The sequence below is a fragment of the Heterodontus francisci genome, chromosome 28 (genome assembly GCF_036365525.1).
Source record: "Heterodontus francisci isolate sHetFra1 chromosome 28, sHetFra1.hap1, whole genome shotgun sequence".
Lineage (NCBI taxonomy): Eukaryota > Metazoa > Chordata > Chondrichthyes > Heterodontiformes > Heterodontidae > Heterodontus > Heterodontus francisci.
In genome coordinates, this window is record NC_090398.1 from 35,223,388 (window position 1) to 35,295,476 (window position 72,089).

Genomic DNA, 72,089 nt, shown 5'->3' on the forward strand with positions numbered 1-72,089 from the left:
AACACATAGGACCATCTCCTTATCCCGGGATTCTGTCTTGCGAATCTTAGTTGCACTCGCTCTCAGCAAGTATTTCCTTTCTTAGGTCAGGATTGTGTGATTGTATTAAGGCTTCTTTACTCTTATACACCAATCCCTTTGCAACAAAAGCGAATGTAAGTCCTTTAGGGAAGGAAATCTGCTGTCCTTTCCTGGTCTGGCCTACATGTGACTCCAGACCCACAGCAATATGGTTGACTCTTTACTGCCCGCAAAAATGGCCGAGCAAGCCTGTCAATCCACATATTTAACATCTGCGCCTTTTTGTTCGAAAAAGATTGTTGTAATCAAGTTGTTTTTGTCTATGGTTTCCACCCCGCCTCCCCCCTGCTATCTCTGGACTATTTTCTCTCTCTCATTTTCACAGTCATCTCGTTGGTGATTCTCATACTATCCCGAGGAAAATGTGGTTTCTCCAAATGCCTCACTGGTTAACTGGTAACAACAGGAATAGCAGATCGGACGAACGTTGTTCATTGTGTATTACTGTGGCAGATCAATCATATTTATTTCACTTTTACTTCCTTGTTTCACTCTCCGCAGTGCACAATCCATCTGGTTTTGTGCTGCACGGCCATCGTTTGCTCCGTCTGGTTCACGGTCGCTTTCACCTTTGATCGATTTATTTCCCTTTGCTGTCAGCACTTCAAGTGAGAAAATCGCATCTGCTGTCCCGGTAACATTGTGCTTGCTGCTGCGTGTTTCAAAACGTCCAGCTTTATGTCACATAGGGAATGGTTACCATCTAAAGAAGCACTGTAAGCTGAAGCAAAGTGTTGGTTACATGAACCAATGATGGTTTATGAAACCCATTAATTCCCTTCTTGCTGGTGTTGCTATTACACGTGGTAACAGTCATTTTCACTGCAGTCACCAGTAGACAGTGCAAAGGACTCCGCTTGTAATGGAACAGTGACATACACAATGCTGTCTAGGTGTTGAAATTCGTTAATCTTACTCCTCCCTATATCGAGTAGTTTTATACTTCTGCGGATGGTGTTTATCGTGATATTCTGTTCAATTAAACAATTCACTTTCAGGAGCTTAACCTTATTCCTTGTCCTGACTGAGAAGTGTCTCGTGCTGCAGTTTCTCTGCTGCTGTACAATCTCTTGCAAATATGCGCCAGCACAGACTAAATTCCGAGAGAAGCTGAGAAATGCAGTAAAATTCACCTTCACTGTGAATTAAAGAATAAAACTGAAAAACCAACTGGGCCGCCATTACTGAATTAGAATTCAGAAACTGGCACTGACACTGGTGCAAAAATAGATAATACCAAATTTAGAGTATTCACCAAGAAATTAACTTGAGGAGCCTACTTCAACACAAACGATTATCTGTCATAAGAATGTTGCAACACAACAGGTACATTTGTCAGTGCAAATGGTGGATTCAGTGAGGAGCAGAGGATTGGCGACAAACTCTAGCCTTGTCAAGCCAACATTCCGGAAACTAACAACAACAGCCCAGGGCTAGAAGAAGATCAGCTGAAAGACGCCTCTCAAAAGCATGATACAGAATAAGCTCTGGAGATATTGCCAACTGTCAATACAAAGAATAGAATAGAAATTCGTTTGGGTAATGATACAAAATGGGCAGCGGCGGGTCAGCCGCCCACCTTACACACCACCCGAATGTCATTTCCATTGAAGTCTCCGAAAATGGTCTCGACTACAATTTGATTATCAGCAATCAAACTAATACTGAAGTGCGTTGAAACACTGAGCTTCATTTTTAAATTGTTATTAATTTTATGCAGTAACTGCCTATCAATTACCTGTTATTGTCATTGCTAGGTTTTTTACAACTAATAGCTACTATGTATGAAGATCGTTATTTTTTAGCTAAGGTGCATGATCTACTGTCTGACTTCTTCGAAGATTTAGGAACAAAATGGTAAGCAGTAGAACTGGGGTTCTGAAGAAGGTTCACTGACCTGAACCGTTAACTCTGCTTCTCGCTCCACAGATGCTGCCAGACCTGCTGAGTGTTTCCAGCATTTCTTGCTTTTATTTCAGATTTCCAGCATCCACAGTATTTTGTTTTTAAGTAAATGGGCAACGTGGTGACAGATGGAGTAAAATTCAGAGAAGTGTGACGTTATTCTCTTTGGTAGTAAGAAAAAGAGATGATTTTTAAAAGGTGAGAAAATTCTAAATCTTGATGTTCAGATGGACGTAGCGATACTCGTACAATGAGTGCAAAAAAAGCATGCAGGAACAGCAAGCATTTAGGATGGCAAATGGCATGTTTGACCTTTACTGCATCTATGATAAAGTTGCCTTGCTACAATTGTACAGGGCTTTGGCGAGTCAACACCTAAGGTACTTTGTGCAGCTTTGGTCTCCATATCTAAGGGAGAATATGCATGTTTTGCAAACACTACAGTGATAGTTCACTATTTTGGTTCCTGGGATGAGTGTGTTGTCCTATGATGAGAGACTGTGTAAATTGATCTCATTGAAGCAGAACATTTCTTCACTCACAGAGTTGTGAATCGTTGGAACTGTGTACGCCACAGGATTGTGGAGCGCTATCATTGAAAGCTCCTATGTGCTTTTGTACTTATGTAAGTGCAAGGAATTATTAGTCATGGAGAAGCTCTGTTACCGCCATTGCAATTGTAGATGAGCACAAGTACCAGAGGAGTATTGTTTTATCTCATAGAAGTTTAGCGTTAGCACCAGTGGCCATGTCTAGGGTAAATAAAGGGAATCAGGAGTTTCAGAAAAGGGCTATATTCTTTAGTGTAAGTGTAGGGAACCACTGGTATTGGAGCAGGATGATCACATCTCCTCTAAGTGTTGGTACCACTACTACAGAGGAAGATGGACACATTTATTGTAATCATAAGTGCAATTAGTCTCAGAGGAACCTGGTCACCTCTAGAGTAGGTGACGTTAAACCACTATTACAGTGATATCCTGCTCACTTCTCGCATAATTGAAGGGTACCACGAGCACTTGAGGAATATGGCCACCCCTAGTGTGAATATGGTATAACTGCAGAAAGAAAAGGCACACAGATCCCTGTGTACATGATGTACTGCTCCCACTAGTATCAGAAGATTAAAATCACCAGTATTGTTGAAGGACTATTTTCATCACAAATGTTGCAGGATTTCTTCTGCTGCCTGATCGTCAGGTTTTGAATCAATGTGTTAGAGTGAAGGGCAGTTTCGGGATGATTCATTCTGACAGAGTTACATTACATTAGCTGATCCTGTGGGAATAGGATCCACATTCATGTATTAATTTTGTATTTTAACTTTGTGTTTTCAAATCTGTCTTAGCGTTAACTGTTTCGCTAATTCTAAATTGTCAAGAAAAAAATACTTGCTCCATCTATTTGTTAAGTGACACCAGCTAATGTTAATTAGGATTAAAGCTGAATAACTCCTTGGAGGATAAATGTCTGTATAAATATAGGTTCCCCCGCATAAGCTCAGACCTGGAGCAGTCTTTCACCTCATACAGGATTCATCTATTCTTACATAAAATGGGGAAACCAGCCATTCTGGTGATGAAGGACATTTACTACCCGATTATCGCAGCCGTGGGTGTCCCTGGTGAGCCATTATAAATTCGTAATATGTGTTGACTATCTCCCTGTTTAGACCACACGTTGAATAAGAAAGCGTGTTTCCCCGGTGTCAGCATTACACAGTCGCTGCTTACTGAAACAGACGTTGAACTGGGTGTCCACACTTTCTCTGTTTCCCTTAATCTGATAGCCTTACTGATGTTACAATGTTCTTTGAAGATCCTATACAAAGAATCAAGTGTCACCCGTGTAGAGTGAGCGCTACAGCAGCTCATTTAAATATGTGGTCAGGTTTCCCAGGTAATGGCTCCACAGCTAATCCCATATTATCACGCAGTATGTAGTAAAATGCTGTCAAGAGATATCACCATGGATGTTTCAAATAGCCACTAAAACATTATTTGTCTCATCTCTCTTTCTTACAGTGAACTTGGTGACAATTATGATTCTCTCCCGAAGAAAGTGCGATCTGTCCAAATGTATTTCTGTTTATATGGTGGCCATGGCAACAGCAGATCTCCTGGTTGTGTTCATCAACGTAATAGTGGGACGTATTTTCAACTATCAATTTCCACTTTCATTCCTGTCTTACACTACCGTGTGTCGGATTATTATATACATAGGTAATGTTAACTTAGATTTGTCTGTTTGGTTCACAGTCTCCTTCACATTTGACCGTTTTGTATCTGTCTGCTTCCAGAAGTTGAAAGCAAGATATTGTACAGAAAGAACTGCAGGCCTGGTTATAACAGTGTTCTGTTTCTTGAGTTTTTTGAAGAACATTCGCTTTTTTTTTGCCTATGAACCTGAGCAAATAATCAACAAAGTGCAGTGGGGCTGTCGGGAAAGCGTGGAATTTTTTTCTTCACCACTCAGTACAGCGTGGATCTGGTTTCACAGCGCCTGGGTCGTTTGGCTTCCTTTTACATTAATTGTCTCATTTAATTGTTCAACCATTGGACGTATTTTAGTGGCCAATAGAACCCGCAGGAAACTCCGGGGTAACAGGAATGAGAATCGCAGTGATTCAGAAATGGAGAACCGAAGAAAATCCATTATTTTATTGTTCACTGTATCGGGCTGTTTTCTACTATTGTGGCTGACAGTTGCCGTGAGTTTAGTGGCGACCAGACTGACCGACACCCATTATTACCGAGGTGACCGCACAGCCCCTGGATATATCGCCTATGAAACTGGAACTTGTCTTAAGTATTTGAGTTGTATTCAAAACCCATGTATTTATGTAGCGACTCAGAGGAAATTCAGAGAAGATCTGAAGAATGTGTTGAAATCTCCCTGGGCAGTGATTTTGAGATTAGTTAGAAAACGCAGATACAAATAAAGAAAGTTTATTCACATCAGAAGGTCAAGTTGAACACATTTCCCATCGTCCAGCGTCCTTCTTTTTCGGTAATGTGAAAAGTAGATTAGCTCTTGTGTGCACAGTTCTTTCATTTGCAGCACACGTTCGATGTCAGCATTACATTCGTCCATTGAGTAAACATAATTTATTCCTGTAAATTCAGCACATTTCAAGTTCACGTTTCAAAGATAACAATCATGGGTTTCTGCAGTGGCGTCATGCATGTGGTTAAGAGAGGGAACCACCTTATATACGAGATACTGGGATTGGGCGCGCCAGTTTATTTCATCAATAAACCTTCATTTGGTGCAGAAACAAAGGTCCTGCAACCATTCCCATTGGTAATATTCTGGGAAGCTTGGTGTAAATATTGCCAGTGTGGGTCTGACTGTCAGATGTCATTCCTCATTGACAAGTGGAACCGGGATCTTGTCACATGATAAGTTTTCAAGTGGAGGAAATTGTCAGAACTCGACACTGATCAATGTGACGTTTCACCTCTTTTGCCCAGATACTGAATTGAAATGTCGATTGTACACTGACTTGTGTCTCTCACTCATCATAGGGAGAACCTACTGTTTTGTTGTGCAGTCCGTAACAGCATCCTGAGCAACAGTATTGCTATTCTGTCTCAATCAGTTTCCGAAACCGAATGCTAAAGAAATGTAATGTTGAATAATTTGTCATAAGATTATTAACTATTACATTGGAAGAAAATTATCTGTAAAATAAAGTCTGCCAGAGTGTCAAAAATGTCAAATGATATTAAGTATTTGGTGTTTAGCAGAACGTCTGCAGACAGTCTGAAAGTATCTTTGGTAATTATCGGCTTATTATACATTTGCACATTCTTCCAAATAATAATTGAATAAATACCAGGGAGTTTGAATCAGATGCAACATTTTCATCTTTCATCTCTCTTCAATCTGCCAGGAACACCAAAGAATAGGAGCAGGGTCTCAATGAAAAGGAGCTACAGGGTGTGGATGAACAACAAGCTCTAGGGACACAAATGCCTATTTGAGAGAACAAAGGCTTTCCTGGTGTAAAGTCCACAAGAAAAAAAAAAACAACAATGTTGGAAAGGATTACAAGAGTAAACAAGTGATGATAATTCTTTTCAAAAAGCTGCTAAGGCCGCTGTTAGACTACCAGGTAAAGCTTCGGTCCCTCATTTTGGAAAGGTCATTAAATACAGAGATCAGACAGTGTAGATACAATAGGATGATGCCAGGAATCAAAACCGTACTGAGGACGAGAAACAGGACAGCTATATACACTGGAGGACAGAAAACTAAGACAAAATCTAAGACAGGGTTTCAGTATTACTAACAGTTTATGCGAAATGAAGAGGGAGAGTATTCTGCTGAATTGGTTTGTTGGTGGTAAAGATGATCAATTAAACATGGTCACAAAGGGAATGAGCAGAGCAGTTAGTAGAAACTTCTTCAGGCAAAGGTTGCGGAAGAATAGAATGTTTTGCTTCAGAAAATAGTTAGGGGGAAATTATATGTGCATTTGAAGCAGAGGAAATAAGTGTCTGTGGAAAGATAACAATTCTGTAATCCAAGAGCCCAGTACAGAAATACAGCGTCAAGGACAGGACCAAATCCCACCCAGAATATTTTTTCCTTTATTCATTCAAAGGATGTGGGCATCGTTGGCTAGGCCTGTATTTATTGCCCATCCCTAATTGCTCTTGTCGCCTTACTAATTATGTTGCTGCTCCAGTTCAGTCTCTGGTCAATGGTAACCCCCAGGATATTGATAGTGGGAGATTCAGTGATCATGATGCCATTCAATGTCGAGGGGAGATGGTTAGATTCTCTCTTGTTGGAGATGGTCATTGCCTGGCACTTGTGTGGTACGAATGTTACTTGCCACTTATCAGCCCAAGCTTCGATATTGCCTAGCTCTTGCTGCACTTTGACACGGACTCCTTCAGTATCTGAGGAGAGTGAATGGTGCTGAACATTATATAATCATCAGCAAACATCCCCACTTCAAACCTAATAATTGAATGAAGGTCATTGATGAAGCAGCTGAAGATGGTTGGGCCTCGGACACTACCCTGAGAAACTCTTTCAGTGATGTTCTGGAGCTCAGATGATTGACCTCCAACAAACACAACAATCTTCCTTTGAGCTGGATAAGTCTCCAACCAGCGGAGAGTTTTCCCCCATGATTTCAATTGATGACAGTTTTTCTCGGGTTCCTTGATGCCATAAACTATCAAATGCTGCTTTGATGTTCAGTGCAGTTACTCTCACCTCACCTCTTGATTTCAGCTCTTTTGTCCATGTTTGAACAAAGGCTATAATGAGGTCAGGAGCTGAGTGGCCCTGGCAGAACTCAAACTGAGCCCCACTGAGCAGGTTATTGCTAAGCGACTGCCGCTTGATAGCACTGTCTATGACACCTTCACTTTACTGATGATTGAGAGCAAACTGATGGGGCGGTAATTGGCTGGGTTGGCTTTGTCCTGCTTTTGTGTACACTACATAGCAGGCAGTTTTCTACACTGATGGGTTGATGCCAATATTGCAGCTGTACTGGAACAGCTTGGTTGGGGGCACGGCTAGTTCTGCGGCATAGGCCTTCAGTACTATTGCCTGAATGTTGTCAGGACCCACAGCCTTTGCAATATCCAGTATCTCCAGTCATTTCTTGATATTACATGGAGTGAATCGAATTGGCTGAAGACTGGCATCTGTGATGCTGAGGACTTCAGGAGGAGGCCGAGAAGATATCAATGGTTTTATAAGTTACCTATGTGGTATTTTGCGAATTTTGTTCTAAGGTACCCTCATTCCCATTGAGAGTCTAGTCAACAAAACATATTTAATAATCTGTTAATAAGAAGATGTCAGAGCTTCAATGGCCACCCTTACCTTCCAGGTTGCCACTTGTTGATAGCCTACTTTCAATATGTAATGACCTCTCTGTGCAGTGCCAGATTTGCCACTCCATCCCATAATTACGCATCATTTGCAAATATTCCTGGAATTCACGATTCCATGTTTGAAAAAATTATCCTAAATTGCACTTTATGTCTTTAGAGCATAGAATTCCTTCAGCTGAATGCTGGTTTTAAGATATGAGGAGATGGACAAAGTTCTTTTCTCAAATTCATCACTGTGACAAAGAGTTCAATCATAACGGTCTACAAAATGTGAAATTAGAAATGGAATATTCCTGTCACGACATATAGTTCAGTGCAGAAGGCGCGAATGAAAATTCTTATACTTAACGTTATTCTTGAAATGCGCCATTTTATCCTGACAGTTTGTAACGGGTTAGTCTGTGGCACTTGTCCCACAAGTAAAAAAAAGACCTGACAGTTCATTTAGCTGAACTTTATTGAAGTTCAAATGGAACAAGTCTTGTTATATTATGTTTACCAAATCCATACACAGCATCAGGTGAATGGAATATATTATGCCTTGAATCCAGGTATTATCCTGTATTGTTGAGATACTGTTGTAAGAAAGCTGAGTTTTGCTATCCTGAAAGATAACAGCTGAAAATTCAGACGTATCCTACATTTCCTCCTCTAACTCCTGATTAAGGAATTGTCTGGAATTGTTGGGAGGAGGTTGGGTTGGGATGGTTACCTCCCAGTGTAGGTGAAGGGCTGAATGATGTTTGACTCCGTTCACAATCTCTGTTGTATTCAACCCAGTTCCGATCAGAAAGAATGTAATTTATTAATCATTGATTAAGTCATCCTCCAGCTCCAGCGTGAGAGAATTTCTTACAAATGAGAAAGATGAATCCAAACCCTAAGTCATGCACGAAGCAAATTAAACGGTCATAAATCGGAACTGAAAGTTAAAGTTGGACACACAGGAGCTTAATAGACATTAACACATATAAAAAAAATTATCTCGCAATTGAGTAGCCAAACACAGATGGCTGGAGTTACTTATAAAAAAAAGTAACGGCAGTTGTCCAGCCAATTAACTTATCACTATAAATCAGCATCAAAGGATGCTCAGCTTTAATCAAAACAGCAATGAAACCCGTGGTTATAAACTGGTCAGATTTTTTATTCATTCAGGGCTGTGGATGTGGCTGGAAACCCCAACTTTTGCTGACCATTCCTCATTGTCTGTGAGAAGGTGGTTCTGGGCCACCTTCTTGAATGGCTGCAGTCCATTTGTGAAGGTACTTTATAATTCTGTTAGGAAGGGAGCTCCAGGATTGATCATAAGAACTAGAAGCAGGAATAGGCCGTCCGGCCCCTCGAGCTTGCTCCACCATTCAATAAGATCATGGATGATCTTTTCGTGGACTCAGATCCACTTACCCGAGCTCCCACTGTATCCCTTAATTCATTTATTGTTCAAAAAGATATCTACCTTAGCTTTAAAGATGTTTACTGAAGAAGCGTCAACTACTTCACTGGGCAAGGAATTCCATAGATTAACAACCCTCTGGGTGAAGAAGTTCCTTCTTAATTCAGTCCTAAAACTGCTCCCTCTAATCTTGAGGCTATGCCCTCTTGTCCCATCTTCACCTGCCAGTGGAAACATCCTCTCTACTTATATCTTATCTATTTCTTTCATGATTGTATATGTTTCTATAAGATCCCCTCTCATTCTTCTGAACTCCAATGAATATAATTCCAGTCTACTCAGTCTCTCCTCATAAGCCAACCCCCTCAACTCGGGAATCAACCTAGTGAACCTCCTCTGCACCCTCTCCAGTGCCAGTATATCCTTTCTCAAGTAAGGAGACCAAAACTGCACACAGTATTCCAGGTGCGGCCTCACCAGTACCTTATACAGCTGCAACATAATCTCTCTGCTTTTAAGCTCAATCCCTTTAGCAATGAAGGACAAAATTCCATTTGCCTTCCTAATTACTTGCTGTACCTGCAGACCAAACGTCTGCGATTCATGCACAAGGACACCTCGGTCTCCCTGCATAGCAGCATGCTGCAACTTTTTACCATTCAAGTAACAATCCTTTTTACTGTTACTCCTACCGAAATGAATGACTTCACATTTATTAACATTGTATCCCATCTGCCAGACCTTTGCCCACTCACTCAATGTATCTATGTTCCTCTGCAAAGTTTCACAGTCATCTGCACACTTTGCTCTGCCACTCATCTTAGTGTCATCTGCAAACTTTGACACCCTACACGTGGTCCCCAACTCCAAATCATCTATACAAATTGTAAATAATTGCAGTCCCACACCGATCCCTGTGGCACACCACTAGTGACTGATTGCCAACCAGAATAGCACTCATTTATCCCCACTCTCTGCTTCCTGTTAGTCAACCAATCCTCTATCCATGCTAATACTTTACCCCCGATGCCATGCATCCTTATCTTATGCAGCAGCCTCTTGTGCAGCACCTTGTCGAAGGCCTTTTGGAAATCTAGGTACACCACATCCACTGGGTCCCCATTGTCCACCTTGCTCGTAATGTCATCATAGAATTCCAAAAGATTCGTCAAGCATTACCTGCCCTTCATGAACCCATGCTGCGTCTGCCCAACGGGACAATTTCTATCGTGATGCCCTGCCATTTCTTCCTTGATAATAGACTCAAGCATCTTCCCCACTACAGAGGTTAAGCTAACCGGTCTATAATTCCCCATCTTTTGTCTACCTCCCTTTTTAAACAGTGGCGTCACATTTGCTGTTTTCCAATCAACTGGGACTACCCCAGAGTCCAGCAAATTTTGGAAAATTACCGTCAGTGCACCTGCTATTTCTCCCACCATCTCTTTTAGTACCCTGGGATGCATTCCATCAGGGCCAGGAGACTTATCAATCATTAGCTCCATTAGCTTGCCCAACAATATCTCTTCCGTAATAATGATTGTTCCCAGATCCTCACCTACGTTCGTCTCTTTGTCAATTACTGGCATGTTATTAGTGTCCTCCACTGTGAAGACCGATACAAAATACCTGTTCAATGCCTCGGCCATTTCATCATATCCCATAACTAAACTCCCCTTCTCATCCTCTAAAGGACCAACGTTTACTTTAGCCACTCTTTTTCATTTTATATATTTATAGAAACTTTTGCTATCTGTCTTTATATTCTGTGCTAGCTTTTTCTCATGTTCCATCTTACTTTTCTTCATAGCTCTTTTTTGTAGCTTTCTGTTGACCTTTAAAGTTTTCCAAATCTTCTAGTTTCATGCTGCTTTTGGCCACTTTGTATGCCTTCTTTTTCAATTTGATAGCCTCCCTTATTTCCTTGGACACCCATGGCAGATTACCCCTTTTCTTCCAGTCCTTCTTTTTCACTGGAATATACTTTTGCTGAGCACTTTGAAAAATTGCTTTGAAAGTCCTCCACTGCTCGTCAACTGTCCCACCATAAAATCTTTGTTTCCAGTCTACTTTAGCCAAGTCCTCCCTCATTCTATTGTAGTTCCCCCTTGTTCAAGCACAGGACCCTGGTATTGGATTTTATCTTCACAGTCTACATCTGTATTCTAAATTCAACCATACTGTGATCACTCCTTCCTAGAGAATCCCTAACTATGCGGTCATTAATTATTCCTGTCTCATTACACAGTACTAGATCTAGGATTGCTTGCTCCATCGTCGGTTGAATTACATACTGTTCAAGAAAACTATCACGGATATACCCAAAGAATTCCTCCTCAAGGCTACCATGACTGAGCTGGTTCGACCAATCTACATGTAGATTAAAATCTCCCATGATAATTGCCGTACCATTTTTACAGGCATTAGTTATTTCTTTGTTTATTGCCCATCCCAATGTGATGTTATTATTTGGTGGCCTATAGACTACGCCTATCAATGACTTTTTCTTCTTAGAGTTTCTAATTTCCACCCAAATGGATTCAACCTCATTCTCCATAGAACCTATATCATCTCTCAGCACCGCCCTGATGTCGTCCTTGAGTATCAGAGCTACACCACCTCCCTTACCTTCCTGTCTGTCCTTCCAAATAGTCTGGTACCCCTGGATATTTAACTCCCAGTCGTGACCAACCTGTAACCATGTCTCTGTAATGGCTACCAAATCATATTTATTCGTGATGATTTGTGCCGTTAACTCATCAACCTTGTTACGAATGCTATGAGCATTCAGGTAAAGTGCCTTTATGCTAGCTTTCTTACCCTCATGATTCCCAACATCTCTAATAATAACTCCTGAATTATCCTTCCTTTCTGCTTCTTTCATCGTCTGCCTTGAACTAAAATCCTCCTGCACACATGTTAGCCTGCTGCTTACCGTTTTATTTATCATCATACTCCCTGTCGTTTTCCCTTTCCCTTCCCCCCGAGTCACTAGTTGAAAGTCCTAGAGACCACCCTATTTATCCGTTTCGCTGGAACACTGGTTCCAGATCGGTTCAGGTGGAGACCGTCCCATCGGTACAGATCCCCCCGGTTCCAAAACTGATGCTAATGCCCCATGAAATGGAACCCATCTTTCCCACACCACTCCCTTAGCCACGTGTTTACTTCCCTAATATTCTTATCCCTAAACCAATTTGCACGTGGCTCGGGCAGTAATCCGGAGATTATGATGCTCGAGGACCTGTTCCTTAATTTGTGTCCCAATGACAGTGAATGAAAGGTGTGTGGCTTGGAAGGAAACTTGGAAGTGATGTTGTTCCCATGCACTGGACGAATTTGTACTTCTAGACATTACAGGTGACGGGGTTAATTCTTGTTATTGAAGTATCCTTGTTAGTATGCTAATATAAAAGCAAAATACTGCAGATGCTGGAAATCTGAAATAAAAGCAAGAAATGCTAGAAATACTGAGCAGGTCTGGCTGCACCTGTGGAGAGAGAAGCAGAGTTAACATTTCAGGTCAGTGACCCTTCTTCAGAACTGACAAATATTAGAAATGTAAAAGGTTTTAAGCAAGTAAAACAGGAGTTGGGGCAAGCGAGAACAAATATTTACTTGTTGATGTGCTGTTGTGTTCTTGTTAACGGTACGTATTGAAGTTACAGAGCGCTCATGGTGGAAATTATGTGTTTAATATGGTGAATGGGGTGACAATCAAGTGGGATGCCTTTTCATGAATGGTGTCGAGCTTCTTGAGTGTGATTGGTGCAGCAATCATCCAGGAAAGTGGACAGTATTCTATACTTTGGCAGCTCCAGTTAAGTTTCTGGTCAATGATAACCCCGCAGGATGTTGATGCTTGTGAATTCCACAATGGTACCATAGAATCATAGAATGGTTATAGCACAGAAAAGGTCATTCGTCCATTCATGTCTGTCCTGGCCTGTGCAACTGCAACTCACCTCGTCCCACTCTCCGACCTTTTCCCTGTAGCCCTGATATTTGTACATTTATTTGAAGGCCTCCACCACACTCTCAGTCAGAGCATTCTTGATCCTAACCACGTGCTGTGCAAAGAACTTTTTCCTCATGTCGCCTCTGGTTCTTTTTGCCATTCTCCTTTAATCAGTGTCCTCTGGTTCTGGTAACATGGCCAATAAGAAAAGTTTCTCCCTATCTACGCTGTCCCGAGCCTTCATGGTTTGGAACACCTTTATCATATCGCCTCTTAATCTGCTCTCCAAGGGGAACACAGCCAGCTTCTCCAACATATCCGCATAACTGAAGTTCTTCACCCACAGAATCATTCTCCTGAATAATTTCAGTAATTACATTGATTTTCAAAAGCAGATGGTTAGACTGTCTCTCTGAAAATGGTCATTGCCTAGTTCATTTGTGGCACTTTTACTTGCCACTTTTCGGCGCAAGACCAAATGTTGTCCAGGTTTTTCTTTATGCAGGCATGGACTGCAATCATCAGCGAACACCTCCACTTCTGACACATTCCTGCAGCGGTGCACTAGGGGTAAAATAATTGGCTTCCAACAGCCCCAACTATCTTTCTTTGTGCTCGGTATGACTGCAGGCAGTGGAGAGTTTTCCCCAATTCCCAGTGACTTCAATTTTACAACAGATTCTTGATGCTACACTCAGTTAACTATTACTTTGAGTTCAAAGGGTAGTCACACTGACCTCACATCTGGAATTCAGCTCTTGTGCTATGTTTGGACCAAGGCTGTAATGAGGTTTGGAAATGACTGGTTTTGACTGAACCAAACAGAGCATCGTTGAGCAGGTTATTGTTGAGCAGGTTTCTGAGGCAGAAACTATCAGACACTTTTTGAAAACAACTTGGATACGCTGTTCAGGTGCTCGAACCAACAGAGCTGAGGAACAAGAGCTATAAGTTTTGATTAAACTGCACAGCTCTTTGCTGGTAGTATGTATACAATGGGCTGAATGTCCTCCTTCTTCATCTTAAATCTTTCTTTTTCTGCGCTTCTCCACAACACAAGGAATGAGCTGATCAGGGCCACAATATAAGCTGTTGTCTGAGTAATAAATTGCAGGGAAATGGACGGAAATAGGCCAGAAAACAAGGGATGGTGCTGGTTAAAAGAAAACACCGTGGCTTGAGCTGAGCCGGGTCAGAGTGCGATCTGGGTTAGAAACACTAGAGAATGACTGAATTGGATCTTAACACAGGATGGTCTTATATGGGAGTTGCTGTCTTCAGACACTGGTACATTTCATCTTCATGAGTGAGAATGTGGAAGTCTCAAGCAACCAGATTTTTACGGAACAGAAAAGCAAATTTCAAACTGAGCGCACTGTAACCTGGGAAGAGTGGGTCAGTGAGAACAGATAGCGTGTAATATCAGAACATAAGAAATGGAAGCTGGCAGTATTCCGATAATCTGCTTGGCTGCGTAGTAGCCTAAACAGTACCACACAGGCCTTGTTCTGTCATAAATAATACCTGTGCACAGCAGCTCTGAAACATTTAAAGGGGCTGTGCACATGGGGAAAAAAACTGCACAGAACAATTCAAGTTTAAATGAACAATGTGAGTTGGAGTAGGCCGTTTTCACCATTCAACAATACTATAGTGATCTTGTACCTCAAATCCACCTTCCTGGACTATCCCTATGTCCCTTAATTCCATCCGTACCAATAATCTATTGAACTCTCTCTTGAATATTCTCAGCACCTGAGGATCCCAACTCTCTGGATTAGAGCATTCCAAAGATTGATTAGTGTTGGAATGAAGACATTTCTCCTCATCTCAGTCCTAAATGGCCGACGCCTTATTGTGAGACTGTTTCCTAAATTCTGGAGTCTCCAGTCAGGGCAAGCATTTTCTCAGCATCTACTCTGACAAACTCTTTAATAATTTCATATGTTTCAATTAGATAACCTCTCGTTCTTATAATCCACAGGGTGTACAGGCCTAGCCTATTCAGTCTCTCTTCATAATGTTAATTGTATGAATATTGTGTTTAATTTTATGCAGGTGGTGGGCATTAACTGAGGATTCACTTGAACTCCCTATCAATAGACACAGACTGGATTTGGGGGTTCAGAGGTGCATGCTTCTGATGTGCAATTGTGTAAATAAATAGAGAAGTCTGCAACGATTTTCTCAGCTTCTATCATAGAGTCATGCAGCACCAAAACAGGCCCTTCGGCCCACTGAGTCTGTGCTGACCATCACCCACCTATTTACACTAATCCTACATTAATCCCAATTTCCCCTCTCATGTCCCCACCTTCCCTTCAAATCCTACCAACTACCTCTACGAGGGGCAATTTTCTTTGTTGACAATGGCCAATTTACTTATCAACCCGAAAGTCTTTGACATGTGGGAGAAAACCAGAGCACCTGGAGGAAACTCATGCGGTCACAGGGGGAACTTGCAATCTCTTCACAGGCAGTTCCTGGACCCGAACCTGGATCACTGCACTTATGAATTTGCGGCGCTAACCACTGCACCACTGTCCCGCCCCAATTCTTCAGCAACTGACTTTCTGGAATAGATCACATAGGACCATCTGCTAATCGCAGGATCCAATCTGTTGTAACTTAGTTGCACTCACTGTAGGAGAAGTTATTTCTTCTATAAGTAAGGAGACCTAACTGCACGCTGTGCTCCAGATGTGGCTTCACCAATGTCTTGTATAATTGCAGTAAGACTTATTTACTCTTATAGTCCAATTCATTGTCACAAAAGCTAAAATTCCATTTACCTTCTTCATTGCTTGCTGTACCTCCATGTTACGTTTCAGTGATTCATGTACAAGGACACTCAGGTCACTATGTCTGTAAAGACTTCCCAGTCACTCTCCCATCAAAAAATATTTTCCTTCTTTTCATTTTTACAAAGAGAGTGAGACAACTGCCATGTTCTTGACCACTCACACAATCTGTCTACATACCTTTGAAGCCTCTTGTTGTCCTGCTCACCACTTACTGTGTCAACTAACTTTTTATCCAAACTTGGACATGTTACACTCAGTCCTCTAATCTAGGTTCTGAGTATAGACTATAAATAACTAGGCACATGTACTGATCTTGTGGTACCCAGCTCGTTGCAATCATCCCATAAAGTCCGATTTATTCCACTCTCTCTTTTCTGTGCATTTGATAATTCTCAATGCATTCTAATATATTACCCCACAATTCCACGAGTCCTAATTCTGCATAATAACCGTTCATATCGCACCATATCAAATAACGTTTTCAAAGAAAATGTACTACGCCGACAGTATACATCTAATGAGCTGCAAGTACAAAAAAACCCCAAGCATTGACCAAACATGCTTTCCCTTTTCTAAAACCATTGTCTCTGCTAATTGCTCAGACCTACTACTCTTTTTGACAAAATCATAAGCCTCTTTCTCTGATCTAATTTTGTCTTTAACTCTTCTTGTTACCCATAGATGACCATGTTTTTCTTTGTGGGCTTTATGCATTAAAAAGTATACATATTTTCTACAGGTTGCGCATTCTTTCTTCACATACTAGACATTGCTGCCTACCATTATATCATTTAATCTAGTTTCCCAATATATGTTAGGTGACTCGCCCCACCGCCCATACCAATGTTGTCAAGGAGCCTGAACAAAATTCATGTCAGAGGGAATCGGGGGTGAAACTTTCCACTGGTTGGAATCATACATTGCACAAAAAAAGATGACTTTAGTTGTTGGAGGCCAAGTATCTAAGTCCCAGGACATCACTGAAGAATTTCGTTTGGGTATTGTCCTAGGCCCAACCAACTTCAGCAGCTTCATCTATCATAAGATCTGAAGTAGGGATGTTCGCTGCTGATTTCACAGTACCATTCACAACCCCTCCGATAGTATAGCAGTCTGTGTCCACATGCTACAAGACTTGGACAGCATTGACGGTTGGGATGACAAGTTAAAAGTAACATTCGGACCCACTATTGCCAGGCAATAGCCATCAACAAGAAAAGAGAATCTAGCCATCTTCTTTTGGTATTAAACGGCATCACCATCAACATCCTGTGAGTTACCGTTGACTGGAAACTTAACTGGACAAACTGTTTCAATACTGTTGCTACTTGAGCAGGTCAGAGGCTTGGAATTCTGTGGTGAGTAATTCAATATGTAACTCCCCAAAACCTATCCACAAGGCACCAGTCAGGAGCATGATGGAATATACACTGCTTGCCTGAATGAGCGCAGCACCAACACTCAAAAACTGGACAAAAAACAGGAAAAAGCAGCCTGCTTGATCAGATCCCTACCAACCACCTTATGCTTTCACTCACTGCATCACCGCTTCACAGTGGCAGCAATGTGTACCATCTATAAGGTAGCCTGTGGCAAACTGACAAGCCTCCTTTGACAGCATCTTCCAAACCCATGACATTTATCACCGAGAAAGAACAAGGGCACCAGACACATGCATATTTCCCTCCAAGTCCCACATCATCCTGTATTGTTCCTGCACTGCCGCTACTTAAAACATCTGGAACCCTCTCCCCCCACTAGAGGCACTGATAGACTACAGTGGTTCAAGAAGGCAACTCACTACCAAATTCTCAAAGGCAATTATGGATGGGCAACAAATGCGGGCTTTGCCAGCCTCGCCCACATACCATGAAAGAATAAAAAAAGTCCTGCAGTGCATATTCACCACTGACAGAAAGGAACTAATTAGATATGTTCCTATGTGCTAAACTGGTATCGCTCAAAAGAAAAACTCTCCGTAAGTGGATTTCTATTGGAACCATCATACATGTTTTACAAGATGTTAAAGTTGCTCGCAACAAATGATTCTGGATTTTATTTTGTAATTTTAAGTCCTCAATTAGTTTTTATTCTGTGAAATATTCTGAAGCATCGAGTACTTTCACTGAAGGCATGCAAGCCACTGAACTGTGGTTGAGATCTGACATGGGCACTTTATTAACTTCTGTGCCTCCCAAACTTCGCTGAGATCCTTCTGCTCATTGTAAAGTTAATTGGCCGATCCGCTTATTACAAGGCTTTGCACCAACTAATAACAGCTTTAACACAAGGCACATAAATATCTGTGCACGCTGTGGGTAATTAGTTCAAAATCTACTACAGTTGGACTGGTGGTATCAGGATCGTACGCTCCTCTGGAGACTATTGAGGTGCACCACAGGTTCCGATTTTTGGCTGAACCTCTCAATAGCGGTGAACATTTCAGCAGGTCAATATGTTAAATTATATTTGCATCATTGCCGTTTGCTTAATGGAGAAATGTGGGGGAGGGTACTGGGGTGGGCGGGGTGATATTGGTCTGAACCATGTAAATAGACGGCACTGGAACTCTGGACCTTGTCATTGAAAACGAGGGTAAAACTGTTAAAGCTGACACATGGAAACCTGCTGAACATTAGGGCACAGGCAGACCAGGGCACTGCAGGTGGTGGCGATCATAAGCCATCCGTCCCCTTGTTTTCTCCTCAGCAGGACAGGGCTCTTGAATGATTAACACGGACCCAAATGGAATTCGATTAAGGTGAAAAACACACAGTTTTAAAAGATTCCTTTTCCTTCTCAGGCAGGCCCAGTATTTCTGCTCAGCCTGTGGCAAAAGTGAAACATTCGACACAGATACAAAGAACCCACATACATAAACATTCAACTACAATAACACACAGAGCAGTGGAGACAGATCCTGAATTCATGTCACACGAACTCACAACAATATTGTGAAAACCTAAATCTTAAAACTTAATTCCTGTTGAACTGGCCAACATTGTCACCCTTATTGAACAGATGTTCCCATCCATTCTCACTCTGGATTCAACGTTAGAACTTATTTGTCAACTTCCATGTCCTTACACCTAAAAATATCCTTTTCCCCATCCTCCAGCTCATTATGATCCGCAAATATATGAAGAATCTCAGCATCACTCCTTCTGACACGTCACTGGGTGTCTGTTCGTTTTTGTTAATAGTTCAGTTGAGAGATGTTTTCCAATCCCTCTCTTAAAGGTATTTCCCTGACCGAGTTTCAATCCATGCTCCTCCATTGTGAGGCTGGACTCGGACTGTAGAGTGAGAGGGTCCAACATACAAGGACTTTTTCTTAGGTGCGTTGAGGTATCTGTAATCTCCGGGCAGGACTATTCCAATACTTTCCTGACTGTTTTTCTCATCAACCACTCTCTGTAAACTCCAACTCAAAATCTGCTGCCCATTTTGTAACGCGCACCAAGGCCCGTTCCAACCTCACTCATGTGCCCGTGCACCTGGTCCAGCAAAAATATCAATTTACATTTCCTGTGTTTAGATCCATCCATGGATAGTCCGTTTCAATCGCCACAACCTCTTGCACCCCAAAGCCCTGCAGGAACTCTGCTTTCCTCATCTTCAAACCACAGATTTACTTCACTACAACATTGGTGGCCTTGTCTTCAGCTGCCTAGTTGCTAAGTGAGGAGGAGGGACTTGAGACTCCAACTGCGGCCCCAATCATTTCTGAAGAGATTACTGTAGTTTTGCCTGTTTACACGGCTCTATATGGGAGTTCTCTGCAAGTACTGATCACCCTTTGCCTGAAGAACAACTTCCTGATTTCCGATGTTTATCTCCTATAACTGAACCCGTTTCCCTTTGTCCTTCTTTCACAGTTTAGCTTCAGATGATGCTCCGTACTCCCTTTTTCCACCCAGATAACCACTTCTTCCTATTTCCTCTCAGACATCTCTTTCACTGTTTGTGAAGGCCAGTTTTATCCAATATTTTCTCATAACTCAGCTCTTTGACATCAGCATGAGTCTCTGCCTCTTCCAGTACAGTCTCCAGTGTGGGGCTGTCTTCCCAGTGCCCTGCCGATAATGGTACCATCCAGACAATAGTCAGATTGAGCAGACACCCTGTAAAACCTCTGTAGGCAAATCTTCCCACAAACAGCAACAGCCAGGTACTGAGAATGTCCCAGCCACGGAGGACAGAAGAATATAAACAGCGATAGAGAATAACAATTGGTATCCAAGTGTGAGGAGCCAGTGTCTCAGAGACTGGGAGGAGGAGGTGTTTCCTGGAACCATCGATTTTGCATCAATGAGTATTTGCAGAAGACATTTCCAAACTAATACCACCTTTTGTGTGGAGAAGTGTTTCCTAGCTTCACTCCTGAAATGTCTGCCTCTTATTTTTAGACTATGCTTACTTGTCCCAGACTCCCCAACCTACCGAAATAGTTTTACCCAAGCTACCCCATCAATTCCCTTTAATATCTGAACAACTTTGATCAAATCACCTCTGATCCACCTAAATTGTAGGGAATACATCCCTAGCTAGTGTAATATCATCTTGTAATTAACCTTTGGAGTCCAGTTATCATTCTGGTAAATCTACACTGCACTCAAATGAGTGAAATGGAAAGACAGAGAGAGAGAGAGAGAGACTGCCTGCTCCTGTATGTGTAAGGTACTGTGGGTAGAACGTCAGGACTCTCTGTTCCTGCACCCATTTAAACATTGTACCATTTAGTTTATATTGCCTCTCCCACAGTCTTCCTTCAAAAATCCATTACTTCACATTACTCAGCATTGAAGTTAACCTGCCATGTGTCTGTCCAAATCACCAGACTGCCAATAGCTTCCTGAAGTCTGCTGTGATTCTCTTCTCTCTTTACTACATTTCCAAAATTTTGTGTTATAGAAACATGGAAAAATAGGAGCAGGAGTAGGCCATTCGGCCCTTCGAGCCTGCTCTGCCATTCAATACCATCATGGCTTATCATTCAAACTCAGTAACCTGTTCCCACTTTCTCCCCACATCCCTTGATCCCATTATCCCAAGGGTGGCACAGTGGTTAGCACTGCAGCCTCACAGCTCCAGCGACCCGGGTTCAATTCTGGGTACTGCCTGTGTGGAGCTTGCAAGTTCTCCCTGTGTCTGCATCGGTTTCTTCCCACATGCCAAAGACTTGGTAAATTGGCCATTAGCAATTGCCCCTAGTATAGGTAGGTGGTAGGGAAAATATAGGGACCGGTGGGGATGTGGTAGGAATGTGGAATTAGTGTAGGATTAGTTTAAATGGGTGGTTGATGGTCGGCACAGACTCGGTGGGCCGAAGGGCCTGTTTCAGTGCTGTATCGCTAAACTAAACTATATCTAACTCTTTCTTGAATATATTTAATGGTTTGGCCTCAACTGCTTTCCATGGTATAGAATTCTGCAGGTTCACCACTCTCTGGGTGAAGAAATCTCTCCACATCTCAGTCCTAAATGGCTTACCCCTTTTCCTTGGACAGTAACCCCTGGTCTTGGTCCCCACCATTGGGAACATCCTTCCTGTATCTAGTCTGTCCAGTCCTGGTCGAATTTTGCAGGTTTCCATGAGATCCCCTTTCATTCTTCTAAACTTTAGCGAAAACAAACCTAATTGACCCAATCTCTCTTCATACGTCAATCCCAGGATTCAATCCAGTGAACCTTCTTTGTACTCCCTCCACTGCAAGAACATCCTTCCTCAGATAAGGAGACCAAAACTGCAGATAATACTCCAGATGTGGCCTCACCCGCCTTGTATCATTGCAGCAAGACATCCTTGCCCCTGTACTCGAATTCTCTCACTATGAAGGCCAACATACCATTTGCCTTCTTAACTGCCTGCTGAACCTGCATGCTTACTTTTAGCGATGGTGCACAAGGACACCCAGGTCTCGCTGCACCTCCCCCTTTCCCAATCTATTGCTGTTCAGATAATAATCTGCCTTTCTGTTTTTGCCACCAAAGTGGATAACCTCACATTTATCCATATTATACTGCATCTGCCATGTATTTTCCCACTCAATCAGCTTGTTCAAATCACACTGGAGCTTCTCTGCATCCTCCTCACAGCTCACACTCCTTTGATGTTGATGTATATTAATGACCTGACTTGGGTTTACAGGGCAGAACAAGAGCAGTGGTCCCATACGAACCTCTGGGGGATATCACTCTCCACCTCCCTCAGTCTGAAACAACCTTCACCACTACTCTCCATGCCTCCCTCACTTCTGTATCTAACATTGACCAAGAGACAGAACACAGAGAGAGACAGAAATAGGGTGGGAGAGAGAGAGATAGAAAGAGAGGGGGTGGGAGAGAGACAGAGAGAGGGAGGGAGAGAAAGAGAGTGAGAGAGAGAGAGAACGAGTGAGAGAGAGAGAGAGAGAGAGGGAGGCAGAGAGAGACAGACAGAGTGTGGGCGAGAGACAGAGAGCCAGAGAGAGGGAGGGAGAGGAAGAGAGAGTGAGGGAGGAGGGACAGAAAGAGAGAAGGACGCATAGAGAGACAGAGAGAGAGGTGAGAGGGAGAAGAGAGGGAGACAGAGAGAGAGAGACGGAGCAAGGGACAGAGAGAGTTAGAGAGGGAGACAGACAGAAGCATGGCGTGATAGAGTGACAGAAACAGAGAGAGGGAGAGAGAGATAGACAGAGGGAGAGGGAGAGAGAGATTCAGAGAGTTGATGCGGGAGAGAGAGAGAGGGAGAAGAGAGGGAGACAGAGAGAGCGAAAGACAGAGCAAGGGAAACTGACGGGCATGGAGTGAGAGAGTGACAAAAACAGAGAGGGAGGGAAAGAGAGAGGCAGGTGGAGAGAGGGAGACAGAGAGAGATGGATTGAGTGATGGGGAGAGAGACAGAGAGACAGAGAGGGAGGGACAGAGAGAGAGAAAGAGGGAGGGAAGGACAGACGAAGAGAAGGAAACATAGAGACAGAGAGAGGGAGGGAGAGATAAACAGAGAGACAGAAAGAGGGAGACGAAGTGAGGGAGGCATAGAGAGACAGAAAGGGAGGGAGAGAGAGAGACAGGGATACATGGAGGAAGGTATAGAAAGACAGAGAGGGAGGTAGAGAGGGAGAGCAACATAGAGGGAGGCAGAGAGAAACAGAGCGAGGGAGGGAGAGAGATAGAGAGAGACGAAGTGAGGGAGGCAGAGAGGGAGGGAGAGAGAGATACATAGAGAGAGGCATAGAGAGTCAGAGAGGGAGGGAGGGAGAGAGAGAGAGGGACATTTGGGAGGCATAGAGAAACAGAGAGGGTAGGAGAGAGAGACAGAAAGAGGGAAGGAGAGAAAGAGAGATGGAGAGAGAGAAGGAGGGAGGGAGAGAGACAGGGAGGCATAGAGAGATAGAGGGAGGGTGAGAGAGCGACATAGAGTGGAATGGAGGCAGAGAGAGAGAGAGGGAGGGAGCAGGAGACGAAGTGAGTGAGGTGTAGAGAGGCAGAGGGAGGGAGAGACAGAGAGACAGAGAGAGGGAGCAAGAGAGAGAGGCAGAGAGAGACATATTGGGAGGTGAGTGAAAGAAAGGCAGAAAGGGAGAAGAGAGCAAGACAGAGAGAGTGAGACAGAGATAGAGCAAGGGAGACAGAGAGAGTAAGAGAGGGCAGAGAGAGGCTTGGAGTGAGAGAGGGACAGAAACAGAGGGAGAGAGGGAGAGAAAGAAAGAAACAAAGATGGAGTGAGAGAGAGAGGGACAGGGTGAGACAGATAGAGACAGGGTGAGGGACAGGGAGAGAGACACACAGCAAGGGAGAGGGTGAGGAATAAAATGGCTCAAAGAGATAGTACAGGCTCGAGGGGCCGAACGTCCTCCTCCTCTCTTCCCAAGGGCTTTATTAATATTACATCCTGAACTAAACAAGGTCGTGATGATCATTTTTAGCAAATTAAATGGAATTAATTAACAATCGGTTCTCCTTTAAAATTAATCCGAATTCACAATTTTACTTGTGTGAATTTGGGCTTGACAGATAATTTGCTGTTTATTAACATCACTGAATAAATAAATATTGGAAGATTCAATGTCACTTTGTTCCCATCCATGTTCAAACTCCTACTGACTCACTCGAAGGTTTAAACCTATGGAGCGGTTCTGGCAATGAGGGGTCCCTTTAAGAGGTTGGGACGAACACTCTCCCTGCTCCCCCACCCCAGCCCGCTCGGGGTCACAGCGCTGGGTCAGGGGTCACAGACTGACCCATGACCCCTGACCCCAAAGACAGGAAAAGGAAAGCAAGAATTCTCCCAGTCCCTGTGAAATCAGATTGACACTGAACTTAAACCCTGAGAGTGAAATATAAAAGGAGAAAAGAGAGATTTTAATATTTGTAAAAACATGATTTACACAGAGGGAAGTGTTTGTGTTTATCTGTCTAAGTTGGTCAATGTGAATATATGTGTCTCTGTGTGGGTTTCTCTCTCTCTCTCGGTCAGTGGGAATGGATGTGCCCGGGTGTTGATTTCTATGTGTGCGTGTGTGTGTGTGTGTTTATCTGGACATGTCAGTCTGCCTGTGTTTATTTGCCTGTCTTTGTGTCTGTGTGTGGGTTTGTGTCTCTCTGTATTTGTGTTTCCAATGCTGGATGTGAGGGTGGGAAAGAACACCGAAGGACACTCTCTCATCCAGTGGAGACCTTATGGGTGGAACTGAGGAACAGAAAAGGATCTAAAACTGTAATAGCTGTTGTAGAAAGACCCCCTGATAGCAGTTCTGAGGTGTGAGATTGTATAAATGCACAAATTAGACAAGTGTGTAACCAAGGCAGAGTAGTATTAATGGGGGATTTTAACTTACACATAGTTTGGGAGAGGCAGACTAGCACCTGTCAGAAAGATCGTGAATTTCTGGAATGTGTCAGGGATAGTTTCCTACAGCAATATGTCCTAGATGTAACAAGGGGACAGGCAATATTAGATTTAGTTATGGTAATGAGCCAAATTTAATTAGTAGCCTAATAGTGGTCACAACATGATCGAATTCAAGGAAACATTTGAAATTGAAAAGCACGAATCAGCTACTAGAATTTTAGACTTGGGTAAGGCTGACTTTACCGGGATGAGACAGAGACTGTCCATGGTAAACTGGGAAGATCTGTTAATGGGTCAAACGACTGAAGAACAGTGGAGAATATTTAAAGAAACTTTTAATGAAATACAGAGCGAGTATATACCCCTGAGAGGAAAAAACTCCACTTCACAGAAACAACAGGCACGGACAACTAAAGAGATTAGGGATAGGGTAAAACAAAAAGAAAGGGCTTACAAAAATGCAAAACGCAGCACAGATCTGGCTGAATAGGATCGATACAAAGACCAGCAAAGGGTCACAAAGCAGCTTATAAGAGCTACTAAAACAGATTATGAAAGGAAAACAAGAAATGCTGGATTCAATCAGCAGGTCTGGCAGCATCTGTGGAAAGAGAAGCAGAGTTAACGTTTCGGGTCAGTTACCCTTCTTCGGAACTGACAAATATTAGAAAAGTCACAGATTATAAACAAGTGAGGTGGGGGTTGGGCAAGAGATAACAAAGGAGAAGGTGCAGATTGGACCAGGCCACATAGCTGACCAAAAGGTCACGGAGCAAAGGCAAACAATATGTTAATGGTGTGTTGAAAGACAAAGCATTAGTACAGATTAGGTGTGAATATACTGAATATTGTACAGCAGCAAGTGCAAACCTGAAGAAAAACAACCTGAACAAAACAGTGGGTAAGCAAACTGAACAAACTAAGATGAAATGAAATAAATGCAAAAAAAGATTGTAAAAAATGTAAAAAGGAATGTAAAAAAAAGGAAGAAAAAAATAACTAAAAATGACTAAAAATGAAAGTAAAGTGGAGGGCTGTCATGCTCTGAAATTATTGAACTCAATGTTCAGTCTGGCAGGCTGTAGTGTCCCTAATCGGTAGATGAGATGCTGTTCCTCGAGCTTGCGTTGATGTTCACTGGAACACTGCAGCAATCCCAGGACAGAGATGTGAGCATGAGAGCAGGGGGGAGTGTTGAAATGGCAAGCAACCGGAAGCTCAGGGTCCTGCTTGCGGACTGAGCGGAGATGTTCCGCAAAGCGGTCACCCAGTCTGCGCTTGGTCTCCCCAATGTAGAGGAGACCACACTGTGAGCAGCGAATACAGTATACTACATTGAAAGAAGTACAAGTAAATCGCTGCTTCACCTGAAAGGAGTGTTTGGGGCCTGGGATAGTGAGGAGAGAGGAGGTAAATGGGCAGGTATTACACCTCCTGCGTTTGCAAGGGAAGGTGCCCTGGGACGGGGACGAGGTGGTGGGGGTAATGGAGGAGTGGACCAGGGTGTCACGGAGGGAACGATCCCTTCGGAATGCTGACAGGGGAAGGGAGGGGAAGATGCGACTGGTAGTGGCATCACGCTGGAGGTGGCGAAAATGGCGGAGGATGATCCTTTGGATATGGAGCCTCCATATCCAAAGGATCATCCTCCGCCATTTTCGCCACCTCCAGCGTGATGCCACTTCCAGTCGCATCTTCCCCTCCCTTCCCCTGTCAGCATTCCGAAGGGATCGTTCCCTCCGTGACACCCTGGTCCACTCCTCCATTACCCCCACCACCTCGTCCCCGTCCCAGGGCACCTTCCCTTGCAAACGCAGGAGGTGTAATACCTGCCCATTTACCTCCTCTCTCCTCACTATCCCAGGCCCCAAACACTCCTTTCAGGTGAAGCAGCGATTTACTTGTACTTCTTTCAATGTAGTATACTGTATTCGCTGCTCACAGTGTGGTCTCCTCTACATTGGGGAGACCAAGCACAGACTGGGTGACCGCTTTGCGGAACATCTCTGCTCAGTCTGCAAGCAGGACCCTGAGCTTCCGGTTGCTTGCCATTTCAACACTCCCCCCTGCTCTCATGCTCACATCTCTGTCCTGGGATTGCTGCAGTGTTCCAGTGAACATCAACGCAAGCTCGAGGAACAGCATCTTATCTACCGATTAGGGACACTACAGCCTGCCGGACTGAACATTGAGTTCAATAATTTCAGAGCATGACAGCCCTCCACTTTACTTTCATTTTCAGTCATTTTTAGTTATTTTTTCTTCCTTTTTTTACATTCCTTTTTACATTTTTTACAATCTTTTTTTGCATTTATTTCATTTCATCTTAGTTTGTTCAGTTTGCTTACCCACTGTTTTGTTCAGGTTGTTTTTCTTCAGGTTTGCACTTGCTGCTGTACAATATTCAGTATATTCACACCTAATCTGGACTAATGCTTTGTCTTTCAACACACCATTAACATATTGTTTGCCTTTGCTCCGTGACCTTTAGGTCAGCTATGTGGCCTGGTCCAATCTGCACCTTCTCCTTTGTTATCTCTTGCCCAACCCCCACCTCACTTGTTTATAATCTGTGACTTTTCTAATATTTGTCAGTTCCGAGGAAGGGTCACTGACCTGAAACGTTAACTCTGCTTCTCTTTCCACAGATGCTGCCAGACCTGCTGAGTGAATCCAGCATTTCTTGTTTTTGTTTCAGATTTACAGCATCCGCAGTATTTTGCTTTTAGATTATGAAAGGAAACTTGCAAGGGACATCAAAATCAATAAGAAGAAATTTTATAGTTCCATAAAGGGAAAGTGGGTGGTCAAGAGCAATGTAGACCCACGAAAAGCTGAAACTGGAGATATTGTCATTGATAATGAGGAAATGGCAGACATGTTGAACAATTACTTTGCCTCAGTATTTACAGTTGAAAACGAGGATATCTTACTGGAAGTCCTGAAAAAATTAATAGCCAATCGGGGACAGGGTCTTAATACAATTAACGTAAGTAAAACATCAGTAACAAGGAAATTAATGGAACTAAAGATTGAGAAATCCCCAGGACCTGACGGTTTCTGTCCGAGGCTGTTAAAGGAAGTAGGGGAGCACATTGTAGTTGCCCTAACGATAGTCTTTCAGAGTTCCCTAGATTCAGGAGTGGTCCCTCTGGATTGGAAAGTTGCACATGTCACTTCACTTTTTAAGAAGGGTGAAAGGGGGAAACCAAGGAAATTACAGACCAGTTAGCCTGACATCTGTGCTGGGCAAGTTGCTGGAGTCTATAATCAAGGATAGGGTGACTGAACACCTCGAAAAATTTCAGTTAATCAGGGACAGCCAGCATGGATTCATGACGGGAAGGTCATGCCTGACAAATCTCATTGAATTTTTTGAAGAGGTGACTAAGATAGTGGACAGGGGAATGTCTATGGATGTTATTTATATGGACTTCCAGAAGGCATTTGATGAAGTCCCACATAAGAGGCAGTTAACTAAGGTAGAAGCCCATGGAGTTGAGGGCAAATTATTGACATGGTTAGGAAGTTGGTTGAGTGGTAGGCGACAGAGAGTGGGGATAATGGGTAAGTACTCCGATTGGCAGGATGTGACTAGTGGTGTCCCACAGGGATCTGTGTTGGGGCTTCAATTATTCACATTATTCATTAACGACTTGGATGATGTCATAGTAAGTCATATATGCAAATTTTCTGATGATATAAAGTTAGGCGGCATTGTAGACAGTCTGGATGATCGCATAAAATTGCAAGGAGATATTGACAGACTAGGTGAATGGGTAAAACTGTGGCAGATGGATTTCAATGTGGGAAAGTGTGAGGTTATCCATTTTGGACCAAAAAAGGATGGAGCAGGGTATTTTCTAAATGGGAAGAGATTAAGTACAGTGGATGTCCAAAGAGACTTGGGGGTTCAGGTGCATAGCTCTTTAAAATGACACAAGGAAGTGCAGAAAATAATCAAAAAGGCTAATGGAATGCTAACCTTTATATCTAGAGGATTGGAGTATAAAGACACAGAGGTTATGCTGCAGCTGTACAAAACCCCGGTTAGACCCCACATGGAGTACTGTGAGCAGTTCTGTGCACCACAGGATATATTGGCCTTGGAGGGAGTGCAACGCAGGTTTACAAGAATGATACCTGGACTACAGGGGTTAAGTTACAAGGAGAGATTTCATAAATTAGGCCTGTTCTAGCTAGAATTTAGAAGGTTAAGGGGTGATCTGATCAAATCTTCAAGATATTAACAGGAAAAGACAGACTAGAAAAAGATAACCTGGTTGGAGATTCTAAAACTAGGGCACATAGTCTAAACATTAGGACCAGATCATTCAGCAGAGATGTTAGGAAGCACTTCTTCACGCAAACGGGTGGTAGAGGTTTGGAACTCTCTCCCACAAACAGCAGTTGAAGCTTAAACAGTTGTTAGCTTTAAATCTGAGATAGATTTATGTTAAGCAAAGCTAATAAGGGATATGGGCCAAAGGCAGGTATATGGAGTTAGGCCGCGGATCAACCATGATTTCATTGAATGGTGGGACAGGCTAGAAGGGCTAAATGGCCTACTCCTGTTCCTATCTTCCTATGTTCCTATAATCTCTTATTAAAGATCTTTCATCTTAACAACTCTGATGAATATACAGAAATATCCTGCACAAAATATCAACCAGTTGTTTCTTAATACTTGTCAGGACAAAAGTGCCTCTCTCAAACACTGCCTCTGTTAGGTTTATATGGGCTGATGATACAAAGTTAATGATACAAAGGCGGGACAGTAAGCTGTGAGGAGAGCACAAAGAGACTGCAAAGGAAGACTGACAGGTTAAGTGAGTGGGCAAGAAAGTGGCAGCTGGAATAGCATGTGGAGAAATGTGAGGTTCTTCACATTGGCAGGAAGAATAGAAACAGAGCATTTTTCACATGGTGAGAAACTGTTAAATGTTGGTGTTCAGGAAGGATGTACTTGTCTTAGAGGTGAGGAGAGATGGAGAGAGAGAGAGAGAGAGAGAGACGAGGTGAGGGGGAGAAAGAGAAAGGGAGAGAGATGGCGTGAGGGAGAAGGCGAGGAATAAAATGTCCCAAAGATGCTATGCAGGGTGCATTATAAAACACATAAGGAGAGATTAAGACTGATGACCGAAAGCTTTCTCAAAGAGGTTAGTTGTAAGGAACGTCTTTAAGCAGGAATGAGAGGTAGAGAGGCAGAGAGGTTGAGAGAAGGAATTCCCCAGTGTTAATAGGCAGTGACATTAATTCCTGATGATCGGTAGAGATTTGTTAGGAAAGGGTATTAATGTTTACGGAGCAGAGACAGCTCGTTGTGGATAAGGAGCAAATCAGCCATGACCTGAGTGAATGGGTGGGACAAGCTGGAGGAGCCGAATGGCCTCCTCCTAAGGGTTTTATTAATATCACTGCCAATGCATTAATGGTTTTCTGTTTCAAAAAAAGCTGACCAGGTCGGGGTTTTCTCTGGTCTCCCCTAAACCTTCCCACCAGCCTTGGAACGACTCATTGATTCATGTCGAAGGGAACTGGTCAACGGTCCTGGTAGAATTTCCCACTTTGCTGATAGGTTAATAAAGCAGATGGGATCCTGAGATTTATAAACAGATATAGAGTGTAAAAATCAGGAAGTGATGCTAAACTTTATAAAATAATAGTTTGTCCCCAGCTGGAGTATTGTGTCCAATTCTGGGACCACACTTTAGAAAGGACACGGAGGCTTTGGTGAATGTATAGAAGAGATTTACTAGAACGTTTCCAGGGTTGACATTATTACAGTTTCACTGATAGACTGGAGAAGCTGGGGTTGTTCTCCTTTGAACAGAGATAGGAAGGGGTCATTTGTGGAAGACAATTCCAAACTTCTATCACCCTTTGTGTGCAGAAATATTTCTTAATTTCACTCTTGAAATGGTTTTAGACTAATGTTTGATTTTTTTTGACTGCGTCCCTCGTGCGAGACTCCCCAGATCAGTCAGAGGAGTTTCTCTCTCTCTACCCCTTAGTTCCATTATTATCTTGTAAACTTTGATTAATTCACCCCATAATCTTCTAAATTCCAGGAATACAGAGTCAATCTCCATCTACACTGTCCCATCAACAGCTGCCAAGTTGAGTACAGCCTGGAGTCAGCTACAGAGTAAATCTCTGTCTTCTCTGTTCTATCAAACACTCCCAGGTCAGGTACAGTGTGGGGTTCAATACAGAGTTAAACTGCCTCTATATATGCTTCTCTTTCCCCTCCTCCATCCATATGGAGAGAGTAACCGTGAGAAAGACAGGGATAGATATAGAAAGAGAATAATAGAGAGAGGGAAGGATAGCATTGGGGAGATTTTACCAGAGAGAAAGAGGAAGAGATTGGGATGGAGAGTGTCGGTCAGTGTTCCTCTAAACTGTGTGCAGCTGTCTGGAAGGTACCACGCAGAGCCTGTTCCATGATAAACTACACACGACTGCAAAGATTCATCAAATATTTCAAGGGACGGCTCCCGAAAAAACAAAGCTGGCCTCGAACAACAGCTAAATTTTCATGGGAACATTGGAGTCTGCTGCGGATTTAGGTTTCTTACCAGCCTACTTAAGGAAGTGCACCCTCTGCAGATGTGGTGTCATCAAAAGGAGCCGAATTATAATGGCAAACAGATGTAAGTGTAATTTTACTGAGGTTCTGAGAGAGCAGAGAGCAACAGGTGCAGACACAAACACAAAAACACACAGACACACAGAAACACACACATACAGAAACACACACATACAGAAACACAGACACATACACACAGACACACACAAACACACACACAGAAACACACACACACACAGAAACACACACATAGTGAAACACACACACAGACACACACTTACAGAAACACACACACACAGACACAAGAAACACACACATACAGAAACACAGACACACACACACATACAAACACACATACAGAAATACACACATACACAGAAACACACACATACAGAAACACACACATAGACTTACAGAAATACACACACACAGAAACATACACACACAGAAACATGCACACACACACACACACACACACAGAAACAAACACACACAGAAACATACACACACAGACACACAGAAACATACAAACACAGAAACATACGCACACAGAAACACACACACACAGAAACACACACACTCAGAAACACACACATTCAGGAGCACACACACACAGAAAAACACACAGACAGAAACACAGACACAGACAGGGTGATTGAGAGACAGAGAGCGACTGAAGTATTTTTCAATTTCCGAAAGGAATTCAATGAGGTCAATCTTTGATTTAAAAATAAACAATCGATTTTGCATCAATGAGTATTTGCAGAAGACATTTCCAAACTAATACCACCTTTTGTGTGGAGAAATGTTTCCTAACTTCACTCCTGAATTGTCTGCCTCTCATTTTAGATTATGCTCACTTGTCCCAGAGTCCCCAACCTACCGAAATAGTTTTACCCAAGCTACCCCATCAATTCCCTTTAATATCACAACAACTTTGATCAAATCAGCCCTGATCCACCTAAATTGTAGGGAATACATCCCTAGCTTGTGTAATATCGCCTCGTAATTAATGCTTGGAGTCCAGTTATCATTCTGGTAAATCTACACTGCAATCAAATGGACATGGAACCCCCCAAATCTCTTTGCACGTCCAGTGTTTCTAGTTTTTCAACATTTATAAAGTACGCTGTTCTGTTCTTTTTTGCTGACATTGAAATCTATCCACCATAATTTTGCTCATTCACTTAAGACATTAATATCTCTTAGTAAATTTATGCTTCCAGCTACACTGCTTACAATGCTGCCTATTTCTATGTCAGTAACAAACTTGGGTATGTGGCATTCTACCCCATCATCTTCAATCATTAATAAATACAGAAAAACTAAGACACACATGGACTTTGCACTAGCAGACAGGAGGGAATCATTCCATCCCAGAGGTTTTTTTTTTAAAATTCCAGATTTATGTTCTTTTGAGAAAATATCATAATTCAAATTCCCAGCAGTTAGTGTGGATTTGAATTCCTGCTTTTTTCAATCATCAGCTCAGGTCTTCAAATTAAAACCATTAAAAAGAGATTCACTTTCCTACTGTTATTGCCTGACTGTCTCAGGTTTTGTATATTGTTCCCTTCATGTGGTGAATTGTAAATACCTTCAATTCTGTGTATTTGCAAGGGACACAAATCAAATTCTCACCTTAACTCATCAACCAAAACCTGCAAGTCCATTCAAACACCCCTATTTCCTGTCTCTGTAAAGATATCTCACACTTCCACAATGCAGGAATGTCTGAATGGAAACAGCTTTTGACACATTTCCCAATATGTTTCAGGATGAGGAGCTCGTTACAACTCACAGATTCCAATCCCCAAATTGAGCTTTACGGTAGAAAAGGTAACATAGATGAAATCCCGGTCTCTCTGTCCTGGCACCCATTCTAACATTGTACCATTTAGTTTAGATCACTCAACCTTCCTTCCAAAATGCATCATTTCACATTTCTCAGCATTGAAGTTAACCTGCTATGTGTCTGTCCAATGATAGGTTGGATAGTAAGCTGTCAAGAGGACATAAAGAATCTACAAAAGATTTCGATAGGTTAAGTGAGTGAGCAAAAAATTGGCAGATGGAGTATATTGTGGGAAAATGTGATCTTGTCCACTTTAGCAGGAAGAATAAAAAGCAGTATATTATTTACATGGAGAGAGACTGCAGAACTGTACAGTACAGAGGGATCTGGGTGTCCTGGTACATGAATCACAAAATGTTACTATGCAGGTACAGCGAGTGATTAGGAAGGCAAATGGAATGTTGTTGTTTATTGCAAGGGGAATAGAATATTAAAGTAGGGAAGTGTTGGTACAGCTGTATAGGGCATTGGTTAGAGCACATCTGGAGTACTGTGGACTGTTTTGGTCTCCTTACTTAAGAAATTATATAATTGCATTAGAAGTAGTTCAGAGAAGGTTCACTAGGCTGATTCCTGGGTGAAGGGGTTATCTTATGAGGAAAGGTTGAACAGGTTGGGCCTATATCCACTGGAGTTTAGAAGAATGAGAGGTGATCTTATTGAAACATCTCAGGTCCTGAGGGAACTGGACAGGGAGGATTCTGAGAGGATGTTTCCACTTGTTGGGGAGACGAGAACTAGGGGACACAGTTTAAAAATTAGGAGCGTCCCATTTAAAACTGAGATCAGGAGAAATGTTTTTCTCTCAGAGGTTAGTTAGTCTATGGAATTCTCTTCCCCAGAGAGCAGTGGAGGCTGGATCATTGAATATATTCAAGGCTGAGTTAGATAGATTTTTGATCAATTAGGGAGTCAAGGGCTTTGGGGGCAAACAGGAAAGTGGAGTTGAGGTCACAATCAGCTTCCTGAGGGTCTGAGTGTGGATTTCTCTGTGTTTTTACAAATATTTTACGATAATTAAAAAAGCTGAACATGAAGCTGTATAAAGGCTTGATATAAGTTTAAAGATGGAGTTTAGCATTTTCTGAGGACTGTGATGGGATATCTGGCTGTTATCACATTGTGGTATCCTGCTGTGCGTATATTCCCTGCATCAATTCCTACATTAAAACACTGAGGCAGAAACAGATGGAGAGAAAAAGAGGGACAGTGAGAAACGGCTGGAGGTGGCATGTTTAGCAGAGAGAGAGAGAGAGAAAGGCGGAGTGTGGTTGAGGGAGGGAAGGCAGAGAAAGATGGAGAAAAACTGAGAGAGAGAGAGAGAGAGAGAGAGAGAGAGAGAGAGAGAGAAATCCACACTCAGAACCTTAGTAAACTGAATTTTGAAGTGTCACCATTGCTGGGATCTTGCTGTGCACAGCTTGCCTGCAGAATTCCCTGAATTGTAACAGTGACTGCATTTTAGAAGTGAACTCATTGTGTGTAAAGCTCTCCTGAAGGCCTGGAATTAAAGTCCTGAGCTTGAAGCCGGTATAATTCCCGAATAATGCTTGTGTTTTGGTCAGTGCTGTGAATTTGAGGGTGAAATGAAATGTGCAGCAGCCATTTGAATTGAGAGTAATGTTCTGAGAGTGGATTTCTCTGTCTCTCTGTCTCTCTATCTGTATCTGTCTCTCTGAATGAAAGTAACAGGAGGGAGAGAGATGCTGGACAGTGAGGGAAACATGGAGGGAATCAGAAGGAGAGTGGGGTAGCCGGCTGTTATCACACTGCTGCTTGTGGAATCTTGCTGTGCACCAATGGCCTGCAGCATTTTCAACATTGCAGCAGTGACGACCACTTTAAAAATTAACTCATTGAGTGTCCAAAGCTAGGAATTAAGTCACAAATGTGATAGTTTCTAAAGGCTTGTTATAATTCTAGAGTAATCCGTGTCCTTTGGGCAATGTGAGGAAGCTTTACTGTTATGTAAGATGCACGGAGTCCATGTCAATTCATTTTACTGAAGTTCTGTGTTTCGATTTCTATCTCTGTCTCTCTCCAGCTTTCTTTCCCTCTGTCTCTCTATTTAAACCTTTAAGAGTTAAAAACATACACAGCAGTGTGATTTGTTGTTGTTTTAAATGGAGAGACAGAAATATTTCATAGCTCATTTCAATGAAGATTAGATATGAAATAGATGGGGAAAAACACGATATGGACAGAGAGAAAGAGCAAGAGAGAGGGACACAGGGCGACTGAGATAGGAACAGAGAGAGGGAGATACAGAGACACAGAGAGAGATAAAGAGAGAGACACACAGACCACACTGGTGGAGGGAACTATCTGAACACTTTTATCCTCTGGTTTATTAACTGTGATTTGTTTGTATTTCGGTGTTGCTGAGAGAGTGTCTGTGTAACCGAGGGCAATTCCTGGTCTCTCGCTGTGCTATTTTGCTTAACAATGCCTTTTAATCAATTTTCTCTCTCTCCCTCTTGCCTTCTCAGAATTTTCATTCTGAAAAGTGCATCGTGAAGGTGAAAAGAGGGAATGTCTGGGACGAGGAATCCTTGGACAGGAGCTTCCTCCAGAGGGGACGGACTGAGGCCTTGCCCACAGGCTTCACCCAGTGGGCCCACGTGAATTGTGTCTGTTTGTTAGCCCGAGGTTTAATTTCCTCTCTGGGGCCCTGGGTTAACTAGTTCCTGTTGGATTGGGGCCCCGGAATTTTAAACAGGTTGAAAGACTGGGGTTAAAGGTACAGCCCCAGGAGAGAGTCCCATTTGCCACTTGCTCTTTCCAGCCTGGTCTATGAGGTTTGCTGCTGTTCTGTGCAATGCTATGAAGCTAACAGTTAGATAAGATGCACGGTGCTCATTTTAATTAATTTTACTGTAGTTCTGAGGTTAGCTTTCTCTCTGTCTCCACATTATTTCCCTGTGTCTATATCTCCTCCTCCCCCCCCCCATGCTTTCTCTTCTCTGTCTCTGTTTCACACTCACCTTCTCCATTTAAACCTTTAATAAATAAAAAAAAAACTTGCCACACACAGCAATGTGATTTGTCGTTATTTGAAATGGTGAGACGGAATCAGCAGACTTGTTCCCAGTTTAAAGAGGGAGTTTCACCCTTTCTGGGGACTGATATCTGGCTATTATCACATTGCTGCTTGTGGGATCTTGCTGTGCATCTAGTGCCCTGCAGCATTTCCTACATGACAACAATGAGGACACTTTAAAATTCAGTTTCCTGAGGGTATGAGTGTGGATTTCTCTGTTTTCTCTCCATCTTCCTCTGCTTTTCTCTCCCCCCACACTTTCTCTATATTAACCATTAATCAATAGGAGCCACAATGTGACATGTGGTTATTTTAAACGATGACAGAAACACTTCATAGGACGTTTCAATCCAGATTAAATCCCAGATCGAGAGAAAAAGAAACAGGTGTGGATGGAGGGCGTGGGGTGGGGTGGGGTGGGTGGGTGGGCGGGGTTCAGGAGAAATACTGGGAGAGGGGTGTTTGAGATTTTCAAACTGCAGGAATGTTCCTCTCTCTGGGATCTCTAAACTTACATCATTAAAAACAGATTATCTGCATATTATCATATTGCTGCCTGTGGGATCTTGCTGTGCAAAAATTGCCTGCAGTTTTCCTGCATTGCAACAGTGAGGACCACTTTCAAAATTAATTAATTGAGTGTCAACTGCTCCTGAGGGCCAATAATGACAAGAACTGAGTGTGAAGCTGCATAAAGGCTTGTTATAAGTTTAAAGATGGAGTGTAGTATTTTCTCAGGACTGTGATGGGATATCTGGTGAGGATCACATTGTGGGATCCTGCTGTGCATACAATCCTTGCATCCATTCCTACATTACAACACTGAGGCAGAAACAGATGCAGAGAAAAAGAGGGAGAGTGAGAAACAGCTGGAGGTGGCAGGTTAAACACAGAGAGAAAGAGAGAGACAGGAGGAGTGTGGGTGAGGGAGGGAAGGCAGAGAAAGATGAAGGCGGAGAGAGAGAGAGAGAAATCTAATCAAAACCTTGGTTAACTGAATTTTGAAGTGTCACCATTGCTGGGATCTTGCTGTGCATAGCTTGCCAACAGAATTCCCTGCATTGTCAGAGAGACTATGTTTTAGAAGTGAATTCATTGTGTGTAAAGCTCTCCTGAAGGCCTGGAAATAAAGTCCTGAGCTTGAAGCCAGTATAATTCCCAAATAATGCTGGTGTTTTGGACAATGTCGTGAATTTGAGGGTGAAATGAAACGTGCAGCAGCCATTTGAATTGAGAGTGAGGTTCTGAGAGTGGATTTCTCTGTCTCTCTCTCTCTCTATCTGTCTCTGTGAATGAGAGTATCAGGAGGGAGAGAGATGCAGGAGAGTGAGGGAAACATGGAGGGAATCAGAGGGGCAGAGGAACGTTAGCCAGCTGTCATCACAATGCTGCTTGTGGGATCTTGCTGTGCACCAATGGCCTGCAGCTTTTCCAACATTGCAGTAGTGATTATATATGAAATAGAGGGGAATTAACTCAATATGGACAGAGAGAGAGAGCAAGAGGGAGGGACACAGGGATGACTGAGGTAAGAACAGAGAGAGATACAGAGACACGGATAGTGATAAAGAGGCAGGCACACAGACACACACTGGTGGAGGGAACTGTCTGAACCCTTTTAGCCTCTGGTTTATTAACTGTGATTTGTTTGTATTTGGGTGTTGCTGAGAGAGTGTCTGTGTAACCGAGGACATTTCGTGGGCTCTCACTGTGCTATTTTGCTTAACAATGACTTTTAATCAATTTTCTCTCTCCCTCTTGCCTTCGGAATTTTCATTCTGAAAAGTGCATCGTGAAGGTGAAAAGAAGGAACGTCTGAGACGAGGAATTCTTGGACAGGAGCTTCCTCCAGAGGGGACGGATTGAGGCCTTGTCCACAGGCTTCACCCAAAGGGCCACGTGAGTTGTGTCTGTTTATTCACCCGAGGTTTAATTTCCTCTCTGGGGCCCTGGGTTAACGAGTTCCTGTCAGATTGGGGCCCTGGAGTTTTAAACAGGTTTTAAGCCTGGGGTTAAAGGAGCAGCCCTAGGAGAACAAAGAACAAAGAAAATTACAGCACGGGAACAGGCCCTTCGGCCCTCCAAGCCTGCGCCGATCCAGATCCTCTATCTCAACCTGTCGCCTATTTTCTAAGGGTCTGTATCTCTTTGCTTCCTGCCCATTCCTGTATCTGTCTAGATACATCTTAAAAGACGCTATCGTGCCTGCGTCTACCACCTCCACTGGCAACGCATTCCAGGCACCCACCACCCTCTGCGTAAAGAACTTTCCACGCATATCCTCCCTAAACTTTTCCCCTCTCACTGTGAACTCGTGACCCCTAGTAATTGAATCCCCCACTCTGGGAAAAAGCTTCTTGCTATCAACCCTGTCTATACCTCTCATGATTTTGTACACCTCAATCAGATCCCCCCTCAACCTCTGTCTTTCTAATGAAAATAATCCTAATCTACTCAACCTCTCTTCATAGCTAGCACCCTCCATTCCAGGCAACATTCTGGTGAACCTCCTCTGCACCCTCTCCAAAGCCATTTGCCACTTGCTCCTTCCAGCCTGGTTTGTGAGGTTTGCTGCTGTTTTGTGCAATGCTATGAAGCTAACAGTTAAATAAGATGAACGGTGCTCATTTTAATTAATTTTACTGTAGTTCTGATGTTAGCTTTCTCTCTGTCTCCACATTCTTTCCCTGTGTCTCTATTATCACATTGCTGCTTGTGGGATCTTGCTGTGCATCTAGTGCCCTGCAGCATTTCCTACATGACAACAATGAGGACACTTTAAAATTCAGCTTCCTGAGGGTCTGAGTGTGGATTTCTCTGTGTTTTTACAAGACTTTTACAATATTTACAAGAGCTGAACGTGAAGCTGTATAAAGACTTGTTATATGTTTAAGGATGGAGTTTAGCATTTTCTGAGGCCTGTGATGGGATATCTGGCTATTATCACATTGTGGGATCCTGCTGTGCATACATTCCCTGCATCAATTCCAACATTACAAACGATGGAGAGAGAAAGAGGGAGAGTGAGCAACAGCTGGAGGTGGCAGGTTAAACAGAGAGATAGAGAGAGACAGGAGGAGTGTGGGTGAGGGAGGGGAGGCAGAAAAAGATGGAGAAAGGCAGAGACAGAGAGAGAGAGAGAGAGAGAAAGAAATCCACAATTAAATCCTTGGGAAACGGAATGTTGAAGTGTCACCATTGCTGGGATCTTGCTGTGCACAGCTGGCCTGCAGAATTCCCTGCATTGTAACAGTGACTGCATTTTAGAAGTGAATTCATTGTGTGTAAAGCTCTCCTGAAGGCCTGGAATTAAAGTCCTGAGCTTGAAGCTGGTATAATTCCCAAATAATGCTGGTGTTTTGGGCAGTGCTGTGAATTTGTGGCTGAAATGAAATGTGCAGCAGCCATTTGAATTGAGAGTGATGTTCTGAGAGTGGATTTCTCTCTCTATCTGTCTCTCTGAATGAGAGTAACAGGAAGGAGAGAGCCACAGGAGAGTGAGGGAAGCATGGAGGGGATCAGAGGGGGAGAGTGGGGTAGCCGGCTGTTATCACACTGCTGCTTGTGGGATCTTGCTGTGCACCAATGGCCTGCAGCATTTCCAACATTGACGAGCACTTTAAAAATTAATTCATTGAGTGTCAAATACTTCTGTGAATCAGCAATTAAATGGCTGAAATGTGATGGTTTGTCAAGGCTTGATATCATTCCCAAATAATACTGGTGTTTTCGGCTGTGGGCTGAATTTAACAGTGAAATGAAACTCCTGGGGGCCATTTGAACTCAGATTTCAGGGATGGGAATGTGGATTTCTCGCTCTATCCTTCTACGGGAGAGGGGATGGGGGTCACCAGTGTTTGTGTGTTTTTACAATGAGGCAGAAACAGATTTAGAGAGACACACAGAGAAATAGAGAGAGACAGAGAGAGAGAGACAGCAGGAAATGACAGGGTTAGCACATCCACACTTCCCAGTCTCTGCTATGTGTCGGGGGATGTGTTTGTAAGAAGGGGAGTCACTGAGTTTGAGAAAGAGCCCTGGGCTCTCGCTGTGATTGATTTCTGTTCAAAAATGCTTTGCTTTGTTTGAATCAATTTTATTTCTCTTATTCCCAAGGAGAATCTTTTCGGAAGCTGCAGCTGTGATGATGCAGAGGGAGAATCTTTTGGCATGTCTGAATTCTCAGACAAGAGCTTAAACCAGTGTGGAAAATAATAATAAATATATATGTGTCATTGTCAAATTCATTTCTAGATACAGAAAAGAAGACTGTGTGTTTTCGGGGCTGATAGAAAAACAAAGTGCTGGAAATACTGATCACGGTTTTTATTTCAGATTTCCAGCATCCGCAGTATTTTGATTTTATGTTTTCGGGAGTCTGTGGATCTTTTTACCACAAGGGAGGGGGCTGGAGGGCGCTCCGAAGGTAATAGTTTGGGAATCGCTGCTCCAGAACAGTCAATGTAATCCTGTAGATTTCTCTTTCTCCAGCTCTTGCTGCAACTTGTTCACTGCACCTTCCTCCTTGTTCCTAGCTCTGTTTCTTCACATCTTTAAATCCCTATCTCTAAACATCCTTTCTATCTCTGCCTCTCTTTAGAGTCTCACAAGTTTCCATTGTCACGCTCTGATTCTCTGCATATTTATCTGTCTCTATCTCAGTCCATTTCTTATTTATTTATTTATATTTAGAGATACAGCACTGAAACAGGCCCTTCAGCCCACCGAGTCTGTGCCAACCATCAACCACCCATTTATACTAATCCTACACTAATCCCATATTTCTACCACATCCCCACCTGTCCCTATATCCCCCTACCACCTACCTTTACTAGGGACAATTTATAATGGTCAATTTACCTATCAACCTGCAAGTCTTTGGTGGTGGGAGGAAACCGGTGTACCCGGCGAAAACCCACGCAGACACAGGGAGAACTTGCAAACTCCACACAGGCAGTAACCAGAATTGAACCTGGGTCACTGGAGCTGTGAGGCTGAGGTGCTAACCACTGCACCACTGTGCCGCCCTTCTCTCACTCACTTCGAAATCCCTGAATCTTTCCATCTCTGCTCCTCCTTTCCTGCAAGATTATCTCTGCATTTCTCACCTCTGTCCCGGGACACCCCTCACTATTCTGTAAACACATCTTACTTTGTATCTCTGCCCCGCCACATCTTTCTGTCTCTGCATCTCTTTCTTTGTAGGGATCTTTCTCAATATCTGCATCACTGCTGCATTCTCTCTCTGCACCTCCAGCTCTCTAGATTATGATTAGATTAGATTAGAGATACAGCACTGAAACAGGCCCTTCGGCCCACCGAGTCTGTGCCGAACATCAACCACCCATTTATACTAATCCTACACTAATCCCATATTCCTACCAAACATCCCCACCTGTCTCTATATTTCCCTACCACCTACCTATACTAGTGACAATTTATAATGGCCAACTTACTTATCAACCTGCAAGTCTTTTGGCTTGGGAAAGGAAACACACGCAGACACACGGAGAACTTGCAAACTCCACACAGGCAGTACCCGGAATCGAGGTAAAAACAGGGGAGAGATGCTGAACGAGCAGCCGATTGACAACCACCCTCCTCCCCTCCACCCTGGTTTGCAGCATTGGCACCAAGTCCATGTCCAGCCCAGTGTTTCTTTGCCTCTCTGATCCCTGACTGTCTCTGCCTGTCTCCTTGTGGCTCAATGGGGCAAGGGACAGATCAGCCATGATCTAACAGGGGTGGGACAGGCTCAAAGGGCCGAATGGCCTCCTCCCGTCTCTGTGCCAGTCAGCGAGTGTGTGTTTGTGTGTATCTCCCTCTGTGTGATTTCCTGAAGCCGATGGGGAGAACAGGTGAAACACCTTTCTGCAGGGAGGGATGCACCTGGGGCTGGGATCTTGCTGTGCATTAAAAGCTCAGAATGCCAGTTAGCCTCTGGGGTCCTTGCTCGTTGCCCGGCCCTGTGTTTGGCCGGACAGGAGTTAAAGGTGCCGGGGGTCTGGGAGCCATTTGATAGAATTCCAGTGGCTTATAAGGACCAGGAATTAAAGTGAATTAAAGACTGTCGGGAGGCGGAGCCACCCACAGGAAAGTGATGGAGGTTGGAATTATACGGGGGGTGGGGCAGGTGCTGTTGACCGGGACTGGAGTTACACAGGGGGCAGGCGGGAGCGGCTGCTCTCGGGGGAGATGATACGGGGTGGGAATTAGTAGAGTGGGGGGGGGCTTTTACAGGACAGGGAGGGTATTTACAAAGGGGGGAGTGTTTACAGTGGGGGGCAGGGGGAGAATTAGAGGGCAATATTCATAGAGGGAATGAGTTATGTTAAAAATGGGAGTGGGGAGGATTCTCCAGGTTTAAAATGGGAGGGGGCAGTGGGGATTCTCCAGTCTGTTCATGAGGGGGCTTTAGATGTGAGACTGTTTACAGGGAGGGTGGGGGTGCTGTTCAAGGAGGGGTATTAGATGGACGTCTGTACACAGGAGGGGTATTAGATGGGGGTCTGTTCCTGGGAAGTACATAGAGGGGGGTCTGGTCACCGGAGGGGTATTTAGATGGGCGTCTGTTCACGGGGTGGGGGGGGTATTTAAATGGGAGTCTGTTCATGGGGTATTTAGATGGGGGTCTGTTCACAGGAGGATATCAGATAGGTGTCTGTAAACTAGGGGTATTTAGATGGGGGTAATATAAATTGCAGGGGGAGGATAAATTGCAGGGGGGAATAAATTGCAGGAGGGGGATATAAATTCCGGAGGGGGAGAATAAATTGCAGGGGGGGAGGGGAGGAATATAAATTGCGTTTTAGGACAGGAAGTTTTGGTTTGATTTGTTCTTTATTTGACCCAATACCCTAAAGGTCCAAACAGATTTCACTATCATCTTTATTTCGTCCCTGAATTTAGTTTGTGTAGCCGCATAAATACACGTGTTTGCACAGGAACTCAAATACATGAGCATATATCCGGTTTCAGTGGCGATGTACTTAGGGTCTACATAATCGCCCCGGTAACGTGCTCTATCTGTTAGTCCAGTAGTTAAAAAACTAACGATAGGTGTCAGCCACAGCACTATATAACTGCCGGATACACTGAACAGTAAAATGATGGAATTCCTTCGACTTTCCATCTCTGGATCACTCTGGTTCTCACTGCTGTGACCCCGCAATGCCCTGCGCGCTCTACTTGCAACAACAATCCGTCTGACTGTCAAACAATTAAACAATAATATCAAAGAAAAAGGAATCCAGTTCGATAAAATACTTTGTAACCAGGAGAACCCGACTCCGACAAGCGATGAGAAAAAGTCCTGCCTCGGTTGACAACCCCAATCGATATTGTTAATTATTTGTGCAGATTGAAAGGCAAAGAAATATGGGAGGTTTTGTAAACTGAGTAGGACAGAGACTGTTGTTATAACCACAGCCGCATTTCTTACTGTGCAATACTTTGTTTTAAACCTTTGACAACATATAGCTACAAATCTGTCAAATGTGAACAAGGTTGTAAACCACACGGACATATGCAGGCTGGTAGAATTGAAGTAAATTGTGAACTTACAAACGGCAGTATAGGACAGGAAGGAATGTGGGAAATTATATGTACAAATGTTATACAGGATTATATTGAAAATCATGACCATTAGATCTGCTGCTGCCATCGCCACCATGTAGGCAGAGATACATTTGGAAAGACTGCAATTTCCTCTGGCGAGAATCAGGATTGTCAGTAGGTTCGCTGCAATAAAAGGTAGAAGAAGCAAGTAAGAGGCACACTCAGATAAATCTCACAGCATACTGTGGATGTTGTTGAGATGCGTTCCTATTATTTTTAAACAATAATAAGAGCGGACAGAAACCCTCACCATCGACATCAAGGCAGTAATTTCTCAGCAGAGTGAGGATTGCATCTGGCCGATGTAATATTACTTGTTAAGAGTCACAGGACTACACGTGATCTTCAAAATAAACTTGGGGCTAGTTTTGTTAATAACTGGAATTGAATACATAAATACACACACAGAGTTACTGCACCAGCAAATCTTAACAGGCCTTACTATGTCATGGGCCATCCACAACTGACTGGTCATGTGTGACAGGGCACCACTTCCTCTGGTGACCTGCACTGACAGTCCCTATCGTCTTCTGAAGGTAGTCAGTTCTGCAGTTCGTCCCACAACAGTCGATAATGCAAAACCGAAGTTATGAAATCAGTCATCCGTCATCCATCTCTCCCGATTTATATCCCATGACTATCGCCCCTGACACTGCATTGAGGCCCTGTTCACTCTGTGGTTCAGGCCAAGTTGGGGTATCTCGCACGGATAGTATAGTTAGAGGAAAAGTCACCTTAAAGAGAAATTTTGGATGGCTCATCCACATACGGCAGTCAGTAAATAAATGAATTACCTTTCATGCATCCAAATACCTATTTCATTGCAGTGCTGAGCGCTAAAACCATACCCCCATCGAGACTTGTACCATGTGATGCACCGACTCAATTTTAGGAATTACCACTGCGATCCCATGGACCAGTAGATGGAATTTTACACTTACTTTGTTTGATTTATTTGGAGAGTAGAATCTTGGGAACAGCATCAGATGTCAGTAGCGTTCAATATAATTTCAAAATAATGACTGGTATGATTTACGTTCAAACAAAACATTCAGCCGATCCAAAATCAATCACATTTGTCTGAAAAGGTGCCCTTTTTTTTATTTATAATCTTCCCGATCGAGCTGCTAGCAACAGAATGGGAGCTGGTGGATCTGCCAAAATTCTTTGCAGCTGAGGAGATGGAAGTGTCTCCCTGAATGGTTTCTCAAAATATCTTTCATCGTCCCCTGTTGTGCGGAGGAGGCTGCAGTCGGTGGAATTTACAACTTTCGGTATACTGAGAACGTTACAAGTGAGATTATCACTATGGCGACTAAACAACACGTCGTTTAGTGATCTATGAACTGTTGGAGTGGAGGAAAATCATCCTCGCCCTCCCTCAGTATAGGGATGAAAGTTAATCTCCTGGTGCCCACAATATATCTTCCAAAACGGCACCTCAGCGGCAGTGCAGACAGACAGGACTCCTGCTAATATTCAGCACCGTATCCTGGTGGACAAATGATTCTGTAATGAGGACATTATCAGAATCTGCTACATATTCATTAGCAATGGGATAGTCAACAGCTATTAGATAACAGGATACATTGACTTACCAGGGACACCAAAAGCTGCCAGAAAAGGGTAGTAAATTTGCTTTATCTGTAGAATTGTTGGCCGTACCATTTTTGGAAGAATATTTGAATCCTGTCCGACCTTATAATGCCGATTCTAGTTCGCTTCTGATCCGTTAACGCTTCAACTTTAAAGAATACTCCGTGCCCCGTGAGAAAATCAAGTCTTACAATAATTAGCATTAGTTACACTCACTTAACAAACAAGACGATATTTTACTCTTCAGTGCACCCATGACACCAATGGAAAACTGTACAGGTCTGTCCATGAAACTCCGTCTGTAAAATTCAATGAACGGAAAGTAATCCAAGAGGCAATTCGCTCCGATGGAAACATCCCTCCCGGACTGACTCTATCTGATGTTCTTGGAGCTTCACATTCATTCGTTGAAATCTTTACATCATTATAATATACCTGTACTGTGGTAACGACTCTCTCCAACATTACTGATATTATCTCTAATTTAACATCACTGGTATTGACCCTACTGTAACGTTAATGGTGGTGACTCTAATTTAGCATTTCTGGTATTGATCTTACTCTAATATTCCTGGTAGCGATTCAACTCTGAGCAATACTTGTTGTTCTCCCATTTAGCATTCCTGGTATTCGCCTCACTCTAACATTGCTGGTAGTGATTCTAATCTAACATTACCAGTATTGACTTTACTTTCGCAATAGTGTTGGTGATGATAAGCGAACATACCTTATTATAACATTACTGAATACAACTCTACTCTAACATCAATGGTGGTTATTTTAGCCGAATCTACTGGCGTTGGCCCGACTTTAACGTTACTATTGCTCACTTTGCACGGACATTACTGTTGGTGACTCGACTGTAATGTTACTCTATGTAACTGTACTTTAACGTTACTGATGGCGAAATGAAAAAAGAAAACCGTGGAAATACTCAGCAGGTCATACATCACCTGTGGAGAGAAAAACAGTTAACATTTCAGGGCTGTGTGACCTTTCATCGGAACTGGTTGTGATCTTACACTGACGGTACTGATTGTGATCCATATAATAATGTTAATGATAGTAAACCTAAATTAGCATGACTGGTGCTGCCATTATTGTAACAATACTGGTGGTGAACTTACTCTAACATTATTGGTGGTGACCTGATTCTAACATTACTGCGTGTAATTGCACTGTAACATTATTACTGCTTATTCGGTTTTTCCACCATATACATGGTGACACTACTGCTGCTGCTTATTCTTCAGACCTCCTGATGTGTCATCTGCACTGACCACTCCCTACACTCCACTCCTATGGCACTCACTTCCTCATCCTCTACAATTAATGTTTGCGGCTGAGCAAGGTTGTTTCCAATTTGCTATTTTGTTCATCTCTGTGTTTTCTTTCTGACCAACGTCTTCCCCATTGGAGGGACAACCGACCACTACATCCACATTATCACCCAATAATGGTGCGAATTACTCATCAACATTAAATATAGCATTGTGGCATCACTAGTAATGTTAGTATAACGGAACTACCCATAATTTTCGTGTAGGATCACCATCAGTAATGCTAGAGTCGGTCGCCAAAATATTATTTGTGTAGGTTCACCAGCAGTGATGTTTCCAGATTGATTATTACCAGTATTGTTAGAGGAGGGTCAACACCAGTAATGTAAGGGTAATCTCACTACCCATAACGTTACAGGAGAATAACCAACAGTAAAGTTATAACAGGACAGACACAGTAAAATTAGCACCCATAGTGTTAGCATAAAATCACTACTAGCAATATTAGAGTCGGGACACTACCAGTTGTGCTAAGGAAGAATCATTACATTTGACGCTAGATTATTGTCACCGCATATAATGGTAGTGTAGAGATCACCACTAATCATGTTTGACTAACATCACCACCAGTAGTTTTAGAGCAGCAACGATATTCTTAATATTTATGTAGAATTGCTGAAGGTGAAGTTTGTAACGCAACAAGCACCAGCAATTTTAGAGTGGGGTTACCGCCAAAAAAGTATTACTGTAGGTTCACCCTCAGCTATTTAAGGGTAGAAACACCAGGGATGTTGTTAGTGCCAGGAACGACACCATTAAATTCAGAGTCACGTCACCACGCATAATGATAGAGTATGGTGACCACCTATAATGTTATACAGTTGCCGCTATTAACATTAGAGTTGGGTTGCCACGAGTAATGTTAGAGTTTGTGAGCTGCAATACAAATAACTCCCAAAGCAAGTAGTTTGCCACCGGCGCATATCAATGATATGAAGCGGTACATAATAATCCCACATTCGTGGAATGTGGACAGCGCTGGATAGGCCAGCATTTATTGCCCTTCCTTAATTGCCCTTGACAAGGTATGATGAGCTGCCTTCTGCAGTCCATATGGGGTAGGTACACCAACAGTGCTGTTAGGATTTAGTCGATAAGGGTTCTGTTTAATGGATGTATCTGTCTGTACACCAACCCCATGAATAGCCAAATGTTTTTGACCTGGTGTATCTGCACTTCCTGCTTTACACTCTGAATATTTCAACGATGTTACTTTGATGTTGTTCAGAAATATAGTGTGGAACTGTATCGAAACTTTCTAACACTTCTGTGTTTTCCAGTTTCACCGCAGGACGTTCATTCTGAAAGTTATCAGTCTCTGCCCCTCCATCCAGCTCATTAAAAGCAATACTATCTTTTCACCATCTTTTATTACGTGGCGTACATTTACTTGCTAATATAGTTCACAATCATAGTATCATTTCAACATATACACCTGACACATTTTTTGACTTTTTCGGTCTGTCTGGGATACTAACCAAATATTTCACTTCACTGAGCTTCTTCTTAATGAAGTAAGGTCCACTGGAAATAGCTTCCAATCGTTTCCCTGGCAAATGCAGCAAAATCAGCACCATTTTGTTTATTCATTCATGAGATATGGGCGTCACTGGCCAGGCCAGTATTTATTGCCCATCCCTAGTTGCCTTTGAGAAGGTGGTGATGAGCTGCCTTCTTGAACCGCTGCAGTCCATGTGGGGTAGGTATACCCACAGTGCTGTTAAGAAGGAGTTCCAGGATTTTGACCGAGTGACAGTGAAGGAACAGCGATATAGTTCCAAGTCAGGATGGTGTGTGACTTGGAGGGGAACTTGTAGGTGGTCGTGTTCCCATGTATTTGCTGCCCTTGTCCTTCTAGTTGGTAGAGGTCGCGGGTTTGGAAGGTGCTGTCTAAGGAGCCTTGGTGCATTGCTGCAGTGCATCTTGTAGATGGTACACACTGCTGCCACTGTGCGTCGGTGGTGGAGGGAGTGAATGGTTGTAGATAGGGTGCCAATCAAGCGGGCTGCTTTGTCCTGTATGGTGTATAGCTTCTTGAGTGTCGTTGGAGCTGCACCCATCCAGGCAAGTGGAGAGTATTCCATCACACTCTTGACTTGTGCTTTGTAGATGGTGGACAGGTTTTGGGGAATCAGGAGGTGAGTTACTTCCTCAGAATTCCTAGCCTCTGACCTGCTCTTGTAGCCACGGTATTTATATGGCTACTCCAGTTCAGTTTCTGGTCAATGATAGCCCCTAGGATGTTGATAGTGGTGGATTCAGCGATGGTAATGCCGTTGAATGTCAAGGGGAGATGGTTAGATTCTCTCTTGTTGGAGATGGTCATTGCCTGGCACATGTGTGGCACGAATCTTACTTGCCACTTATCAGCCCAAGCCTGGATATTGTCCAGGTCTTGCTGCATTTCTACACGGACTGCTTCAGTATCTTAGGAGTCACGAATGGTGCTGAACATTGTGCAATCATCAGCGACCATCCCCACTTCTGACCTTACGATTGAAGGAAGGTCATTGATGAATCAGCTGAAGATGGTTGGGCCTAGGACACTACCCTGAAGAACTCCTGCAGTGATGTCCTCGAGCTCAGATGATTGACCTCCAACAACCACAACCACCTTCCTTTGCGCTGTTTATGAATCCAGCCAGTGGAGTGTTTTCCCCTGATTCCGATTGACCTCAGTTTTGCTCGGGCTCCTTGATGCTCGGTCAAATGCTGTCTTGATGTCAAGTGCAGTCACTCTCACCTCACCTCTTGAGTTCAGCTCTTTTGTCCATATTTGAACCAAGGCTGTAATGAGATCAGGAGTTGAGTGGCCCTGGCAGAACCCAAACTGAGCGTCACTGAGCAGGTTGTTGCTCAGTAAGTGCCACTTGATGGCACTGTTGATGACATCTTCCATCACTTTACTGATGATTGAGAGTAGGCTGATGGGGCGGTAATTGGCTGGGTTGGACTTGCCCTGCTTTTTGTGGACAGGACATACCCGGGCAATTTTCCACATTGCAGGTTAAATGCCAGTGTTGTAGCTGCACTGGAACAGCTTGGCTAGGGGCACAGCAAGTTCTGGAGAACAGGTTTTCAGTACTATTGCCGGAATATTGTCGGGGCTCATAGCTTTTGAGGTATCCAGTGCCTTCAGTCGTTCCTTGATATCACGCGAAGTGAATCGAATTGGCTGAAGTCTGGCATCTGTGATGTTGGGGACTTCAGGAGGAGGCCGAGATGGATCATCAAATCTGGCTGAAGATTGTTGAAAATGCTTCAGCCTTATCTTTCACACTGATGTGCTGGAATTAACTCCACTTGCCTGGATGCGCGCAGCTCCAACAACACTCACAAAGCTCGACACCATCCAGGACAAAACGGCCCGCTTGATTGGTGACCCATCCACCACCTTCAACATTCAACCCCTTCACCACCAACTCGCGGTGGCAGCAGTGTGTACTATATACAAGATTCACTGCAGCAATGTACCAATGCTCTTTAGACAGCAACTCCCAAACATGCGACCTCTAGAACATAGAAGGACAAGGGCAGCAGTTGCATGGGAGCACCACCTCTTGTAAGTTCCCCTCCAAGGCACATGCGATACTGGCTTCGAGCTATATCGCCATTCCTTCATTGTTACTGGGTCAAAATCCTGGAACCTCCTTCCTAACAGCACTGTGAGTGTACCACCCCCACATGGAATGCAGTGGTTCAAAATGGCTGCTCACCACCACCTTCTCATGGGCAATTAGTGTTGGGCAATAAATGCCATCGTAGCCAACGATTCCCACATCCCATGAATGAATAATAACAATAAAAGACTTGATGTTCGCTTTTGCTGAACTACTTGGGGGAAATGTTACATCGTTTGCTACCATTAATGACCGGGTTTCCCCTGTATCTCTAAGCAGAACATTCGGCTTGCCTGCCTCATCTAAAAGACATGGTGACCCCTTACCCCTGAACACAAAACTTCGATAACTTTAGGGACCCGACGTCATTTATCAGCATCCAGGGTAGAATACATCTGCCTCGCAATTCAATTCGTCAAAGCCACTGATTTTTCATCAGCAACACCACCTATCGGGCACCCTTTTATGGACAGTGCTTTGGAAATAGACCACAGCTGCAAGTCTGTATGTTAACTTCCAGAATTCTGATTCTATTTGCCCTCTTTGATTACAAAAATAATACTTTGGTCCTTTTAACACAACTACAGCCTCCTGATCATCTTCCGCACTGCTCTGTGGATAGCCTAAAATAAAAGCAAAATACTGCGGATGCTGGAAATCTGAAACAAAAACAAGAAATGCTGGATTCACTCAGCAGGTCTGGCAGCATCTGTGGAAAGAGAAGCAGAGTTAACGTTTCGGGTCAGTGACCATTCTTCGGAACAAAGGTCACTGACCCGAAACGTTAACTCTGCTTCTCTTTCCACAGATGCTGCCAGACCTGCTGAGTGAATCCAGCATTTCTTGTTTTTGTTTCTGTGGATAGCCTGTCTCCTATATTTTACCATTCTCTCCCAGAAACGAAGTCTCTTCTCGGTATAAACCTTCCGATCTCTCCAACTTCTCTGAAAGTTTCCAAACTTGGGCCTGCAACTATTGATTTTTAGGGTATATTTGCAATCATCTGCCATTATTGTGGAAACTCTTATTTTCCTAATGTTATGTTCTTCCAGGTCGGATCTTATTCCGGAAGGGATACTATTTTTAAATTCTTCCAATTACTTCCCTTTCGATCTTAAAATCTTGCTCAATCTTCATTGAACGATAGCACCGATCAAACAACATTTCCTTCTCCCTAGTAACATCCATAAATGTCTGGCCCTGCTTATTTTTTAAAAAATTCTTCTTTCCCCCTCCCCCTTTCACTTGCTCAAAGCCAATTCCAATTCTTTCCTTTTCCAATTATGATGAAAGGAAACAGACCTGAAACATTAACTCTGTTTTTCTCTCCACAGATGCTGACAGACCTGCCGAGTATTTCCAGCACAGATAGTTTGTATATTTGATGAACAAGCTGCAATGGTGGTTTGTTGTCCACAGAAAGGTAATTGTAAATGTATTGTGTTTAATTGTGTGCAGATTATGTGCATTAACTGGTGTTTCACTAGAAAACATATATTTCTATATTGAAATTTATTGAAACTTATTGAAATTGATAGGCTGAGATAGAAGGTAATGCTTGTAATGCTTAGCTCTGTGAATAAATATAAAGCGCTCTAAAGCTTGGTTCCAGTACCATCCTTCACCAACTGGCTTTCTGCAAAATTTCGTGGTAGCAGACGATTGTGTCCTAAATGTGAAATTTGGAATATAAGTTTTTATTTTTTTGTCAGACTGAAAACTACAATCCTGTACAGCCATTGTGAAAATCTCAAAATGCAAGAGCAAATTGTTGGAGCATGATTCCCTTCCGATATTCTCAGAGTCTGAGCCATGTGACCAGTGGAAGACTTAAGTGGATAAGTGGATATGGGTAATGTCCCTACTGAAGGGCAAATCAAGTTTGACCTTGGCATTGTCACTTCTACCAAAAATAACATCAGTTGCAAAGCATTTTTGAGCTGGAAGCCCATCTGTCGTATACTGAAGAAGCTGTCTCCCTTCCATTACAGTTCTTGGATGAGATTTTAAAAAAGGTATTGATAGATTTCAGATGACAGATGGTTACTCAATGGAGGAATACGTCATAGACTTTAACGAATTGTATAAAAGATTCAATTTAGAGACCTCTGGTTCGGTGCTTGCTTTTAAATTGCTGGATTGCTAAGGAATCGCATGTGGTGAGGCTTCTGGTTCTAACTGGTGTTTAGTTCTTGGAGAGAGACTCCCTGTTTGATCAGATGTCTGTTGTCCTGAAAACATTCCCGGGGAAGCAGTAATTCCCTGCGGCCTTGGTGGAGCATGCTGTAGTCACACAAAAATAGAGGATTCAATCAATGATTCCCAGATTTCAAAATGGTTGTGATTCTGGACACAGGCATCAATACAATGAAAATGTTGCAGACAGCCGGAATGAGGATGAATGCAGCTTTGGTAGATTTGGTTATCACAACGGAAGACAAAATTGGAACAGCAATAATATAATACTGAATCTCAGAAATGCCCAAGGAACAGTTCTTAGGTGCTTCAGGTGTGACTGAACGTATTATGCTCATTATGCGATGAGCTGCCCAAAGCAGAGAGGCAGAGTGCTCGAAATGACACATGGCACAGAGAATTCCGAGGCAGAAAATGAAGATAATGATGAATCAGAATGATTTTTTCTTGTCACAAGGTGGTTATTCCTGAGATGAATGTATTAATCATGGACTCGTTGATCTGTGCTATGCCAGTTGGTGCTTGTATTTTGACAGAATGTGGAACAGATTGGTTAAAATATTATCTGGATACATTAAGTAGTGAGGATTGATGCAAGGTGAAGGAGAATAAATGTACTACTTGTTTTAGGTTTGGCGATGACAACGTGTGTCTTAATTCCGTGTAAAATAGTTGGAATAAGCTATTTTACAAGTACTGATATAATCTTTAGCGAGGTACCAATGCGGTTGAGTAAACCTTCCATGAAAAACTGCAGAAATAAAGCTTTACATGGAGCGTGATAAGGCAAATTCCTTTGGAAAGTCAGTGTATCCCCTTAACAAAACCTGATGTTTCTCACCAGAGAGATAGACAAGTATTAATGGGATCAGGTGATAAGATTCAGATATAAAAAGCAAATTTTCTTAAAGTTACATCGACAATTTTCTCACCTTACGTCTCAGAAGTTAAACACCCTGATAAATGATAAAGAATATACAAGACTAATAGAAGAGATTAGTCAGTACTGTGAAGTCTGTAAAAAGTATTAGAGGATGCCACCAGGTTCCATTGTAAGCCTTGCATGGACACGTGACTTTCGTGAAGTAGTTTTCATGGATTTAATGGCATGGGAGAAATGCAGAAACATTTGCATTGTACATTGTGTTGATCTGGAAACCAAATTAAATGTTTCTTAATAATACATATTGAGGGCAAACAGGTGATTCTAGAGCAAATAATAGAGAAACAGTTAGGGACCGATATTGGAGCACCAGCAAAGTTGGAGGGAAATTTGGCAATGACGAATTCAGAGATGTGGGACATGAACATTATGGTCATGAATACGGCAGCTCAAAGTCCTTTCAGTAATGGTCACTGTAAAACTAATCATGTGGTGATCGATGAAATGCTGCATAGTTAGTTAGTTCCATTTCGTCTGCACATTTGAATGCTTTCGATGCAGAGGGAGACGGCCTTTCATCAATTCTCAGGTCTCAGAGTAAAGTCGGAGAGCTCTGAGGCATCATATCAGACCATCCAAGATAGAAATTAATTCAACAGATTAGGTGTATTACAAAAGAGAGGGGAATAGGGAATAGAAAGGCTCTGGTAAGGTAATAGGTCATGATGGTAAGACAGTGCTTATCAACCATCGCAATCCAACTGTTATAGTTTAGTCCTCACGATTAATTGAGCTAAATTAAAAATGAGACCAAAGAGAGTGGTAATTCACAGGATGGTGTAAGACGATGTGTCCTTGTTACTTTTCCTCAACCGAGGATTCCACCCCCCCCCCCAACCCCCCACCCTCACAATGTGGTTGACAGGGCCCTCAACCATGTCCAGCCCATTTACCGCACTTCTGCGCTCACCCCTTCCCCTCTCTCCAAGAACTATGACAGGGTTCCCCTTGTCCTCACTTTCCACCCCACCAGTCTCCACATCCAAAGGATCATCCTCCGCCATTTATGCCACCTCCAGGGTGATGTCACCACCAAACACATCTTCCCCTCCGCTGTAAGCATTCTGAAGGGGTCGCTCACTCAGCGACACCCTGGTCCACTCCTATTCCTCTTCCCACAGCATCTTCCCATGCAATCGCAGGAGGTGTAATGCCTGCCATTTTAGCTCCTCTCTCTCTTCACTATCCAAGGCCCCAAACACTCCTTTTCTGTGATGCAGCAATTTTCTTGTACTTATTTCCATTTACTATGCTGTACTCGCTACTCACAGTGCGGTCTCCCCTACACTGGAGAGACCAAACATAGATTGTTGACCGATTTGCAGAACATAAGAACAAAAGAAATAGGAGCTGGAGTCGGCCATTCGGCCCCTCAGGCGTGCCCCGCCATTCAATATGATCATGGCTGATCTGCCCCAGACCTCAAGCCCTCTTTCGTGCCAGCTCCTCAGAGCCTTCAACTGCCCGATATTTCAAAAATCTATCTGCCTCCTCTTTAAACCCTTTCAGTGACCTAGCCCAACAACTCTCTGGGATAGAGAATTCCAGACATTCACTCGCACTGACAGAAGAAATTCCTTTGCATCTCACTTTTAAATGAGTGTCTCCTTGTTCTGTAATTATGTCCCATAGTTCGTGATTCCCCCACAGTGGAAACATCTGCTCAACACCTACCCTGCCAACCCCTCTCATAATCTTGTACGTTTCAATAAGATCACCCCTCATTCTTCGAAACTCTAACGAATAAAGGCCTAACCTGTTTAGTCGTTCTTGATAAGTCAACCCCTTCATCCCAGGAATCAGCCAATTAAATCTCTTTTCAACTGCCTCCAATGCCAGTATATCCTTTCTTAAATACGGTACACAGTACACCAGCTGTGGCCTCACCAACACCCTGCACAGTTGTAACAAGACTTCCCTATTTTTCAACTCCAACCTCCTCGCAATAAAGGTCAAAGTTCCACTTGCTGCAACTGCGTGTTAACTTTTTGTGTTTCATGCAAAAGAACACCCAGATCCCTCTGTGCTGCACCTTTTTGGAGTCTCTCTCCATTTAAATAATAGTCTGCCTTTTGATTCTTCCTAGCAAAGTGCATGACCTCACACTTCCCTATATTCAACTCCATCTGCCAAGTTTCTGCCCACTCATTAAAACTATCTATATCCTCTTGCAGATTCCTTATGTCCTCATCACAACATGCCCTCCCACCTATTTTTGTATTATCTGCAAATTTAGATATATTACACTCTGCCCTCCAAGTTATTAACATAGATAGTAAACAATCAAGGCCATAGGACTGATCCTTGTGGCACTCCACGTGTTATGTCTTTCCAACCTGAAAAGGACCCATTAATCCTGACTCTCTGTCTTCTGTGAATTAAACAATCCTCAGTGAATGCTAATACATTACCCTCCAATACGGTGAGCTCTTACCTGGTGCAATAATCTTTTATATGCCACCTTATCCAATGTCTTCTGGAAATCCAAATACCAGTTCCCCTCTATCAAATCTGCTTGTTATATCAAAGAACTCAAGCAAATTTGTCAAACATGATTTCCCTTTCACAAAAACAGGTTGATTCTGTTTGATTACGTTAAGCTTTTCTAAATGTCTTGCTATTTCTTCCTTAATAATGGACATTAGCATTTTCCCAACGACCGATGTTAGACTGACTGGCCTATAGTTTCCTGCTGTTTGCCACCCATCCTTCTTGAATAGTTTTCCAATCCGCTGGAACCATCCCGAAATCCAGTGAGTTCTGGAATATTTCGAACAATGCCTCCACTACCTCTGCAGCCATGTCCTTTAAAGCCCTTGGATTCAGGCCATCAGTTCCTGGTGACTTGTCTGCCTTTATTCCCATTAGTTTGTCAAATACTTTGTCCCTCATAATAGCGGCTTTTACAAGATTCTTCCTCCCATTAGCTCCTTGCTTATCTGATATCTCTGGAATGTTTATAGTGTCCGCCACCGTGAAGACCGATGCAAATTATTGGTTTAAATTATCTGCCATTTCTCTGTTCCCCATTATCAATTCTCCAGTCGCATCCTCCAAGGGTCCCACGCTCACTTTATCTACTCTCTTTTTATATACCCGTAGAAGCTCTTGCTGTTTTTTCTTAATATTTCTTGCCAATTTACTTTCATCATCAATTTTGTCCCTCTTTATAGCTTTTTAGTCATCCGCTGCTTGTTGCTAAAACATCCCAATCCTCCGGCCTACTACTAGTTTTCGCCGATTTGTATGCCTGAGTTTTTGATTGGATACTCTCCTTGACCACCTTCGTTAACCACAGGTGGTTCATCCTTCACATCCAATCATTCTTTTTGACAGGGATAAATTTTTGCTGAGCATTATGAAATATCTGCTTAAATGTCTGCCACTGTTCATCCACTGACCTTCCATTTAGGCTATTTTTCCAGACCGCTTTAGACAACTCTTTCTTCATACTTCTGTAATTGCCCTTGTTTCAGTTGAGGACACTGGTTTGGGACCCGGGTTGCTCACCCTCAAACTGAATTTGAAATTCTACCATGTTGCGATTGCTACCCCCTGGAGGATCCTTAACTATGATATCTCTTATTAATCCTACCTCATCACACACTACTATATCTAAAATAGCCTGTTCCTGGTTGGGTTCTGCAACGTATCGCTCTAAGTAACAATCCCTGATGCACTACACAAATTTGTCTCCCATGTTACCTCTGCCAATCTGATTGGTCCAGTCAATATGCAGATTAAATCACCCATGACAATTGTAGCACCCTTCTTACACACCTTCGTTATTTCATGATTTATACTTTGTCCTACAGTGAGGCAACTCTTTGGGGGCCTACGGATGACTCCCACCCATGACCTCTTCCCCTTGCTATTCCTTATTTCCAACCAAACCGATTCAACATTACGATCGATTGCACCTCTTTCACGACTGACCACCGCACTGATACCTTCCTTTATTAACAAAGCTACCCCACCTCCTTTTGCCTTTTGCCTATTTTTTTCAGCAAGTCGAATATCTTGAATATTGAGTTCCCAGTCTTCGTCTCCCTGCAACCACGTCACTGTAATAGCTATCAAGTCATATTCATTTCTTTCTATTTGTGCCATCAACTCATCCATCTTGTTACAAATGCTGTGTGCATTCAGATAAAGAGCCTTAAGCTTTGACCTTTTTACCATGATTACTCATTCTATTTCTAATGCTGCATTCTTCTGCTTCTATTTTCTGCCCCTTCCTGTCACACTCTGATTACCATTCGCCTCTTCACTACCCTGCATCTCTGCTCTCTCATCTCTTTTTGATTTTGTAAACTTCCATTCAATTGAACCTCCCCCCCCGCCCAACTGATTAGTTTAAAGTCCTATCTACAACCCTAGTTATACGATTCGCCAGGACGCTGGTCGCAGTATGATTCAAATAAAGCGCATCCCAATGGAACAGTTCTCTCCTTCCCAATACTGCAGCCAGTGCCCCATGAATCGGAACCCATTTCTCCTACATCAATCTTTCAGCCACGTGTTTCATTCTGTAATCTTATTTACCTTATGCCACTTTGTATGTGGCTCAGGTAGCGATCCAGAGATTATAACCTTTGAGGTTGTGCATTTTAATTTAACCCTTAGCTGCTCATAGTCCCTCAGCAGAACCTCTTTCCTGGTCCTACCTACGTCATTGGTACCCTCCTGTCCCTGGCCACGGTCCAAATATGATATAATTAATCTAAGAGGTGTGACTGTCTCCTGAAACAGTGTCCAGGTAACACTCCCCTTCCCTGGTGTGTCGCAGTGTCCGCAGCTCGGACTCCAGCTCAGCAACGCTTGCTGCAGTTGTGGCCACCGAGGATCACACCGGTGTCCATCAGCTCCCACATACTACAGCTGCAACACATCGCCTGCCCAGCCATCTCTATTCTATTTCATTAATTAATTTAGATGTCACATATTTAGATGTTTGATGCTCTGTTTGATTCAAATTAGATTAAACGTACCTGTTTAAACTATCAATTGTGATTAATACTTATAGTTCTGCTATGTTTTCTACTCTTATAACCCTTACTGTTACACTACCACCATTGAAAAAAAAATTACAGCTCCTAATTTGAACCAGTACCCTCTCTGTTGGGCCCTCTCTCTATATATTGTTGGTAAATTGTACAATCTACTTTAGTTTTTAGCTTTTATACTAATGAATCAATCAAGTCTTATTGTATGTAAGCTTACCGGGATACTCACCCCGGCTGCTTGCTGTTTTCCCGCGCTCTCTGCTCATTGTGACCTCATCTTTCGATTTCTGATTTGCCTCCGAACCTCCCGCCCGAATCTCCGAGGTTCCGGCGCGCTTTTTGAATGTTCTCCTCTCCCGCTGCTTCTCTCCGGATCTCCGAGGTTCCGGCGCGCTTTTTGAATGCTCTCCTCTCCCGCTGCTTCTCTCCGGATCTCCGAGGTTCTGGTGCGCTTTTTGAATGCTCTCCTCTCCCGCTGCTTCTCTCCGGATCTCCGAGGTTCCGGCGCGCTTTCTGAATGCTCTCCTCTCCCGCTGCTTCTCTCCTAAAATTATAGACTTCCTTCTGCTCTCCGTCTCTGGGTCACTTTGATACTCTCCCTTGTTCTGATCGCTCAGTCTGTTACCGACTCGACTTGTCACTAAAATGTGTCTCGATCATCAGAGTATTGAGTAACAAAATCAATGCGAATTGGAGCCATGGAATTAGAAGCATATCAACCCTGTTAAATCTCACCCATCCAGGTTAAGTGTAATAGCTTGGTTTATATTATAGAACGACGGTAGATTATCCATTACCTTTCCAGGTTGCAAAGTGAGGTAGAAAGGAGCCTTTTTTAAAAACAGAGCTGAACTTAGGTTGGTGCGGAAACCACAGCTGAACTTTTCTCAATATTTTACTTTCAACGTCTGGCAGCAAATGGCCATAAACCGATCACAGGTTAAAACAAAAGTGAACCAGACAGAATAGTCGGTGGCAGCACCACTCAGGACATCGATAGCGCTATACACAAGGGTGATGTTTCGGAAAGATGCTGGGAAATAATAATAACTGAGCCGCCATAGTCTGACATCAGTGACAACGACCATGAGATCTGCTGCAGCCCAGCCCACCAGGGCAGTGAGTGCTTCAAGTGCAGAGTCCGCACTTTCCCCGGGACAGTATCACAATCGCCACTATATTAACTATGAAAACAAAAGAGAAGGGAAATTACTGATCAAATATCCGCTGGATGTGAACTCAGGCAGAAAGGGCTGGATTAAAAGCAAAATAACACGAATGCTGTAAATCGTAAATAAAAATAGAAAGTGTTGGAAATACTCAGCAAGTCTAACGGCATCTGTGTAGAGAGAAGCAGAGTTAACGCTTCAGGACTGTGATCTTTCTGTTTTGAAACGTTTTCTCTGCTTCTCTGACATTGGATGCTGCCAAACCTACAGAGTATTTCCAGCACTTTTTTTGTTATTTCAGTAAGGGCGGGATGTTAGCATCCGAAAACGGGTGGATTGGCGTCGGGTCAGGGAGACAAATTTAAAAAGTCTGAACTCAAACCCCAACTTACCTCCCACCCATACACTTCCGTGATCAACAGAGTCGGTTCAGAGGTTGGGGAGCAAACTGTTTCCCAAAAGGTGGGTTAGTAATTTATATATTTTAATTGAGGCTGACAGCTACTGATTTAAAATGTTGCAAATTTTAATTTGGCCGACCATGTTCTCCAGGCTTCAAAACTTCTGCACAAACCAGTAGCTTCCAGAAATGTGCGCAGCAATCAGCATTTCTCGTGGAATATAGCATGACAGGGAAAATGAGCAGAGATGCCACATAGCATCTGCTTGAAGAGAGAACAGGAGGAGGAGAAAGGCTATTTGCAGGAAGCCACATTCATGCAGGGTGCTCAGCGAGCAATTCACCTGAGTGAACCTTAGAGATAAAGAATGTGTGCAGTGACTTTGCCTCAGTAAGTAAGCCCTCACTGAAATCTGGCACTTGCTCCAGCCACAAATATAAACTCAGAGGAGTGCTAGGACCCTATTGTTAGAGACCGTGAATGTGATTGCGGCTATGAACATTTATGGATCATACTTCTTCAAATCTGGAGATGCCAATAATTGCAAAATATCACAGATTGCCATCCTCATTTGTATTTGTAGACTTTCTCTGTTGAAAGAGAACTCGCTACTTTTTATTCTCTCTTGCAAGAGAGCAGTAGCTGGGGCAAGCAGATAGCTTCATGAGGATTGCAATTTCCCCCATGGCGAAGGTGCCATTGACTTCACATCATTTTGTGAGCGTGGCATGTCCACTCTGAAATGCAGCACAACCAAAAGGGATTCCATTCTCCCAACACCAAACTGTTGTGTGGCCATACATAGCACATCTTGAGGTGTATACCTGGTATCTTGGAAACAGTCCTGTTGCCTTCATTTTCGACAGTCCACTGTGCCATCTGCATTTGAGCCACTATTCTAAAACAAAGGGTGGCTATTGTGCTACAAGAGCTATACACTGACCATATACACAGGTTGGTAACGTGCAGACAATAAAAGCCATGCTGTCACATGAATTGTCCAGAGCAAACCATTAGCACTCTCAAGCAACTCTTGCATAGCCTAGACCCCTTTGGAGGGGCCTTGCAGTACATGGTAGAACATGTATCAAGATACCTGGTGATCCACTATATGCTGTACAACCTCGCTATCATGAAGGCACAGCTCTTACCACCAATTCCAATGTGAGCAGTTGTGAAGCAGGAGGAGGATCAGGACATGGAGGTGAAAAGGGAAGAGGAAAATAGGAGGCATTCTGTATTGCCCCTTTCTGGCCGGGCTGTCTATAAATAACTCATCCAACTGCAATGCCAGTAAATGCAACCACAGTTCACAATTCACCACCATACCCAAGTTACCCTCCCTCAGATACTGATCATCACAGCGCCCACTGGATTACAATGCATTTATAAAAGCCAATACAAAATAAACATTCCTTACCAAAGTTATAAAACAAAAGCTGTGAAAGGACAGGTATGTACTTGCACAGGACGGCGCTGGAGAAGGGAAGCGGCTATTGCTAGCGATGGAAGAATGGATCATGGCCTCATGAGGGTTGGTGGTAGGGTGAGTCCTTTCTTGGAAAGCAGACGAGGAGCGGAGCTAAGCTGTATTTGGTGGGGAAATTGCGCTGGTGGTGGAAGTGACTGAGACTGATTGGTTAAATGTGGAGTCTAGTGGGCCGACATTGAGGATTATGTCATACATTTTCATGGTACTGTAATGATGCTGAAACATCTTCTGTGTGAAGCGAGCTCTCCATTTGTGTTGCAGGAACCTGTCTGAACTGAAATAAAAACGAGAAAGTTTTGAAATACTCAGCAGGTCTGGCAGCATTTGTGGAGAAAGAAGCAGAGTTAACATTTCAGGCCAATGACCCTGAACTTAATTCGCTTGCGATACTTTCCCAGAACCGTTAATTTATGCACTGTGGGATTTTCACAGGGAAATTGACGTTGCAACGTCGTTCAAATACTTTAAACAAAAAGTAAACAGTTTATGCCAGCCGAGTTCAGAAACGCAAAATACTGCGGATTCTGGAAATATGAAGTAAAAAAAGTAGAAAATGCTCGAAATACTAAGCAGACATCATCTGTGGAGAGAGAATATAATTCTCATGAAACGTCATCCAGGTTAAATGTCAACTCTGCTTCTTTCTCCACACATGCTGCCAGAACTGTCGAGCAAAGTTCCTGTTGTGACTACATTTATTTCGTGCTGAGATTCAATTATAAACTCCCAAGACTGGACAATTCTAATCATATTGATTGACTGCTGCAATTTGGATTCTGTGTTCTCTCAGCTGTGGTGTTATTCCTTCAAAGATCTTAAAATCTCTTATTGTTTCAGTCATGTCCTTGGCTGTGCAGTGTTCATTCAGAAAATATATTTCAAATGTAAAGTGCCATCTTAGGGTTCCTTTCCTATACTGCAGTATGTATAAGACCTATTTAACTGTGGTCATTCAGTTAAAGTATTCAAGTGGGAAATTTGTTTCAAACTAATGCACCACTTCATACTAACACAGGCCTTCAAATTAGAAGATTAGCTTAAGCTAATGGAATGCAGTCATGTTATGGTCGCTCCTCCCCAAGGGACCTGGCACAACAAGATTGTTAATTAATCAAGCAGGTCGTGTAGAAATGCAGAGGACGTTGGCGATGTCAGGCTGGTGCTTATAAGTGGCAAGTAACATTCGTGCCACACATGTACCAGGCAATGACCATTTTCAACAAGTGAGAATCTAACCAATTGCTCTTGACATTCAACAGCATCGCCATCGCTGAATTCCCCACTATCAATATCCTGGGCGGTACCATTGACCAGAAAATGAACTGGCATATCCATTTACATACTGTGCCTACAAAAGCAGTTCAGAGGCTAGAAATGCTGCGACGAGTAACTCACTTCTTGACTCCCCAGTGCTTGTCCACCAGACATGTTGAGTTGACGATCCACCTCGGTCTCCTTGTGAAGTCCCCAGCCTTGCAGATGCCAATCTTCAGCCAAATTGATTCACTCCGAATGATATCAGTAGCTTCATCAATGACCTTCCTTCAATCATAAGATCAGAAGTGGAATGTTCTCTGATGATTGCACAATGTTCAGCAAGATTCATGATTCCTCATGTACTGAAGCAGTCTGGGTAGAAATGCAGCAAGACCTGGACAATATCCAGGCTTGGGCTGATAAGTGGCAAGTAACATTCGTGGCACACAAGTGTCAGGCAATGACCATCACCAACAAGAGAGAATCTAACCATCTCCCCTTGACATTCAATGGCATTACCATCGCTGAATACCCCATTATCAACATCCTGGGGATTACCATTGACTAGAAACTGAACTGACCCAGCCACATAAATACCGTGGCTACAGGGACAAGTCAGAGGCTAGCAATCCTGCGGCGAGTAACTCACCTCCTGACTCTCCAAAGCCTGTCCACCATCTACAAGGCACATTTTAGGAATGTGATAGTATGCTCGCCACTTGCCTGGATGGGTTCCACTCCAACAACACTCAAGATACTCTACACCATCCAGGGCAAAGCTTGATGCACGATTGACACCCCACCACAAACATTCACTTCCCTTACCACCGACTTATAGTGGCAGCAGTGTGTGCCACCGACAAGATGCACTGCAGTAATGCATCAAGGCTTCTTAGACAGCATCTTCCAAACCCGTGATTTCTACTCGTTGAAGGACAAGGGGAGGGAACACCAGATCCTAAAAGTTTACCTCCAAGCCACATACCAACCTGACTTGGAACGAAATCACCGTTCCTTCACTCCCGCTGGGTCAAAATCCTGGAACTATGTTTCTCATAGCACTGTGGGTGTATCTACCTCACATGGACGGCAGTGGGTTAAGAAAGTAGCTCACCATCACTTTCTCATGGGAAATTAGAGATGGGCAACAAATGCCATCCGAGTGAGCAACGGCCACATTCCATGAATGAATAAAAATAGCAGTTATGCTAAAGAACGGCATGTTTTATTTTATTGCAATGGGATTAGTGTATAAGAGTAAGGAAGACTTGATAAACTCATTTAGGACTTGGGGAGATAACATCTGGAACACTGTGTACGGTGTTGGGCTTAACGAAGGAAGGATAACTATCCTTGCCTTGGAGAGGGTGCAATGAACGTTCAAGGCATTGATTCCTGGGTGGGAGGAGTGTGCATGAGGAAAGATTGTTTCGAATGAGTCTATATTTTCTGGAATGTAGACGAGTAAAGTTGTTGTTGCTGAAACGCATAGAATTGTCAGGAAACTTGTCAGTGTAAATGCTGAGAGAATGTTTGCCTTTACTGGAGAGTCTAGATCTTAGTTTCATGGCCTCAAATAAGGGGCCAGTCATTTAGGACTGAGATAAGGCGACATTTCCTCATTCAGAGAGTTGTGAATCTTTGTAATTCTTCACCCCAGAGGGCTGTGGATTTTCAACAGATGATTATATTCTAAACTGTGCTCAATAACTGTTTGTGCACTAAGAGATCAACGGGTCTGGGGATAGGTGACATTGATACATGTGTTTAATCATAATCTTATTGAATGACAGAGCCAGCTCCTATTTATACGTCATGTGTAACGTCTCATTGGAGAGTATCCAGTATCCAGTAGATTGTGTATTCAATTCTCTGGAGTAGGACGTGAACTCACTGCATTCTGAAATAAAGTTGCTGGCTACGTCACAGAGCCAGGGCTGATACTTTATCTCAATTATCACGGTATAACGGTAAAACATGGAGGAATTCCAATTCATATCGACTCACATAGATCTCAGTTGCGTTCTTAAAGCCGCCCTTCCTAGCATTTCGTAGAAAATTGGATATAGTGCGAGAGAGTGAGTTAAATGCTAAAGTGGAGGAAACAGTAAGTCATGCTAAAGATCAAATAGAATGGGAAAGGGATATTTGTAAGATGACAGAATTGGGAAAATAGATCAGGTATAGTTCGATGTCAGTCATCTTGGTAAAATAATTAATATTCATGATTGGATGAAGAAATCTGAGCAAAGAGGAAGAATAGAGGGATTGAGTGGGGGCAATGGAAAGCATTTGCATATGACCTTAACTGCAGCACCTGAGCTGAATATAGCTATGCGAACTCATGAATTACTTCGACTTATGGGAAGAGGAATAGACTTTTAAAGTGCAGATGCACACACAATGTCCAATATAAAACTAAATATGTGTACAACATTCGTGAGACCACAGTTGGAGAGCAGTGCGAAGTTTGAGCTCAACATTTTATGTCGCTCTTGAGGTAACAGAAGGTGTACAATATAGATGAATTCACAGCAACAACAAGAACAACTTATATATAGCGCTTCACAGGAGCATTATACAACAAAATGCAACACTGAACCGCAAAATGATATGATAGAACAGATGACCAAAAGCTTGGTCAAAGGAATATGTTTTAAGGATCATCTTAAAGGGGGAAAGCGAGGTGGAGAGGCCGCGAGGTTTATGGAGGTTCTTCTCGAGTTTGTCGCCAAAGCAATTGAAGGCACGGCCACCAATTGTGGAGCAATTCAAATCGTGGATGCTCAAGAAACCAAAATTGGTGGACTTCAGGTGTATTGGATGTTTAAGGGCCTGGAGATTACAGAGATAGGGTGAGGCGAGGGCATGGAAAGAATTGAAAACAAGTATAAGAATTTTATAATCAAGCCATTGTTTTACCAGGAGCCAATGTTTGTCATAAGCAAGGGGGTGATAGGGGAAACAGTACTTGGTGTGAGTTAAGACAATGAAGCAGAGTTTTGGATGACCTCAAGTTCCAGATAGTAGAATGTGGGAGACCAGCCAGGAGTGCATTGGAATAGTAAAGTCTAGAGGTAACGAAGGCATGAATGAGGGTTTCAGCAGCAGATGAGCTGAGAGAGAGGTAAAGTCGGGCGATGTCACAAATGTGGTTTCTCCAAATGCCTCACTGGTTAACTGGTAGCAATGGTAATAGCAGGTCGGAGGAACGTTATTCATTGTGTATTGCTGTGGCAGATCAATCATATTTATTTCACTTTTACTCCCTTACTTCACTCTCCACAGTGCACAATCCATCTGGTGTTGTGCTGCACGGCCATCGCTTGCTCCGTCTGCTCGTTTCACCTTTGATCGATGGGTTTCCCTTTGCTGTCAGCAGTTCAAAAGGAAATATTACAGTGAGAAAATCGCGCCTGCTGCCCCGGTAATATTGTGCTTGCTGCTGTGTATTTAAAAACGTCCAGCTTTATTTTACACACAGGAATGCTTACACTCGAAGAAGCACTGTTAGCTGAAGCAACGTTTTGGTTACATGAACTAATGATGGTTTGTTAAACCCATTAATTCCCTTCTTACTGGTGTTGCTGTTACACGCGGTAACAGTCATTTTCACGGCAGACGCCAGTAGACAGTGCAAAGAACTCCACTTGTAATGGAACAGTGATGTACACAATGCTGGCTAGGTGTAGAAAATCGATAATCTTACTCCTCCCTGTGTCAAGAAGTTTTATACTTCTGCGGATGATGGATATCGTGGTATTCTGTTCAATTAAACAATTCACTTTCAAGAACTTAACCTTATTCCTTGTCCTCAGTGAAAGTCTCTCGTGTTCCAGCTTCTCAGCTGCTGTACAATCTCTTGCATATATGCACTAACACAGACTAAATTCCGAGTGAAGCTGAGAAATGCAGGGAAATTCACCTTCACTGTCGTTGGTTAATTAAAGAATAAAACTGACAAACCAACCGGGCCACCGTTACCGAATTAGAATTCAGAAACTGCCACTGACACTGGTGTGGAAATAGATAATACCAAATTTAGGCTACTCACTAAGAAATTAACTTGAGGAGCCTACTTCAACACAAACGATTATTTGTCATAAGAATATTGCAACACAACAGGTGCATTTGTCAGTGCAAATGGTGGATTCAGTCAGGAGTAGAGTTTAGGAGACAAAGTCTAACCTTGTCAAGCCAACATTCTGGAAAGTAATGAGACCAGCCCAGGGCGTGAAGATCAGCTGAAAGACGCCTCTCAAAATCATGATGCAGAATAAGCTCTGGAGATATTTCCAATTGTCAATACAAAGATGAGAATAGAAATTCGTTTTGGATAATGGTACAAAATGGGCAGCGGCGGATTGGCCGCCCGCCTTTCACATCACCCGATGATCATTTCCATTGAAGTCTCAGAAACTGGTCTCCACTACAATTTGATATTCAGCAATCAAACCTATACTGAAGTGTGGTGAAACACTGAGCTTCATTTATAAACTGTTATTAATTTCATTTAGTAACTGCCTATTAATTACCTGTTATTGAAATTACGAGGTTTTTTACAACTAATATGTACTACGTATTAAGATCATTATTTATGCTAAAGTAACAATCATAATTTTGAGACAAACAATCGTTAGTGCATGATATACTGTCTGACTTCTTCAAAGATTTAGCAACAACATGGTATTTCATTAATTCAGCAGCTTGTGGGTATTCTGATTCGGAGCCATTGAAGTGAACTCATAATTAATCCGAATTGGGTAAGGGAACATTCAAGGATCGACAGCAGTTTGTAGCAAAGGATTACAAAGATTTTCTGAGGGGTGTTAGAGTGGAGCTGCAAGATTAGTGCCCGCACTGCAGAGGTTGAGGCAAAGCTCTGGATCCAGTAGTAAGTGTATCAGCAGTGCTGAAAAATTGGACAGTACTTGTGTTCCAGCAATAAGTACAACAACAGAGCCACAAAACTGGTCATCAGAAGAACTGTAATAGTTTGGTCACCGTCAGATCAACACAACGGGGATTTAGAAGGAATAGAAACATCTGACGGAAAGAAAGAACATTGTCATCTCTAACATAACTGTAGGCAACACTAGTACTACAAGAACACAGTTACATGTAGTGTATGTGTCGGGCATCACAGCACCAAAGGAATATGGTCAGATATAGTGTATTTGTAGGGTACCATTAATACCAGAAGGGTATGGTTACATATTATACATATGTAGGCTACTACTGTTAGCAGAGGAATACAGTGACATATAGTGTATGCCGAGGGTACCACTTGTATCAGAACAATACCATCACATGTAGTGTTTGTGTAGAGGCACCACTAGTAATGGAGGAGCGCAGTCAGTTATAATACCTGTGGGGGAGCCACTAGTAACGTAGGAGCACGTTCACAGCCAGTGCAAGTGTCGAGACACCACTTGTATGGCCACACCTAGTGTATGTGTATGGGAATTGCTAGCACCAGAGCAGCATGGTCACATCTAGTGTAGTTGATGTGGCACCACTAGTAATAGAGGAGCATGAACATTTCTGATGTAATTGTGGGTTACTAGTGGTACCGGTTGGGCACTATCATCTCCAGTGAAATTTCAGTTTACCACTCGTACCAGAAGACAACCGTCATCATTAGTGTAATTGCAGGGTACCACTAGTACTCAAGTAGCATCGAAACCTCGACTGCATTCCACCAGTACGAGAGGAACTTTTTTACCTCGAGTGTAAATCTTGGGTTACCACAAGTACTGAAGGTGGAATGGTGCCTCTATTGTAAGTGTAGAGTTTCACTCACAGCGGGGTTGCAAGTCCATCTCTCGTGTGAGTTTAGATCACCACTCGTACTGGAGGAATATGGTCTCCTGTACTTCATGTGCTGGTCTACCAGTGATACTGCAGGCAACCTTTTGCAGTGTCAGTGTCGAGTGCCACTAGTACCAGAGAAGCACGATCACCTCCAGTGTAATATGGTTGCTGCAGTTGTACTGGAGGAACACATTCACCTTTCGTTTGTAGGGAGGACACAAATGGATAAAGACGGGTTAAGCGAATGGGCAACGTGGTGACAGATGGAGTATAATGTAGGGAAGTGTGACGTTCTTCTCTCTGGTAGTAAGAAAAAAAAGCTGATTTTTAAAAAATGAGAAACTTCGAAATGTAGATGTTCAGACGGACGTTGCTTTTCTCGTACAAGGAATGCAAAATAAAAAAGCATGCAGGAACAGCAAACAATTAGGAAGGCAAATGGCATGTTTGGCCTTTACTGCAAGGGCATTGGAGCACTATAATAAGGATGGCTTGCTACAATTGTGCAGTGCTTTGGTGAGACAACACCTGGAGTACTTTGTGCAGCTTTGGTCTCCATATCTAAGGGAAAATATACTCGCCTTGCAAGCACTACAGTGATGGTTCACTAGATTGGTTCTTGGAATGACTGTGTTGTCCTATGATCAGAGACTGTGTAAATTGATCTCATTGAAGCAGAACATTTCTTCACTCACAGGGTTGTGAATCGCTGGAATCAGAGTGTGAATCATTTCAGTTGATCCTTGTTTGTAGGATTTGTGCCTGAGTTTCACCTCTGGGGCGGCACAGTGGTGCAGTGGTTAGCACTGCAGCCTCACAGCGACCCGGGTTCAATTCCGGGTACTGCCTGTGTTGAGTTTGCAAGTTCTCCCTGTGTCTGCGTGGGTTTCCTCCGGGTGCTCCGGTTTCCACCCACATGCCAAAGATTTGCAGGTTGATAGGTAAATTGGCCATGAGCAATTGCCCCTGGTATAGGTCGTGAAAATATAGGGACAGGTGGGGATGTGGTAGGAATATGGAATTAGTGTAGGATTAGTATAAATGGGTGGTTGATGGTCGGCACAGACTCGGTGGGCCGAAGGGCCTGTTACAGTACTGTATCACTAAACTGATCGTCAGGTTTTGAATCAATATGTTAGACTGAAGGGAAGTGTCAGGACGATTCATGCTAAGAGAATTACGTTGGCTTTTCCTGCGGGAATAGGATCCAGACTCATGTAGTAATTTTGTATTTTAATTTTGTGTTTCTTAAAACTGTCTTAGCGTTAACTACTTCGCTAATTCTGAATTGTCAAGAAAAAAAATACTTACTACATCTATTTGTTAAATGACTACACCAATGTTAATTAGGATTAAAGCTGATTGACTCCTTGGAGGATAAATGTCTGTATAAATATAGGTTCCCCCGCATACTCTCAGACGTGCACCAGTCTTTCAACTCATACAGGATTCATCTATTCTTGCATAAAATGGAGAAACCAGCCATTCATGTGATGAAGAACATTTACTATCCGATTGTCGCAGTAGTGGGTGTCCTTGGTGAGCCATTTAACTATTTATTTGGAATCTGTGTTGACAATCTCCCTTTTTATGCCACTTGTTGAATAAGAAAACGTGTTTCCCCGGTGTGAGCATTACACAGTCGCTGCTTACTGGAGCAAAGTTTGACCTGTGTGTCCACACATTCTATTTCCCTTAATATGATAAACTTACTGATGTTGCAATGTACTTTGAAGACCCTAAACAAAGAATCAAGTGTCACCCGCGCAGAGGGAGTGCTACAGCAGCTCATTAAAATATATGGCCAGGTTTTCCAGGAAATGGCTCCACGGCTAATCTGATTTAATCAGACTGAATGGAGTACTATGCTGTCAATTAAGATCGCCAGCCATTAAAACATTATTTATCTCGTCTCTCTTTCTTACAGTGAACTTGGTGACAATTATAATTCTCTCCCGAAGAAAGTGCAATCTGTCCAAATGTATTTCTGTTTATATGATGGCCATGGCAACAGCAGATCTCCTGATTATGTTCATCAATGTAATAGTGGCACGTATTTTCATCTATCAATTTCCACATTCATTCCTGTCTTACACTACCGTATGCAAAATTATTATATACATAGGTAATGTCAACTTAGATTTGTCTGTTTGGTTCACAGTGTCCTTCACACTTGACCGTTTTGTAGCTGTCTGCTTCCAGAAGTTTAAAGCAAGATATTGCACAGAAAGTACTGCAGGTGTGGTTATAACAGTGTTCTGTTTCTTGAGTTTTTTGAAGAACGTTCACTTTTTATTTGCATACAAGCCTGAGAAAATAATTAACAATGTGCAGTGGGGCTGTAAAACAAAAGTGGAATTTTTTTCCTCACCACTCGGTACAGCGTGGGTCTGGCTTCATAGCGTCTGGGTTGTTTGGCTTCCTTTTACTTTAATTGTCTCATTTAATTGTTTAACCATTGGACGTATTTTAGTGGCCAATAGAACCCGCAGGAAACTCCGGGGTAACAGGAGTGAGAATCGCAGTGATTCAGAAATGGAGAACCGAAGGAAATCTATTATTTTATTGTTCACTGTATCAGGCAGTTTTATACTGTTGTGGTTGACAGCTGCCGTGAGTTTCCTGGCTACCAGACTGACTGACACCAATTATTACCGAGGTGACCTCACAGCCCCTGGATATATCGCCTATGAAACAGGAACTTTTCTTAAGTATTTGAGTTGTATTCAAAATCCATGCATTTATGTAGCAACTCAGAGGAAATTCAGGGAAGAGCTGAAGAATGTATTGAAATCTCCCTGGGCAGTGATCCTGAGATTAGTTAGAAAATGCAGATAAAATTAAAGAAAGCTTATGTGCATCGGAAGGTCAAATTCAACACACTTCCCATTGTCCTGTGTCCTTCTTTTCGATAATGTGAAAAGTAGATTAGCTCTTGTGTGCACAGTTCTTTCATTTTGTATCACCCGTTCGATGTCAGCATTACACTCGTTCATTGAGTAAACATAACTTATTCCTGTAAATTCAGCACATTTCAAGTTCACGTTTCAAAGATAACAATCATGGGTTTCAGCAGTGGTGTCATGTATATAGTTAAGAGAGGGAACCACCTTATATACGAGATACTGGGATTGGACGCGCCAGTTTATTTCATCAATAAAACTTCATTTGGTGCAGAAACAAGGGTCCTGCGACCGTTCACATTGGTAACATTCCGGGATGCTTGGTGTGACTATTGCCAGTCTGGGTCTCACTATCAGATGTCATTCCTCATTGACAAGTGCAACCAGGATCTCGTCACATGATA

At 42.9% G+C, this 72,089-nt stretch overlaps 1 protein-coding gene across 1 annotated transcript; it reads right to left on the bottom strand.

The window, feature by feature from the left end:
• Positions 1 to 4,938: 4,938 nt before the first annotated feature.
• Positions 4,939 to 45,616, bottom strand: LOC137345209 (probable G-protein coupled receptor 139). Its single transcript, XM_068008673.1, has 4 exons — positions 45,547 to 45,616; positions 43,188 to 44,071; positions 7,840 to 7,948; positions 4,939 to 5,099 (listed from the first exon to the last, which is right to left on the bottom strand). Exons 1-4 carry the CDS (start codon positions 45,614 to 45,616, stop codon positions 4,939 to 4,941), a joined length of 1,224 nt encoding a protein of 407 aa, XP_067864774.1.
• Positions 45,617 to 72,089: the final 26,473 nt, after the last annotated feature.

Excerpts from the sequence above, each read along its gene's own strand:
- LOC137345209 (XM_068008673.1), bottom strand. The coding sequence starts at position 45,616 with ATGGTACGGCCAACAATTCTACAGATAAAGCAAATTTACTACCCTTTT. Across the intron at positions 44,072-45,546 it reads GGCAGCTTTTGGTGTCCCTG|CGAACCTACTGACAATCCTG; the intron begins GTAAGTCAATGT and ends CTTTTATTGCAG. Across the intron at positions 5,100-7,839 it reads AACAAGTGGCAACCTGGAAG|GAATAAATTATGTTTACTCA; the intron begins GTAAGGGTGGCC and ends CTGAATTTACAG.